General features: G+C 45.6%; 3 protein-coding genes and 2 long non-coding RNA genes across 5 annotated transcripts; all 5 read left to right on the top strand.

Moving 5' to 3' along the window:
* Positions 1-13,486: 13,486 nt before the first annotated feature.
* On the top strand, positions 13,487-23,027 carry LOC119463836 (histone H1B). Its single transcript, XM_037724655.2, has 5 exons — positions 13,487-13,979; positions 15,646-15,744; positions 17,120-17,239; positions 20,852-20,938; positions 22,831-23,027. Exons 1-5 carry the CDS (start codon positions 13,530-13,532, stop codon positions 23,020-23,022), a joined length of 948 nt encoding a protein of 315 aa, XP_037580583.2. The 5' UTR covers positions 13,487-13,529; the 3' UTR covers positions 23,023-23,027.
* An 896-nt stretch (positions 23,028-23,923) lies between these two features.
* Positions 23,924-33,316, top strand: LOC119463837 (anoctamin-4-like). The gene is made up of 9 exons (XM_049655402.1): positions 23,924-23,935; positions 25,459-25,557; positions 25,671-25,748; positions 26,679-26,833; positions 28,229-28,335; positions 28,630-28,685; positions 29,453-29,509; positions 30,431-30,495; positions 33,118-33,316. The coding sequence occupies exons 1-9, from the start codon at positions 23,924-23,926 to the stop codon at positions 33,278-33,280; spliced, it is 792 nt and encodes a 263-aa protein (XP_049511359.1). The 3' UTR covers positions 33,281-33,316.
* Positions 33,317-38,008: 4,692 nt separating this feature from the next.
* LOC125940002 (uncharacterized) lies at positions 38,009-40,372 on the top strand. Its single transcript, XR_007463233.1, has 3 exons — positions 38,009-38,084; positions 39,378-39,440; positions 40,295-40,372. It is a non-coding gene; the product is annotated as an uncharacterized LOC125940002 (long non-coding RNA).
* A 3,770-nt stretch (positions 40,373-44,142) lies between these two features.
* Positions 44,143-48,970, top strand: LOC119464118 (uncharacterized). Its single transcript, XR_005194393.2, has 3 exons — positions 44,143-44,328; positions 45,616-45,670; positions 48,875-48,970. It is a non-coding gene; the product is annotated as an uncharacterized LOC119464118 (long non-coding RNA).
* A 505-nt stretch (positions 48,971-49,475) lies between these two features.
* Positions 49,476-57,053, top strand: LOC119463838 (anoctamin-1-like). The gene is made up of 6 exons (XM_037724657.2): positions 49,476-49,486; positions 50,980-51,125; positions 52,805-52,957; positions 53,894-53,946; positions 55,560-55,744; positions 56,918-57,053. The coding sequence occupies exons 1-6, from the start codon at positions 49,476-49,478 to the stop codon at positions 57,039-57,041; spliced, it is 672 nt and encodes a 223-aa protein (XP_037580585.2). The 3' UTR covers positions 57,042-57,053.
* The last annotated feature ends 14,330 nt before the right edge of the window (positions 57,054-71,383 follow it).

Genomic DNA, 71,383 nt, shown 5'->3' on the forward strand with positions numbered 1-71,383 from the left:
TCCCCCTCCTTGGTACGCGATTCGGCTCACCGTCGCACGCTTTAACGTGCACATACAGCATACGGCACGCGGGCCGATGTTATCGCCCTTGGACTTTATACGGAACATCGCGGTGCCCACGCCGGCAGAAATGCGCCTAGAGTGTCCCTATCATTGCTGTCGCAATTATATAGGAATGGCACCCATACGCTTGCGCGTAACCCGCGTTCAAAAAGAGAAACGTCCCTGTAACTTTTTTAACTTCTTTTGTTAGTTTCTGTACTATTATATACCATTTCCCCCTTTGGCTTCTGGAGTAGGTGCAATTTTCCTTGTTTGAGTTATGATTTCTTGTCTGTGAAAAAAAATGTATGTTGGAAAAATAGTCGCAGTTCCGCTGTGTGAAGGAATTTTTCATGCCTAATATAAAAATTTAATTGAAAATGAAAAATATTCGGTACCCGTTTTGCGACTGTCCTCATCTGAACATAACCAGATGGTTCACCGCGCTGCAGTGACGTCATCGCGCTTTCCCACAAGGCTGGTGCATGCTTCATGTACAAGGTGAGCATTTCAGATAGCAGATATAATTACAGATCAACGCCAGAAATAGGTTCCCCTCACTAGTCTTAGAAAATTGCTGTACGCGCTATCGCGTGCTCGCCGACTCAACACCGTAGTCGGAATACGGGTGCACGAGCCTTGAAAACTCAAGCTCAACTCATTTCATGGCTAAAATGTGGCAAGAAAGACACAGTTGCAGTCACTCTCTTCTACTACAAGAAAAAGAATGAGTTCAGAATTCAGTATGAGTGTATGAGTGTAACCTTTTTTTATTATTAGAACGGGACTCATCGTTGGGGTCACCATACACGGGTGTTAAAATAGAGTAATTTTGCTCATTTAAAATAAAATAATGGAACATATTTTTGCAGTACTAGTCCTCGGTGGGTATTCTACAAAAGTTTCATAAAAATAGGCAATCATTATTTTTTGAGATGTCTCTAAAATGTATTTTCGCAATTATGACATTTTGGGGATTTTATCGCGAAGAAATACGTGCTGTAGCTGCATGCCTTTTTTATTTTCGGGGAACCTCTTGAAGATTTGTCAGAAATATTGTTCAGCTTCATCGCTTTAGCTAAAGTGGCCCTGAAAGAACCCTGATTTCGGGGTCAGTCAGAGGCAGTTGCTCAAAAACTTACTTTGGGTGACATAAATTTACCTTCTTGTGGGCGAATAGTACTAGTAGCTTAGATGTAGTGAAAAAATCTTGGTGGGGTGGAATACGTGAATTTTAGAGAGATAGACCTTCGAATTTGCAAAAAAATGCACGTTGTTAAAACTGTGTTTCCCGCCTTTAGTGAAATACGCACTTTTTTCTCAAGAAATACCTGCTAAGTTTCGCGAAACTAAGGTTCATTCCTTTAACAGATACATTTTGCCTCTTCATATAAAAAGTTATCTGAAAACAAAAACAAGTAGGGACCCCACTTAGTCCTTAGCTGAACACACCCGACTAGCGTAAGTCTGAAAAAAAAGTAAAAAAAAATAAGCTTGTGAGGTGATGCCAGCAATAGACACAAAAGGGGGCGCGCATCGCGCATAACTTGCACATCGCAAATGAGACATGCGTTAAGGGCTTTCCTGCAAACGCGCGTGCACTTGATTTTTATTGATCACTTTCCCCATACGTACACTGATATACTTATCTATCATTTCACGAATGAACATTTCTCTCAGATACAAGACCCTTTTCTAAAACGACAGCCTATCTTCTTGAGGGCACGAGTACTTTTGATTAATAGGCAAAGTTTGGATTGCTTCGCTTTTTGTTGGTAACAAAATTGCTTTGGATACTTTTTAATGGAAAGGGCGGCTGTCTGGTCTTTCTTGATAGCTGTGATGTCGATCATCAAAAACACGTGTCTCTTCAGTGCTTCACGTACTACGTTTTCTTCAAGAGATGGCTCCGGCAGATCACATATTTATAAATGCGGGTCGTTTCGAACAGAGACGGCCTTTGGTGGGGACTGTCTTGATGCGAGCATGTAACACATGGCACTACAAGGTGGCGACAAGGATGGCTACCGGACTAACGCTACCGCCACCGTTCCTGGCTACGCCAGGGCGCCTGCTATTCTGTGGTCGCGTTAGCTGAGGTCGTTCTAAATTTTCCTTCGCGCTAGCGGCTCCGAAGACTTATCGTGAGAACGGCGCCGAGCGCTCTCGATCCACTGCCTTGGACTTGAAGGACAACGCGTCTTCGAAGCTCTTCCCTCGGGAACAACGAGCATGGCAACGGCTGAAGTTAGCAAATACAAAGACGACGGGACGGACGTCTACAAGGTCACAGCCGCAGCGTTAGGCAGCCATTTCGGTGCCGCCAGTAACATTAGTGTGGTACGGCACCGTTTGCGAGAGGAACGGAAGCGTCCGGGTGAAGCGATAGCTGATCTTGTTGTCGTTTACCGGGAATCAGCTGAGTCCTGCAATTTCGCCAACCAAGCTGACGAGAATTTGCGCGACCAGTTTATCACCGGCATCGCGTGTCCGCAGTTACTGAGATAATTATTTTTGAGAGTGGCAAGTTGACGTTTCAGCGAGAAGTTCAGATATCCTTGTTTCACGGGCAAGTCGCCCCGATGGTCGGCATCTCTTAGAAACTCAGTGCGAAGCGTCACGTCACAACAGCCAAGTGAGCGCGGTGCACCCAAACACGCCCCCCGCGATGCTTATCACGCCTACGTTCGCGATAGAGGCGCTTCCCGCTACTCACCGTCATGTTAACGCTCTTCACGCGCATCTTCAATGCCGTCCGAAGCCAGCGTCATCTCGCACTCTGGGAAACTGCGGGTCTGCTACAGCTGTGGAGGTGCATGTCGCGAACGGGCTTGATGCCCAAGCACAGGGCTGTACCTGTTACGGCTCATTCACACTAAGCTGACACGACACCGATTTTGATCTGCCGAACGTTGGCGACGGCAGTTTATAGGACGGAAAACACTGTGGCCAACGGTTTAAAGGAAGAAAACGCTGTCGCCGACAGTTGGCAGACTAAACTCGGTGACGTGTCGGCTTCGTGTGAATGAGCCTTTACGGTTGCGGACGTCGTGGCCATTTCTGCTTTGTTTGTCATGCCATAGGGGCCCATCACGAGTGCGGTAAGTCGTCCAAGAGGAAGATGCAACAAGTGTAATCAAGTTTTTGACCACCCAAGCCGAAATTATGGTGGCTCTGGCTGACCAAGTACTCAGACCAACTGCTCAGCGCCCAGGCATCTTACCTTGATGTGCAAGTCGTTTCTCTGAATTCGAGCGACCCTGAAACGACAGGTAGCGCAATGTTTCTGCCGTATTAATTTTCGGAGAACAACGCTTCCGAAATATTTTTCATAGCAAAGTTCGGCCCAGCAGTGCCAGAGTCAGGCTGCTTGACTTTTCAAGGCGGAAGATTCCAGTTCTTGCCGCATTCCGTGCTCGCGTGATTTACAGCGCAGGACAAACCGAGGTTACCTTCTATGTTACCCCGAAAGGAACGTCACTGCTTGTGTTGGACGCTGTGCGAGCTCTCCGAATACAGATCTACGGTGAACTACGTTGCCTACATACGTCCGCTGAACGAAATAAACTCGCGTCTACTTCGATGCCGTCTGCTTTACGGACAGCACCGACTACAAATCGCAAGTTTCCTTGGGATCCCTCCCGAATGGGTCTGCCAGCACCACTGACCGCCATGTTTACCCATTTGTTCACGCCAGGTCTCGGGCCTGCAATGGGATTCCAGCACAAGATTAGAGTGGTCAGTACCTCCGGTTGCACTAAAGGTAAGGCGACTACCCCTCTCGCTGAAATATCCAGTGAGTGACGAGCTGAAGCGGGTTTGGTAGCGGCGGACGTCATTGAAATAATTTATGCGTCAGAGTAGGTGACCCCTGCTGTGGTATTTAAGACGGCAGCGTGCGTCTGCGTTGACTTCAGAGAGCCAAACGAAACCGTGGTAGTAGACAACTTTCCTCTGCTGCACATCGAAGACTTGCTGAATGCCATGAGTGAAGCCCGTCGTTTGTCGAACTTAGACTTAGAATTCAGCATGACACCAAGTACTGCTTCACCCGGACAGCAGCGACATTACAGCATCCATCACGCGCGAGGTCATCTACCGGTTCAAGCGACTGTGCTTTGGTTTAGGTTCAGCCCAAGCTACCTTTCATCAAATGTAGACGGCTATCCTTGGAGGCTGTAAAAGTACCTTGTGCTATATCGATGACATCGTCTGTGGGAAGGCCGAGCAGGAGCACACAGAGAACCCCTCGAGGAGGTTCTTCGTCGAATCTCGGAAGCGGCACTCAGCTGAATGAGAAATGCACATTCAACGTCAGTGAGATTTCATTCCTTGGGCATCGCGTGAGTGCTGAAATATAGCACCCCTTCAAACCACGTTAGATGTGATCGTTCATGCAACTTCACCCTCAGATTCTAGCGTGTAGTGCTGTTTTTTTGGGTCTCGTCGAATATTATTTAAGGTTAGTTCCACGCCTTGCCAAGGAAGTAAAACCAATGCGTCGCCTTCTTCGCAAGGACAATTCTTCGCAAGGACACACGCAAGGATGCAGCTGCTGACTCCAGCTTTGCTCAAGTGAAGAAACATCTCGCCTCGCACCAAGTCCAGCACATGTTTGATCCCCACCTTCCGGTCCTCGTAACCACCGATGCTTCCCCCTATGTCCTTGAAGCAATGCTTCAGCGAATTGAGCGACATCGCAAAAACACAGTTGCATTTGCGTCGCGGATATTGACCGCAGCTGAGCGGAAGTATTTGGCTGGGGAGTGTGAGGCGTTAGCCTGTCCTTTTAGCAAGCGAAAAATGGCCTGTGTATTTGTGGGGCAGGCACTTCACACGGTAAGCAGATCACCAGGCCCTAGTGATACTGTTCTCTGCGATACACTCTCCTCTGCGTATCGCAAGGTGGACAGCACGCCTATTCTGCTACAACTTCGGAGTAAACTATCGCCAAGGCTCCTAAAACAAGATAACATATTCTTTGTCTCGGTTGCCCGCACGGGGCAACGAGGGTGGACTGCAGTTTGACAAGGAATTTTTGGCTTTGGTGAGGTCATAAGTGCATGTAAATGACCTCAAACTGGCAACCGCTGAAGGCAGTACGGTTCAAAATGTTCTGAAGTGCGTCCAGGCAGCAACTTGCTTCGTCCAGTTTGAAGCAAGTTGTCGCCTAACCTCATTCCCTACAATGAAGCTCGAAAATAGTTGACTGCAGCTGAAGGGTTATTCAGGCGCGCAGAACGCCTCATTATATCCGCAAAGCTGTCACCTCAGTTTATAGAACTAGCTCATGAATCGCACCCTGGCATTGTAAAGACCAAGCAACGCCTCCCAGAAAAGTATTGGTGGCCAGGACTTGACAAATAAGTGCAAAGCATGGTCAACCATTGTACGGTGTGCCACTCGGCTGACAAAAGCACCAACCAAAAGCACACCGCTACAAGGCATTCAGCTTCCGGAAGCACCATGGACAAATAACGGGATTGACATAGTTGGATTATTTGAACATGCACGAGCAGAGTGCAGATATGCGATCACCGTGGTGGACTATTTGTATAAATGGCCAGAAATGTCGTTCTGCAGCGATATTACATCAAACAGTCGTTCATTTCCTCATGGCAGTTTTTATGCAAGAAGGCTCTCAAATAGAGATGGTGTCGGACCATGGTCGACTGTTCACATCGGTCCAATTTTAAGCATTCTTGAGAGCTAGAGGAATCAAGCAAGTTTTTGTACTGTGTACCTACAAACCACAGGCCAATGGCCAGGTAGTGAGATTTAACCGTGTACTGAATATATACATGCAGCTGGCACTGCTGCAACAGCGTCCCGTGAACGAGGCTTCGGTGGAGAACCTCGGCATCTACAGAAGCGCACCTCATAGCACGACGGGGTTGTCGCCCGCTGTTTTGCTTCATAGCCGGCAAATGAGGACAACACTTCATGTCATTGGTATGCCAATGCTCGATTTGTAAAGGGATCCGGTAACGGAAAGGCAGCGGCTAAGGCGTCGTGTACAAGACAGCCAGGAAAAGAGCTAGGTGTATGCTCACCGCCACAGGGTATGCAAAGTGCCAAAGTTTCAAGTGGGGCATTACGTATGGGTAAAGAAACCATTCCAGATAAAGGGTACACCTAGATGTGGGCCGCCACTGAAAATCGCAAAATGAACAGGGCGCTGGTCGTTTTTCATGGAGGATGGGCGAACCTGGAATGCCTCAACTATCTGCTGTTCAAAGTGAGCAATGGCCATCAATTGGCTGTGGCATCAACCTGTGGTGCGACTACACAGTTAACTTCTGTCAATTCAGCTCCCCAGTTTTTGGTGGCACCATCGAATCACGAAATGCTTACCGTCTAGAGCCTATCTGTCCTTCAGTTCAAGAAGGGTGGCGGGAGTCATCGCCTAGAATCCTAGAGCCGCACAGTGAAATGGAGTTTCGCAGGTCTACGCTGACAGAAGACGTGACAGAATGGTGTCAGTGCGATTTCGAGACTACGTTGGCAGCTGAAAGGTATTTTTGTTTGGTTGTTGTTTTTATTAGTGTTAGTATTCTTTGAAGTAAGCCTAGTATACATTCTTCGTGTTTACAGGAAATGTTTACAAGTGGTTGACAAGGCCTTGATTGCTTTTTCTTCTTTTCAATAGAATATGTGATGTTGAACAACGACGACAGGTGTCTCTTCATGGTGTTAGTGCTTTACGTTTCCATCAAGATATGTATAAAAGCCTGTCGTTTCGAATAAAAACTGATTTTGCTTGGAACTGTCTCGCTAAGAGCATGTAGAACGCGACACTACAATAATCTTCATTAATAGCCTATCTTCTTGAGTGCACGTGCACTTTAGGAAAACTTTGAATTGTTTTGCTGTTTCTGAACAAAAAAAATTGCTTTGGATCCTTTTTATAGAAAGCGTGGCTGGTCAGGTCTTCATTGACTAAATGAGTTTTCTTACACACAAATATCATGCTTAATTCGCTTTTACTTTCCCATAACTTTCTTTTTCTCTGTGGGGAATGGTGCCTCTGTGTAGGAGTCTCTTCCTGCCTTCATCCGGTTGTAACACGTCGTCCTTGACGTAGAGTATTTTTTTTTCTTGGAGTCAGTGACCTGCTTCCGAAGCTCAGTCGAACCTTCTTGGCTGATTACCTCGGACACTTGACTCTATATTGCCAAGATGCCTCAGATGGAGTTTACTTAAAGCGATTCGCGTGGCGCCCGTCGAGCGACCTAAAGAAGCATTTGGACCGCGCGCAGTATGAAAATACTTCTTCGCATCAAATATTCGTCTTCTCACCAAAGGCCGCTCATATGCAAGCTCTCTTTTCAGGGACCCTCGCTTTTTACGCGCAGAAATATGCAGAAAAGATGCACGATAAGCAACCAGTAACGGAAGCACGTAGACATTGTTTTGCACACCGCTTTCTTTATGCTACAATCGTAAATGCATCATATGCTATTATATATAAAAAGGATAATAGACGAGTTGGTACTAGTCCATTCTCGTTCAAAATCAATCTTTTTTTGGTATTTCGCTTAGTTCTAAATGCCCCAATCTTAGAAGTATGCTGTATAGGGGCATCGTGAGAAGCTCAGCCACTGTTTACTAATACACATATGCCTAGTTAACCGAATGACAGCTATCACCTCACCTCTAAATGGGAGCACTGTTTGCTTGAGCTTCTGTTATAGTCTACCGGGTTTTGTTCAAAGCGGCTGCCTTTGAACTACCTCTGCGGTTAAATTTGATACAGGCAAAAATAGCATTTATGTAGCAAGAAAATGTGGAACGGCATACGTGAATTTAGAAACTCGAGACGGTATGCACTGTTTACCAGAATAAGGCCTGTGCTGCATTTTGCTCGTTTGCATCGCAACGCTCACATCTAACTATAAATTTCATCAGCTCCTGTAATTTTAACATCACGCCATTATCAATACCTTGTAATTAATTTAGGTAACACGCTAGCTTTGAAAGCAACTAAAGCTGAGAGAAACAGTTAGTTTGGCTCCAGAAAACAGGCTGAGAAATAATCAAGTACATTCTTGTCGTCTTGCTTACTTCAGTTGTGCTTCTACATTTTCTGTGCCTCTAATTTTGGCTGCTCGGCGTTTTTTAACAAACTCTGTGCGCTTCAGGGAAACGATATGATGTACTGAAAGCACCGCATCCAACTCATCGAAGCCCAAACAAGTTATTGTCGACGGATCGATTTTAAGAGTGACAGTGCTTCATGAATTATATTTGTTCTCCTTGATGACTGTATGATGGCGACGCAACTGAGACGACGTCTCCTAATTGCCAAGGATGAAGGCGGCAATTCGTGTTCCGTACCGACTAGCAACACAAGATGCGAGGAACGTCACCTATGTTGGTGGCACTGATAAAAAGGTGGGATACAAAACGTGGTCACTCTGAAAACAACGCAAGATGAACAACGGCCTTAATCAAGGACATTCGAACGTCGGTAAGAACCGACCAAACGTGATATTTGGCCCGCAAGAGCAGAGAACATGCCGACCGTGAACGTACGCTTTAGAAGAAAAAAAAAATGAGCGCAGCTTGCACTAGTAGTGCAAGGCTGGAGCAAATAGCGGAGCTTGTGATCGACCAAGCTACGGCATCGGTCGTTGCAGCTTCGGCACGGTATTCCGGATCGGCTCGCGGCCGACGCGGCGATTCTCGCTTGGCGTACGACGCGCTTCAAGACGCGGCCTGGCAAAGCGTTGACATGTCTAGGCGATGCGAGGCACATGTGGTTGCTAGGTGACGCGAAGTGACGTCATGGCTAGACGGAGCAGGTTCGCGGTCGTAGCAGCTCGGCGCGGTGGTGCGGAGCGGCAGCGAAGCAAGGCGCAGCTGTACCAAGTGGTTGCTAGGCAATGCGCGGTGACGTCATCGCCAGGCTCAGTTTCTGGTCTACGCTATACGGGCCAATCTCCGGCCTAAACAGCCCCACTGTTAAAGAAGAAGCGTAAAAACGTTAACGGGCATCGTTAATGGATATGAAACTACACTGCTGAATGTACGAATTTCTGCAGATGAAAGTTACACCAGTTAATTTGAGTGCATACTAAGGAAAGCGGAGTGCGAAACGCAAACAAGGTTTGGAAAGTAAGAAGTGCGATCATGCCTGTACTAAAATACATGCTCGTCCCTGGAAAGATTGCGGAATATAGAGCATTTGTGCAACCCACAACAGCAAATGAAAAACGCATGATGTCGCACCAGAAATTCGCGAGCGCACGAAGTCAGTTAGCGACGTCTGTAAAAAAATGAAAACTAGAAGTAATTTACCATTTCACCAAAGTGTACTGAGTACAAGTACAACTGTAGGGTCGCTCGCAACTTTGTAAGCACCAACTAAATAGTTTTGTTTCACTGATACTCAGCGACGTACATTGTTGAATTTCAATGTCAGGTTAGAATAAGGTGTTTAACCACAACGATAAACTTAACAATCGCATTTTAGTGTAAAACAGTGTCTCAAAAAATGCTGCAATGTACTAAAAGGCACTCTGTATGACTGAGAAGACAATGGCAGCACATGCGTTCAACGAGATCCGAAGTAAGCAATATGTCGGGAGTTCAGACGTACTCTGCCACACTCAGCGCAACGTGTCTGCATTAGAGCACTGCACGGGCAGATTTTTTCAGCCCGGACCCGGCCCGGCCCCTTTTTTAAGTTGGGCGGCCCGCCCGAGCCCGATCAAAACTTTTATGACGAGACCCGGGCCCGGCCCGGGCCCGGAAATAATCTACGTTACCCGCCCGGCCCGGCCCGCCACCCCTTTACCTTAGGCCCGAGCCCGGCCCGAGCCCGACTCGAAACCGGCCCGAACCCGGCCCGAGACCGAAAAGTAATGTTTTTCAGAGTTGAGACGCCCGAGAATAACTCGCTGCAAGTTACATGCACACCACCAGAAAGCCCGAGCCCGGCCCGGGCCCGCGTCAAAAAACCCGAGCCCGGCCCGGGCCCGGTTCAAAAAGCACACGCCATGCCCGAGCCCGGCCCGAGCCCGTGAAAAAACTGTTCTAACCGGCCCAGCCCGGCCCATGGGCCGGGCCGGGCCCGGGCTTTCGGGTTAGCCCGAGCCCGTGCAGTGCTCTAGTCTGCATTGCTTCGTGGAATCATCTGTGCTCGACATTTGGTATCGGACCGCCATTCGAACACACGGCAAGCGCTCCCAGCCTGCAATACAATGGCCTGTACCGAAAGAAGCAGCCGTACGCAGCTTCGGAAGTACTCCTAAATTGCCATTAGAAATCATCATGTAATCTACAAAACGGAAAATCTATCCCACCTAGGGCAAGAGGAAGAAGAACATGAGAGGCAGAAGAAGACGAGAAGGATCAAAACGTGGTCCTCCGGCTGTGGCACCCCCTCGTGGGTACGTGCCATAAGTTGAAGGAAGAAGAAAAAGAAGACTGTGGCAGCCGCGTTCTGACCCACCCGAGGCCCAACTATCAACGGATCGCACCCGACGAGGGACAAAAGTGGGCCATCCTCCAAAGCATGGTGAAGGCCTGTTACAGAACGGATGCGTCCGGTGATCTAGACGTGACATTCCTTGCGGCGATGGACACCAGGAGCTGCCTCGTCAGAGCCGCCTCTTGGTCACCGCTCACCTTGTACTTATTCATGACCGGAGCCGCGTTAGGAAGCGAATTACATCACGTCACAATGAAGCGGACATCATGGTTCTTAGCTGGAACCGAGGATTTCTTCTTACGGAGGCAGGCGGCAACGAAAGTCGTCACAAAGGCCCGGTTCGCGTTCAACAGAGACTCAAACTCCGAGCGAATCCGATCACGGTTGTCAAGATTAGCAGCACTTTTGGGTGGGTAATTTTTATTTCTTCACTCTTGGTTATATGATTATCGTGGAAACGGCATCGGATTGCTCAAGGTTAAACCCCAGCCAATACTCCGTTTTGTATATGCCGACTGTATACCACGGCGTTAGGTTAAAAGCAACTTTGCGATCTGGTTCTGGAGACTCAGTTTATTTCTACAGTTTTTATTAGCTTCACGTGTGTCAACATCGGCATTCTACAAAATTTATTCAAGTGCAGCTAAATGAAATGCCACCGAGAGATTTTATTCCCCACGGGAGACATTAGTCTTTCATTGCTTTTTACCGGTCCGGGCACTTTTCGTGTAAATCATCCTTTGTGGTTTTCACGAAACTGATAGATAAAAGCAGTGAGCACAAAGTGATCCTTGTGCTCCTAGCAGTGAACTCTGCCGCACTGCTTTGATTAATCTTAATCATGGGTTGTGCGCATGGCAGTGTGCACATCAAAATTCCCGGATTTTTTGTTTTTTTTTTGTGCCTGAGACCACATCACTGGCTTGTGCTTCGTTTATATCGTACGCCTCTTTTAGGAAACCGCTTAGCCTGTTTATAACTAGTGCCTAAACTCCAAGCAAGATGAAAGTAGTGTGTGATGAGCCAATGAGTATTATACTACTAAGGTTCAGCAGAACGGGAACGGATGCCGCGGTTATTAGGAGAAGAGAGCCAAATATTGTGGCGCTTGGAAGCTAGCGGCAGCGCCGACCTCTTACGTAGCAGTGCCGAAGACCACTTTAACCTTCTTGGACACTGCCTCGCGGCGAATTACATCATTGCGAGGCAAGAAGTATATACGATGCCGGACTTCACTTGCGAGGAAATAACTTCTTACGCTCGGCTTTACCCGAAGTATACTATTGAATTGCGTAATCATCGTTAAGATTATCTTAGCGATCAAATTAATGGTGAAAATGGCGCTAAAACGGGATGCGTCTGCAGTGATGTTGCTGCAGCACATTAAACTATGTCCATTTCATCATTACTGCCGCGAGATATTGTCTAGTTTTCCTCTTGAATGCCGCGTCTGTACCTCCTCTCAGCGGGGCTGATCTTTTAAATGTCTATCTCATGACTGAGGTCCGTTATATAATGGAACCCTATCGACTTTAAATTCAGAATCTCCCCGGCGTCGCCGTAATGCTCGCTGGTCTGTTGTGGACCAGTGTTAGCCAACCCTCAAAAATACCGGGGGAAGTGGCAGCACGTGTGAATTGTACTCAGCGCAGCAGTCGAGAGAAGTGTCCTCTCGCTCGAAGAAAATGTCAGTGGTTCTATGGTCGTCATTTCGTTTTCATCAGGAATAGCTCGGCAAATACACCGTGCGCGTAATATTTGCCTATGCTCATTTACAAATAAGAACAATCTCACGTCCACCGGCGCTACTGACGTCATGGATATTTTAAATTAACTGGCCGTGCTCGGTACACTTCGCAGAGAAACCTCCAGAGGACGCTCACGATGGTCATGCCGAAGAAGGTCCGCTTGAACTCGAGCGTGCGCCCAAGCCTCTGCCAAAGCATGTGTCCAAGCTTCTGCCAAAGCTTTTGTCCAAGCCTGTTTCCAAGCCTGTTTCCAAGCCTGCTTCCAAGCCTGTGTCCAAGCCTGTGCCCAAGCTTGAGCCCGCGAAGGAGGAAAAGGCGAGAAATCACATTCTGCCTATTATTTCTCCGTACCATGGTATATTTAAATGTTCGTGTGCTAAGTTGTTGAGCACAATTCTTACAGGACACGCGAAGTAAACTCAGCACAAAAAATGATGCTCTATGTGATGTGTGACTGTCTTGTTAGAACTGCGCAGCGCAACTTCGCATCCCAGGTGAACAACTACCTAAGGCACACACAACCGTTTATTATCATCGTTAAGTGTTCATCAGAGACAAGTACAGGTACATCCGTGACAATGCCGAACATACCCAATCTGCATTTCATGGCACCACAGGAGTAAAACGCAGTAGTCGGGTAGCGTATCAGGCGGTCATCTTCTTTACAAATAAGGGACTGCGTTTCAGCCTAGTTTGTAAATCTACTGGAACGACGACTTTGCCTTATTTTAATGGATACACAGGGTGACGTAGTACGTTAGCAGGCAAGACATTATTTCGTAAACGCCGACGCAACACATCTTACAACAGCGTGAAACGAGGGATAGAGATTGCAAGGCACCATTAAATTTGGTAAGCTCACTCTTTGGTGCGAAATGTTAGCTGTTTTGTATGCCCGTTGAATACCGGCTGCTTCTGTGCATCCGCGTTTGTAGAAACTGTGTGCACAACAGTCTCCTAGGCAGAAATTGCAGGACTAAGCGTAGTATTTTGGTCTCTATTGGTCTAACAAGGACGTTTCAAGTGCCTAGTTTGCCATTGCATACCTTCTGCGCCTAATGCTGCCGGTAATATTCGCTATACCATACAATTCGGCGTTGAAAAATATGTGAATACTTAGAATAATAAACATGCGGATGCGGACAAGAGTGGAAATATGATTCTATTACTCTTCCATATTCAGATACCGTGTGATGTTTGCTGTTTGTTTTCAAAATCTAGCGTGGAACCAATAATTATTGTAGTTACGTTCACAGGTGTTACCAGCCGTTCACAAAAAGCCGGGTAAGCCTGCACCGGCAACCATGAAGGAACCAGAGCAAGATGAGGAAAAAACAGAAAAAGAAAGCAAAACTCGCAAGGTCGTGGCTGAGGAGGACAATGTGGGTAAGGACATCCTAGATAAAAACAAGGCGGGGAAAGAAGAACCGGGCAAGACGGCGGCCGACAAAGACATAGGAAAGCAAGCGAAATACCAAGCAATCAAGGGTAAACCGAATGGGGAGAAAGCGACTCAGCAGAAAGCAAGCAAGGACAAAGGGGAAAAAGGCATACCAGATGAACCTCCGGGTGGTGACGAGGCTTATGATGTTGAGTTGGCTCAGACGGAAATAGACGGCGAGCTGGAAGCTACAAAGAAAGACAAGGCAAAATCCGAGCCCAAGGAAAAGACAGCAATGCAAGACAAGAAAGTCAGAAAGGATGCCAAGGATCCTGAGGCGCGCTCGGAAATAAGCACGATGGCTAAGCTCAAGGTGAGAAGCCGGGACACGTCCTTAAAGGTGCAGAGACATGATGCTTTCGACTTTTCATTGCTTGCGTAAAATATTTATTGACCTGAAAACCAAAAAACAAGAGCAACATCTGGATAGCCCCAGGGAGCCTTATATGTGCTATAATAGCCTTCGTACGAACTCACTTTCGACAGGAGGTGTGTGTCTGACGGCGTCATAAGGCAGATGGTGGGGAAGTGTGAGCAAATCATTACGGGGTTCGACACTCCCTAGCTCGGTCATCTGCTGTGCCGCCTTTCGTTGCGGAGTCCGACGTACAAGTTGCACGAAAAAGTACTTAAACTGCCCTAACATGCAAACCGGCTTCGTCTACAGTAACAGGAAGCATGTTAAACTACATAAGAAGCAATAACAAAAGTCGGGTGGCGATGCCGCGCTGAAGTTCCCGCGCCAGTCTGCCATGACGTCATGAATATCACGCGTCGTCGACTCGTGTTTAGCTTATTGCTTATCGGATCGCTAAGAAAGGACTTCACTGGATTCTAGACGAACAGAATACTGGACCTATAAAGTTTCAGGAAGATTTACTGTAACACAACGTATAGAACAATGGTACGTCCTATAAAATCTGTGACGTCAAACTGACGTACTGGTAATTGGCTTCGGGAGCGAAATTCATAGAGAAGTTGGACCTTTATTTTCTTCAGAATTAAGTACTAATTAACCTTTCTTCCCCCTATGTTAACTAATGAACATAGTTTCGAAATTATGTTTTACCAGACAAAACTGACATATTGTTCGTCTTCAAAGTCGCTTTAAGGCTTCAGTGTCCGTTTAAACGCGCACATGAAGTAATATTGCCTACACCGAGCGATAATGATGCAGCCTGTGCTTTGATTTGGGCTACCAGTATCACTAAATTACTTTCACATCGTTCTCCAAACGAGCAAGAGTTCACAAGATCAAGAGACCTAAAGGGACTCGACCGTGGCCGAGTAAGAAATGGCCCAGGGGCACGTCGTCGCTCGATTGTAACTGCTTCGCATAATGCGGCAAAATTCAATGGGTGTATACCGCGAGCAAAATAGGTGGTGTCCAATTCGACGCCCCAGCGACGGCTCTCTCCAAGTAACAGGAACTAATCTCGAAGGCCATGCTTTTGCTCTCTGCGTGCGCCGGAAGAAATTGCGAGAGGCGGAAACACGTCATGTACGCCATGTTTTGCAAAAGACTTTTTGCTGTCTTTCGCAATAGTGCTTTCTCCCTGCCGTCGTGCCGCATTTATTCTATGTTTCTGCAGCGATCACTTCTGCAGCGATCACTTCTTACTTGCCTCCTTTATTTGATCATTTTGTCATTGCATTTGTCTTAGTGCATATAGCAAAAAGACAAACGAAAGACAAGGCGACAATAGTGTGTGATAATCTATAGGGTGGTAGTTTTCAAATACGGCGCTACTAAAATCAAATAAAATTTGTATACAGGAGCCGTGACATCATGGAAAAGGCGAAGTTATTTCATTATGGGCATCTCTCGGGAACTAAGTTGCAGAGAGCTGAAGCAAACAGGGCAAGTGCGGTGCGGTTCTGTGAGCGGTGCTCCTACTGAATTCTTGGTTGTTAACGAGGGCGGGAACTGTGGTCTGGTAGTTAGAAATTCCAATCGCATTTATTTCATTATGCTCCAGAAATTGGTCAAGAAGTCTCCAGTGAAGGCCAAAAAGTCGGAGGAAGGAAAAGCGACCCAAGAAGCTCCTAAGCCCGCCTCAAGCAAGTCTGGAAGCAAGGTGTGTCTATAACACGTCCTATTGCAATGAATGGATGAATGAATGAATGAATGAACGAATGGAGAGAATTTATATGAAATTACATACGCTATTTTCTTGTCCTATTCACAGCTTCCACCATGTAGCTAACGCCGCCTAGATAGCAGAAGGCCTGTGCACTTCGATCCGTGACGTCATGCTACCTTGCCCGACTGCCATAGAATTTAATGGGGACGCTCCAATGTAAGCCGCGGTGATTTTGACGTCACTGCTTTCGTCACGCCAAGCTTGTCAAAGGATATTTCGATCCAAGTAGCGTGACGTCATAAACCAGAGGGCACAGGCGTCCTATGCAGGAGACGCTGGTGCAGCTGGAGATAAGTGTATAGACATAAGGCCCCGCTTTTCACCGTGCTAGCTGTACCACAATATGGCGGCCTTGATGACCTCAGTGCAAATGCCATATGAATGAATTAGCTCAGGAGATTCTACTTAAACACATAGACACAAAGGAATCGCTTTTCTCGAAACCAACTGCATCAGTTCAGATAATGTTTATCGCATATAAACGGCAGAGTTTGAATCTACGAACTGTAGGGTGCATATTTAGGTCGAAGGTCGTACCAATAACGTCGTTGAAAACCGCAACCTAAAAATCAGGCGTCAAGTTCATGCTCTAACAGAGAAAAAAAAAAAACTGATATCACAATTCTGCAAACTGGCTCTATTGACACTACGCAAAGAAAAATACCAATATAATTTGTAAGTATAGGACCTTTGCTAAACCCTTGTGAAGAACAACTGTTTCACGTAACGTGAGAATTCATACATTACAGTTGTTCGGTATAGGTGCTCTAATATATGCAGTTTACAGAAATGGGACGTCTGCTTTGTTGTAGACTTACAGATTTGTAAACTTTGTGCCTCAAGAATTTGTGACACACGAATTTTCAGCAATTTTTGTAAGAACTGCGAAGTGCTATTTTTACATCCTTCATCGTGCAGTCAGCAGAACTCCCCGTTCTCTCTTAAATGCAACACATTTCATTCATATTGGTCCAACGGTTGTGTAATTGGAGCACTTCTGTTTTTTAACTGTATTTCAATGCGGAAATGTGAGCTTGTCCCGCGGTAAAGCTTGCGTTAAAGAGGAATAGCAAACTATGGGTAAGTTGTAACTAGCTTAAGTTTACAGAGCGGCGCGAAAACGGGGCACGTTGCGTAATGTGAGGAAGACCCTGTTCTTGCCGCGGAATTGTTTCAAGTAATGATGACATTGGTCAAAATTTGTAATCCGTGCGCTCGTGTTTATCGGTTTAAATAAGATGCACTCGTGTTAAGCGGTGAGCTTCGACTAACGAGTTGCTTTTGGCGTCTTTTCAACTGGGCGACGCAGGAAAAGCCCAAAAAGTCGCCACCGCCGAAGAAGCCTCCCGCGATGAAGCCGCCTGTGAAGACGCCGACTGCGAAGCCGTCTACGAAGTCCAAGGAACGGGATAAATCACAAGGGCGTGCGGTGAGCAGACCCAGATACACATTACTTGCGGCGTAGGCAGACGTAGGGCCAGTGACAGCGCGAGGATGAGTCTGAGGTTTCACGTGGAGAGTGATACGCATCATCATCATCAGCCAAGTTTTATGTCCACTGCAGGACGAAGGCCTCTCCAACTATCCCATTTATTGTGCCAGCTGATTCCGACTTGCACCTTCAAATTGCCTACTCTCATCAACTCAGCCCATTTTCTGCGGTCCTCGACTGCGCTTCCCTTCCCTTGAAACCCATTCTGTAGCTCTAATAGTTCACCGGTTATCGATCCTGCGCATTGCATGGCCTGCCCAGCTCCATTATTTTTCTCCTAATGACAACTGCAATATCGGCTATCCCCTCTTGCTTCCAGATCCACACCACTCTCTTCCTGTCTCTTAACGTTACGCTTAACAGTTTTCGTTCCATCGCATCGATATATAGCAGGTCAAAAGAGCAGACGACAAAGCAGACCCAGTATGCCTAATCTGGAAATTGTCAAATTCCTATTCGCCATCCTGTCAGCTCTGATAATCCCACGGTGCCGCTACGGTTCTCTGAATGGCTGAAAACGCCATCATATAGTCGCATTTGACAAAATGGCGGGATTTGAAAGCGTGCATGAAGGAAGGAAAAAACTGAGGAGAGGCCCTACCCCCTCCGCGCGCTAGGAGAAAAGTGCGGCGGACATGACGTAGTCATGGTGACGTAGTCATGGTATTTTTCTTTATTTTTTCACGTTTTTTGCGCTGTAGCGGCCATCTTGTCGGGGCACAATGGCGGCTTTGTTATGGTGCATGGGCTCACACGTGTTGCGCCGTAGGTTTCGTACCGTGGCAAAGGCGTCGTGTGGGCAGGTTTGCGTTAGTCTCTGTGTTTTGTTCCGCTGTTTTATCTGGACCGTGCTGTCCCGGATGGTGGTCAGGTTGAACTGAAGAAACTCAAACGCGTGAGACGAATGCGCATGCAACGCTGTAGGCAATGTGCCGCGCCACGGCAATGGCCACGGACTAAGGAATATCTGCGGGAAATTTTGCCCTCTTCGGCGGAATCATACTAACGTGCCATTGTAGACCGAAACCACTGTGTTTCAGAATCTGTACAATGAACGCCTTGCAGGTCAGTGACAGTCGTGCAGCATTCCTGCTTTGGACAGCGGGTGATAATAAGTAACAATGATAACGTAGAACGTTATGCAAGAATGCAAAATCCCGGCTTTAGAATTTTGTGTTCAGTAACAACTTGCTTTTGTACGTATTAAAACGCATGTTGCTCAACTGTTGCGTCTCGCAGTACTCGCGACAGCACGAGTTCGTTCGAGGAGAGCGCTTTCGAGGGTCATACACACCTGCACAGGTGTGAATGTGCAGAATATGTGCTTCATTTTGCATCCCTCGACATCGGCATTCTGAATGCCTGCTTACCCACCTGTAGTGTTTCATGACCTAGATGTGCACGTTGACGTTTGCAGTAGCGCTCAAAGTGCTGCATTCATCCAACGGCGCACCATTCACGGAAGCACACGGGTCAAATTGTTATTTTTGAAACTAAATAAAATTGGTACTGCACAAATCTATTTGAAAGGCACTCATGATATGTACACGTGGAAGTGAAATTGCAAAGTACACCACGAGCAAGAAATGAACAATTAACGCAAGCCAGTTTGCACAATAAATTTATTTAGCAGTTTCTCCAAATTGCATCACTAATACAATTTGAACATAGAGAACGTGAGAATGCGTATACTTTTTTCGTAGCTTTGGGCGTCTCGATCGCAAATCCGTTTGAGAACCCCACCAAGTCCGAGCAGAGAAAAACAAGCAGAAGCCAGCGGTGCAGGGGATCGTTTTAAAAAGACGCAAGAACTGGGCAGCGGCTGGTACCTGCTGTTGGTGAGAACAGCTCAGTTGGCTGGGCACAGTATAGCATCGTTATTTTCATAAAAGCCGGTAAAAGAAGCGAATTAGACCGCACGGTCGAATTTGCGAAGTTCATTATGAACTTCTTTCAACATGACGTCGACAACGGTAATGCGATGACACATCGCGATGACATCTTTCCGTTTAGGATCGCTGTGGAGCACGTGCGCCCGAGCAGCCCCGTTGCACGCAGCGCGGCGTGGTTTCACGAGAAATATAAACGAGAGAGGAGAATCTGCCGCGACAAGATGGCGGAGTAATGCCAACTGCCGGCGTCACTTGGTTTCACAAAGAGTGACGTCAGGACACCTCCTCCGTTTTTTCCTTCCTCCATGAAATGTGTCTAGATTAGGATCCCGAACGTAGGTCAGAACGCATTACTCGGGTGAATGGCTTGTCATGGCTTTCTCTGGCACAGTTTGAAAGCCAAGGACTGAACGCATTATACACAACTATGCCTGCCCAGAACAAGATTAACTGGGTCACTGCTCTTGGCTATGCTTATTCGATGCCACTGGCTAGTCGGTTGTGCATAGACAGCCGACAACGAAAACCAAAATAGGTTAGGATTAATTAGGCAATTAGGAAATCAAACTGGTTCTACGAATGTAAAAGTGGCAAAGTGACAAGTGCTAGGTACACGACGACGATGACGATGATTTATTGCATCCCCTTTGTAACGGGGCGGTGACAACTAGTAACTTAGCCTGCTTGAGTTAATCAGGTAGGGTATGCATGCTTTTCATTTTAGCATTATTGTATACATCTCCTTAGTCATTTTTCTCTTTCTCAAAACTTCCCTATCTACCTTGTACCGGATCCGTTAGAGCCATTTGAATACCGGTAACGGATGCGATGACATATAGTTGACGAACAAATAGGGCCAGTGCTCTAGTGAAGTAATGGATGCGATATTGATATTCTTAGCCTTGTAGACGTCGTTGGATTCGCTGGCGATCAATGGATCCGGATAACACGCAGATATCCACGCTGCTTGCTGTAATTAGGCCATGCTTACCGGCGATGATTTTAGTGTATGCTCCTTGTACACGGAGTAGCTTTAAAAGGGCATCTATGAAATCACAGCCCGTTTTGAGAAATCTCGCCATCACATAATACTTTTACGTTATCTCTTTATTTCGGTTCGCGCACACTGAAAGAACACTTTGATACCAGTTTGTTTTTATAGTTATTATAGAATCTTTAAACAAAGGTAGGTATTCGGAGTGGGATTCGCTACTGAATATTTGCTGCGTTTCAATTAATTATCAAACCACTCTAAAAGATTGCAACACAAGACGAATCGCAAGTAAACTATCTCTTGGCTTGGTGTGTACTTCGCTTACTTCCCAAAACCGTACCGTAACCAAACTGATGCATTAGATACGTCACGTGGCGGTCAGAGATGTGCTGAACTGCTATAACATAAAGCACGCACTGTAAAACAAGAAATGTTACGGATTGGGAGTGCACAATACGCGCTTCCTGTGAAAAGTTTAAACCGAAGATGTAAGTGCTATACACACACACACACGATGCTAAACGTAGAGGCCCAACTAATAATGGTGAGACATGAGTGTAAATTGAAGATATCACTTGATCCGACAAGCCGACCGACGCACTGCTTTTCTTGAAAAATAAGTTCACGTGACTACTTTTCTCTTTTCTACGCACCTACATTCAGAGCATTTACGGGCAGGAGACCAGGTTCGCCGAGGAGGCAAGCGTCAGGGAAGTGAGTGCAGCATCGGCTGGCGACGCATTTCCTGAGGTACGAACGTTATTCATGTTCCGATAAATGTTAGATGGCTGGTGAGCACGTTGTCGACGCCTCACTGTCGAAGGCGTCGAGAACGCGAGCGTCGTCTCAGTCGAAGAATCCTTATAGAACTGAATTGAGCCGGCTGTTACTCGTCTGTAGAGTTCACAAAAACTACATAGTTCACGTAGAGGACAACAACAAACACGACCACAAAAGAATCCATCTCAATTTCCCTTCGAAGCACAAACAAAACAGAAACATGGCTAGGTTGTGCGCGTCATTATATTCATTTGAAATGGTACTCTAGTGAACCCACGCGCCCAAGGAACTCGGAAGAGATGAATTAACTTGGCGCTGAATCACTAAACACCCACTACACTGCCAAACAACACGCAATAAGAGAGCACCGACTGCAACAAGCGGTGGAAACCCACAAACGACATGACTCCCCTTTGACGTTCACGGAAACGATGAGACTGCGACGTAGACGCGAGGCCTCTCGTGAACGGGCTTTACAAAAGCGTTTGACAGCGGCTGCAGATAATGCATTACCAAACATTTCAATGAGAACCAATTTGAGTAGTGTGCAATGTGTGTAACCGCTTCTGGTCACACAAGCTATCGCTAACATCGTAAATCATCTCTGATGGTGTCTGCACAAATTGATTGCTTTTCCAGTGTCTTTAGTGGTACAAATGAAAGACAATGCTGCCCCCCCCCCCCCCCACCCATGTAGGGCCGAATTTGTTTAACACAGTACCCCCAGTGTTCCCTTCTTCAAGCTCTTCTATAGCGAAAAGCAATCGCTCAGCGTTGAGGAACGAATCTCAGTGTTCCTCGAAGGAAATGAAAGAAGTGGACGAAAAGCAGTTTCGCTCTGATTTGTGCGCTAAATTTGAGATTGAAGCGTCTTGTGACTGTCCCCGTCTACTTGTCCGTCGTGTTCTTGGGCGCTGTTCGCCCCCCCCCCCCCCCCTCACTATACAAATATTAGACCCCGTAAAAGTTTCGCACTGTACCTCGTTCGTATCTCTATGTCTCTTTCAACAATGACGATCGTTATCGAGTTTGCGCGCATTTCGTGAACGTGGCATACACCAGGTAGATTATGTGCGAGGAGTTTACCACGCGTTTCAGTATGCCGTAGTGTTTCTATAGAAACGTAGTGAGCCCACAGGGTTGAAAGAAGGACACTTGTGTTTTGTGATCATTATTCTAGGACACAATAAACATGCAAGGTTATCCTAAAAGTCGCACCTTTCTCTGCGTTTCCTTTCGATGAATAAAAACAATTGTGTGTGCGTAGATATATGCATATCTAGATAAGTAATGACTGCATACTTCACTTAAAGCACAAAAAGAAAAAAAAAACGTTTGCACACAAAAAGAACACGAGCCTGAAGTAGGCGCTCGTCCCGTCTGGTCTTCGTTTCTTCTGTCCCCTTCTTTTTTTTTGTGCTTGAAGTCAAGTATGCAGTCTCACAAGCTCGCCCAATTTTCAGCTCTTGTAAGGAATGGCTGCCTCATCGAGTAATTTAGATAAAGGGTTAAAATTGGGATATCTGCCGCAGGTACACACAGTTGATAAAAATTTCGTGTGACTAAAAAAAAAACCCTGTATATGGTATATCATAAAGTATGGATGCACGCGCTCATTGTTCATTGTTTTTATCAACGATAACTTTTCATTGTTACCATCGATCTTTCCTCTTTGCGGGAGAAATGACCATGTATATGATAATGATGATTTTATACTGTGAAAAGTATGAAGAAGATCAAGAATTCACGGTGTATTTCTGCTGCAAATTTACTTCCAACTATCGCTCTAGCCCCCAAAAATCTTCTTTTCGCTTCAATGTCTTCCATGGTGTGCCGCCTCTGTTGCTGGTGCCGTGCTACAGGACTTCGGCAAAACCGAAGAGGAGGAGGAAGGCACTCCACCTGTGCTGACGGAGGAACAGCGCACGCTGTTCTTTCGCGACGGCCGACGGCGCATCGACATCGTGCTCGCCTACGAGGAGACGGATAACCCTGTGCACGAGCGCTACCGGCGCATCTTTCACGAGAGCATCGTCGCCGAGGCCTCGAGATAGAGATTGAGAACTGCAGAGGTCAGTGGAAGGTTTTTTGCTTACTAGACAATGGCATAACCGTGTGGGAACTGCTGCCAAGAGGCACGCTAGAGGACCATTTGCAGCGACAGTGTGACCAAGAAAGAGGCTGGAGTAAGGCTCCGGACTAGCCTGGGCCAGCACGCCGAATTTCTTACCCGGTACCCACAAACTTCATTTTATTGAAATGAAACATGTAATGTTTAGTCAGGTTAAGCTGGTGGCGGCTACTCGTTTTAACATATTAATAGTGATATTTATAATATTCAGGCAACCAAGCGTTCATGATAGTACCCAGGAAACAGCTACAAAGCATTTGTACTGGTGCACTTAAAAAGGAATACGCAAGACAGTGTACAAAAATCTATATAAGGCAGAGAAACAATACAGAAAAGGAAAACGAGGATGTGGGCACCAAGGGAAACATACAACGAGATTATCTACACTTTTTCACAACACAGGGAATGAACGCTGAAATAGTTCGATATAACGTAATTGTTAAAGTAATAATAATAATAATAATAATAATAATAATAATAATAATAATAATAATAATAATAATAATAATAATAATAATAATAATATCTGTATTGTGACAACAGGTATACAGAGTTATCATCAGGCCTGTCTAAGCCAACAAGGCCTTGTGGGACATGGCCCTGTAGATTTGGCAAGGCAATACATTAAAATAGGAGAACATTCAGATGACAAAGAAAATAACGCTGTTACGTAAAGTGCGCGCGACATTACATTTGGCTGCGCAAATTTAATACAACAGTACATACAGTTCACGCCCCCCCCCTTATCCATAACAAAACCTAAAGAAACGATCAAAAGACACATAAACTGCAAGATTCAAATCTTTGAAACCATTGCCGCATAAATGTCACATAAGGTAAGAAGGCAAAGCTACTGTGGATATGGAACAGGATTAACCTGAAGAGTACGGATCATCTTTTTCAATAATCTTTTAGAAGTTGCCGAGAAAATATCCTCCGGTAGATTGTTAAACAGGTTAGGAACGTACACACATCGTCGTGTCTCACTGTATCTCGTTGAGGTACGAGGCACCGTAAAACCCGAAGCCGAACGGAGCATGCGTGCAGTTTAATGCTCAAATTTGAAATCAGAGTCCCAAAAATGACGTAGCACCACTGTTTGAACAAACAACGAGTGGAACGAAGGAAGACTTGAGGCGGTAAATATATTTTCAGATGAAAGTAGGGGCGAGTTATACGCTACACTTTGGAGCATGTTTTTTAAAAGAGCGTCAATCCGGCTCTCCCGGGGCGCGGAAAAGGAGGCGAAAATTGTGATGCGGTAACTTAATATTCCATACGCAAGAACATGCACAACGGGTTTTTTTTTTTGACCGAAAAGGGAACTATACTTTTTCAGTAATAGGGTACCCAGGAAAAACTTCGGAGTTTACTGCATACATACGCTAGATGGGTTTCCCACGACAGGTTTGAGTAAAAAAATACACCCATGTACTTCATTGATTGCACATACTCCACTGGAGTACAACTACATGGCGAACAAACCTTCTTACGGTGCAAATAAATATGTTCATCTATGCACGAAGGGATTTCTGAAACAAATAAGCTTCGTTGTTGAATTATTGATTACAAGACATTTTTAGAAAACGAATCCATTACGTTACAGACATCTTTTTGTAGCATATTGATCGCCGATTTATAGCATAAATGCTTTGCCAGCAGTACGATGTCATCGGCGTATTGAAAATTGTGCATTTTGAAACAGTTGACGCGAGGTCATTCACGAAAATGTAAAAAATGTTAAAATTTATTCGATGAAATATTATATTAAAAGGTTCATGTTTTTGGTCAAAATTTGTACAATATGATTTCCGTACGTTTGGAAATACGGGTGTTCGGATACCAACCAAATAGCGAACAGACGCTCACAGTCCTAATCTTTTTACTCTTTAGATGATGCGCTTCGAAATTTAGAATCCCTGACAGGCCCTCCGGGCGGAACAAGCACCTGTAAACTATCGGGAATGAACAAACCAGACAAAAGGTTGTCTTTGTACATATCTTATTTTTGGAGCATGTACACATATACGTACGTAACGTACGTTAATCGGATTTCAATAATACAAAATCAGCGAAACGTTCACAGAACAGCAAAGCATAACCTGCTAGTGTAAAAAAAAAGTGAAGGGTAATATGATCCTTTCGCAATGCTTGTATCAACCGTGAACGTTCAGAACAAGAAAGCTCAGTCAGTCATACAATAGCAGCGACCGGCATAAATGTAGGCCAGCTTATCTGAGAGGTGCTCTTAGGCCATGCTCTTGCACCAGTTACCGACACACACAAAGCTTTTTGCATTTAACCTTTTCATCTGGCTGGTTCTTAAACTCATCGGTGCCGCTGCGCCCTCTGGTTTCAGGACTCGTGGGACGGCTACACGTGTTTCGTGAAGGTGCACGCTCCCTGGGCCGTGCTCAGCAAGTACGCCGAGCAGCTGCACCTTCGAATGCCCGTCAAGGTTTGTGGTCGCTCAAAGACGACAGCCAACTATGGCCCCCCGTACTCATTAGCCAAGCTGTGAATCAGAAATAGATCATTCTTCTATATGATTTCCCGCAATTTTTAATGCAGAAAAAAGGTCCAGCCATGGCGTTCCCCAAGATTAAGATCAAGCCCGGCGAGAAGCCTGTCTTTCCAGACATGAGAGCTGTGAGTTCTTGCCCATTGTTGCATAGGACTGTTCGCACCAGCTTCTGTGAATGACGCTGCAGGATGCAATAACAAGAATACAAATCTAAAGCTGTCGATTCATATGATTATAATATCGCAATTCTTTCCATCATGTAACTAACTATCCGTATTTTTCATTTTCCATGTCGCCATAATAATAACTGCAACAAAAAAAAACTTACTGTAAAAAATTTAGAGTAAGAAACTTGAGTGACAAAAGTGCACACCCTCCTGCGAACAACTGTGACTTCCCGAACTTGCGGCGCTGTAGTCGCGTTCAGTCGTAGTGGCGGTGCCTTTTTCAAGCCTGCAAGAAAAGGCGCGACATGGCGGAGCCCAAGTCAGAATGATGATCCAATGCTTCAGTCAAAGGAAGCTGCACTTGCAGTTGAGAAGACTAGCCAATTACTGAATCAGCAGAGAAGTTGTAACGTCCACTTAATAAGAAATGCGCCATTGAAGTGAACCGTGATGAATTTAGCGCGTACGCTACCATCTACCAGGTCTCTTTTCTTATTGCTGTTTTGCATGCCCATATTTTGGCCAATAGTCTTTCACCATATATCAGTCTCCTCCTCCTCTTTTCTCCCCCACTTCACTTCCTGCGAACTGTTGTTGAGGTGCCCAACTCCAAATGAGACAGCGGGTGGTGCTCACAACGCACCCCTTGACCTCCATCCAAGTAACCGGAGCCAATCTCGAAGGCTGGAAGGTGCCGGAAAACCGTCATGACCGCCATGTTTGGACTATCACCTATGAGATGGTTTTTCTCTTTCAACAATTAAACCCCGCCCCTTCCCTTTGCCTCTGTTCCTCTCTCACTGACTGTAGTAGGGAAACAAAACAAAATTCTGGTTACCCGCGCTAACTTTTCTTGCTGTCACCCTTTCTTTCTAAATCCAATCACAGTTCGAGAGCGACTCCGTGGAGATCGAGGTGGTGGGCAAAGCGCCGAGCAAGAAGAAGCTGTCTCGGCTCAAGTCTCCCTTCCCCTACGACAAGAAGCTCATCCCGGACGAGAACGAGTTCTACAACGCGGAATTCGTACGGCAGCGAGAACGTATGTGAGTGGACGAGGCCTTTATAGATGTCACGTCATGAGCATCTGAATTTGTATCGTTCTCCTGCAGTTATTTGGTTTATTGATTGTCTGCGTACCGAACTCTTATTACACAATATCCTCTGTGAAGTACCGCACTACACCAGTGACCTACGGGTGATTGTAGTACAATGAATAACGAATAAAGACATATGAATGATTGTTAACTTGCCATTATTTTCTTGTGCAATATATCAGTTTCATGTGGTGCACCCTTGAATCATACAGCTGGGCACATCGGAGATACCGTTAGAAATGTAGGCTGTATTTCTCTTTTGATTTATTTGAGTGCGTGTCTTTACTAAACTTTGCTCACCTACTCTGTGACTCCTTACTCACTATGCTTAATACAACTGTTTCTGTGACAATTTTTCGGAAAACCATCGTGAAATCTGTCGATTACTGGCTGTGGCTGGTGTTTTTCACTGCTTGATTGATGATTTTTCTTAACACGAAAGTGTTTTATGCCAGAGTCCACGATCCTGTAACGGATGTGACGTTCGGCGCCTTCGAGTAAAATATGTATTATTGACAGGGCTGGCGCTGCTATGTAGGAGCGGTGAAGCGAAGTACTGTATCGTGACACTAACGAGCACCGACAGGGAGCACTTCGGTAGTCACAGCGCAACGGAGGCTCAAACACTTGTTGGCACTCTCCGCACGTGGCTTGTCTTTCGCGTCGGATTAGCCTGTGGCACATGGTCGCCCTGGAGTTCAAGTCCAACATGCGTCAGCAGTGCTAACACGCCGCCTACTGCTTCGCTTGTGATGACACCAACTAAGAAAAATTGCTGCGCTAAGCGGCGCAGAAAGGCAACGGCGTTGACGGGCGAATCTCGCTTTGGTCCGTCGAGATACACACCAGCGAGAAGCAGAACGCCTTCCCGCGTTCGCGGTGTACGCTGCGAACTCTGCCACTCGCATTCCTGAAGCTGAGCGCGTCGTAACTCGACTGGCTGCCCAAAACACTACGGAGTCGGACCGAAATGCTCGTACCGTCGCCGAAGCAACTCGGCAGCTGGACGTCGCTCGCCAACAGGACGCATCGCGCCAAACAAACCTGGAACACGATCCCCGGCCCTGCAGCGGACTATGTGTTCACGAAGCAAACATTCAATAGCTTCTGTGAAGACACGTTTCACTTTCGTGTTCTACCGATTCCTATGAAAGAACGATGAACTATAATTTTCTGTTCATTCCCCGATACGTTGCGTAACAACATTTGTTAGGGTGAACCACGAGATTTAGGGTGTAGGCGATTATTCTGCATATCATGGCAACCGATCTCCAGCAGCGTCAACAAAGGCGCGGAAGGTAAAGCAGTTGCAAATCGGTTACCTTCTCTTTGATTTCCTCCCAGGTATCTCATATCTGACAGGGACACCTTCTTCTCTCAAGCCATGCGCAGCCGTATGGCGTGGGAGGTGCTCACTCGGGCCAAGTACGACGAGGCAGAGCACCAGAGAGGCAAGTCCCTTAGGCCTACGCAGTTTTAGAAGAATTTCTGAAAGTGCTACATCGCCCGCTGTCATTTATTTTACCGTAGCCGTTTTCTAACTGCATGATCAACACACGGCAACAGAGGTAATTTTCGAATATCGGGAAAATTTCACAGGAGAGTTAGTTTGCGCGAGTGCTGATTACTTGATGATACCCAGCGCAAAGACAAGAAAATGACTTTTGTGAAGTCCACTGCCTTAAAAAAATGCGCTTCTATTAAAACATTCCCTAAACGTTTACACAACGTACGGTTCCTTCCAGGAATATACAACCTTCTGAGCATCGGGGCCTACCTAGGAGCTTACCCATTGCACGACGTGAGTTCGCCAATTCGCCATCAATTAGCCATCCGGATTCAACGGCTTTCTGCCAAGAACGATATTGACATTTTTGGGTGTATCAATTAAATAATGGACTCAGCACTGGTGCCAAAAGCCAGTTGCCTGTTTTCTTAACCGGCATTGCTAGACACAAGAGAACTTTACATGATTGCCCAACTACACTTGTTCTTCTCAATACCTGCTCACGCTGTTTCATTCAAGTTAACAGGATGAAGTAGGCCTGGATAGCTCGTGTATTGCATAGAAAAGATAATAGGTCGGTTATCACAATAAGAGAAGGAAAATCAAGGCAAGGTAACCGCAATCTCCCAAGAGGCTGCACACGTACGGTTCTTCCCACTTGCCGTTCCATTTTTGGCCCTTTGCCATTGTCTGGCAGGACCACACGCTTATATTATCGCTGATATGGCCACTCGCTTCGATGTAGGATAAGAGGGGAGTAGAGTTGGCGAAACAGAACACTTACATCACGTGACCCCAGGGCGGCTTCCGGTTGCGTGGTGTGACGTCGGATCAATGGTGCGGATTGGAGATTGTTGGGAGAGGCCTCGTTCTGCATCAGACACGATGATAATGATGAAGCACATTATCATCGTGACGATGGTGGTAGCAATATAAGTGCATGGGGAAACTCATTTGTTCACGCGCACACGTCAAGTTTTTTCTAGCCCAAGTTCTTTCTTTTCTTGCATTCAGTGTTTCATTTTCCTTGTATTATTGACCGTGCGCTTCCATTTGCCTAGGGGCCCTTCGGGAAAGGACGTTATAACAGAGCCACGGAGACCTACTCGGAGCGCAGGGTACGTTTCACATGGCTACCACGGTCACTAAATAATGTGTAGTGTCGTCACAACGCATGTAAGACAGCCCCATGTCCAATTTGTTACCAATAATAAGTTAGCAAATTCGGTAGGCGTAAGAAGACGTGGTCGGTGGTGTCATTCGCGCCAAAGAAGAAACGATTGTAAGGAATGTACATTCTCGTCATAATCTTGGCGTGTGAGTATGGTGACTAACTCAGTGATTAATTTAACGAATGACTGAGGGAGTCAACACGAGAGTGAAGAGCGAGTGTGTGAATGATTGAGTGAGTGCATAAGTTATTGGTGAGTGAGCAAGCGAATAAGGGTGAGCTAGCCTTTGAATGGGTGAATGAATAACAGATTGGCGAAGGATTGAGTGAGTGAGTGAGTGAGTGAGTGAGTGAGTGAGTGAGTGAGCATGGGATTCCAGAAGTTTTCAATCGGTGAATACGTGATTGGTAGCTGAGCGAGTGGCATAGTGAGTGAGCTAGTGATAATAAGCAAATTTAGTGAATGACAGCTTGGCGAGGGAGTCAGTGAGCCAGTAACTGAGGTTCGAGTGAGAGCGAACTAAAGAACAGCACAATCAGTATACCATCGAGTGAGGCAAAGAGGGAGTTATTGCGTCAGTGAGCGAGCGAGTGACCGAGCGAGAAAGTGGGTAACATTTCCGGTGAGGGAGAAAATTAGTGAGCGTGTAGGTGAACTACATGGTGAGTACGCAAGTATATGCTTTATATAGACACTTGGCCTTGTAGAATGCTTTGCACGATCCTTCGAGTGCCGCATCCTTTTGAAAGTGTTCTTACTTTATAAAATATTTTTCTAGCTACGCTTAATTTGCTTGGTTCCAATTTCTCAGGCTCACGAAAGAAGGTAATTGTGCCAACAGCACCCCTTCGTGCCCGTCATGCGCAGGTCCTGTACGCGGAGTGGGGCAGAGCCCGTTGCTGGTACAAGGAGCAGCCTCTCTTTCTCATCCGGTGAGGGCTACTTTTCAATGCGGGATAAACATGTCGGCATGAAAGCTCTCCTATAGTACCCGCGCATATGGAGGCGCGTAGAGGATTCAAACTTGCAAGGGAAGCGGTGGCAACGACATAAGCGATGCAACACAAATCTATGCAAGCATCTTTCCTGCTAAATTGCAGAGTACCAACTTATTTATGTGCGGCTTTTTTCCAAAAACCCCTTGTATTCTTTTAACAGCGGAGCTGTTTAAGCTCTTCGTTAGGCCGCGTAGTGCGAACAAAAAAAAAAAACTGCGCCTGGCGATGACGTCACCACGCGTTGCCTAGCAACGCCCCGCACAGCTGGTGCGAGGCGCTTCTAGGCGATGCACATGACGTCATCACTCGGTGAGGTTACCACCCTCTCCCAGGTTACCCTCGCCACAGCGCGACTCGCGGCCGACGTATCCGGAGTACCCGGCCACGTACCTGACCACGCCTCGCGCCGTAGTAAGAGTTACGGCCACCGTAAAAGAGTGCTGCGCTTTAGCTGGCGTGGCGTCCCCGTGCCGAGCGCGCTCGCGCGTCAACGCTACGTCTGACTATAAAGTGGCCTTTAGAAGGCTGCGCGCCGACCGGCTAAGTTTGGCTAAGAACCAGCCAAGTCAAACCAAGTTAAAGCTAAGAACTAGCCAAGCCAAACCAAGTCAAGCAGAGGAAAGCAAAATTAGAGCTAAGGAAGGGTCACGAGCTTCGCTGGTTGCCCAGTCTTCGCACCGCTTAGTGTGAAGTTGCCCCTAATTTTTTATTCTCCCTATTTTATTTAGGCAGTATAAAATAGATTATTTAAATTCTTGGCAAGGACCCAATAGGGGGTAGACACCATATTTGGAGGGGTCTCAAAATATGGTGTCTCAAGCAAGCAACTTGAGCTAGAGGCAGGTGAGTTCTGCAGAAATCCGTAAGGGAGAGGCAGTTTTATGAAATGAATAAAAATTGTCATCGACACTAAAGTAACACCCGGCTATTAAGAAAACATATGGCCGGGTTGCTCTGAAAGAAGGCTTCGCAGTCAGAAATGATATCGCCCTGGTCCGGGAATCGAACGTGGTACCAACGTGTTTCTGGGGCAGTCGTTCTACCACCTGAACTAACCAGCAGGGACAGAGCGAATTTACTGACAGCTAGAAGTGCAGGTGCACTCAATATTGCAAATCCGTCCTCCGGAAATCCGCAAGGTGGAGTTTCAAAGGGGACGCAGAAAGGTATACTGGTGGAAAAAAAATCAAGGAAAAGATTGATATGACCTGATCTCTCAAAATCATAGCTAGCGGTACAAGGTAAATTTTGGAAAAAAAAAGATTAATGACAGATATACAAAAATGCTGGATAAAGAACATGTATAGTATACCTGATTAAATCAAGCAGGCTAGGCCAATGCCAATAAATCATCATCATCATCACAGCATCCATCCATCCATCCATCCATTCGTAACCCCAATAGGGGTTCAGAAAGTTTTGTTATTGACATTACTTCGTGTTTTCTTTTTCTTTCTTCTTCTTTTGATGATAGGTAGGACATTAGGCAATATATTAACGAGTTACCAACTTGCCCAGCTTGCTGTGTTAATATTAACGAGCTTGGTAGCGAAACCCACCGTCCCATTCCAAAGGGGACGCTCCTAGCAACCATCCATCCACCCATCCATAAAAAAAAAATGCCAATCGTTTTCTCGGTATCTTCGTGAAGTTCTCGCGTCAATGACAACTCTTTTGTTTTTTGTGATATTCTAGTTGTTGGCCGGTGCGCACACGTAAAAATACAGTTTTAGCAAGTACAGTCGCGTGAAATGTGAGCTGCAACACGGTGCCCGTGTTCAGAATGGCACCAAGACTGGACGCGGCGCCGACATACTAATCATTCGAGAATTAAACACCAGCACAATTACGGGTATTTATTGCATCAATTTTGTTCTGATGACGGCGTCGCGGTGCAAATTTCGCGCCCTTTTGTACGCGGGCACCATGGTGCAGCTCATGTTGCACGCGACAGTGCGCATACCGTGTAGCAGTTTACTGGGTACCCCAATACCGGATATACGAACGGCTGCAGCAGCGATCGTAGCGGCAACTTGTAGAGGTTTACTCAAGTGCAAAGAGCCGGAAACGCAGTTTCCTGCTGTTATAGTACAATGAAAAGGGGTCTACTGTACATTCGTATTATGTTTATGCCGAAACCTTTGTGCCAGCAGCCTAAGGTGTGAACAGTCAGTCACGGTAATAATAGCTTCATGTGTTTTAGTTGAAATCAATATCGAGAGATGGTGCCACCAGATTTGCGGTTGTAGTCTACCTATTACTTCGTAAATTCTATTATATAGACAATGTCATGCTGCAACATTTCAATCCGCGAACGCGGACACGCTACAAGACAGACAAAAAAAAAAAGACGACACTGCTCCCATGTACTTATTACCTGACAGTGTGATGAAGACATTTTCAAAGCAGTAACTAAACAGGCCAATGCATGCAGTTGTATTAATTCTGCCAAAGAGTACTTATTATGACTTACAGTGCGCATAAATTTGAAATGTAGCTAGTTTGGAATAGGACTTTCACAAAACTCACCTGAAAATAACATTTTGGTCTAAGCAGGCGCTACTTCGGCGAGAAGGTTGGCCTCTACTTCGCCTGGGTCGGCTTCTACACCACCATGCTCATCTTGCCTGCTTTCGTCGGGATCTTCACGTCACTCTACGGAATCGCGTACATGCTCACCAATAAGCCCACGTGCGTACCAGGGCCTGCTGCTAGATAGGTGTAATTAGCGAGGACAATTTTGTTGACTTGAATTCACACGGTGGATTAATCAAACACCTCAATGTTTTGAATAATAAAAGCAATATGGGCACGTGGTTTGCTCAATGAGCTTGGTACTTCTGTGGTAAATAATGTGATTTCGAGCAAAATGTGTATATCTTCTCGATTGATGTGTGCAAAATTGGACTTTCGCCCATAACACGAAGTGGCGACGTGGTAGCCTGAGCTGTATTATACGCAGCAAGTGTTGCACTGTTTCGTCTCATGACAACTGGAGTAAACATTGACCCTTGTGACCTTGCAAGCTGCTTTCTAGAAAAATAAAACTTTCGTTAATGGAGATTGTCGTCCACGTGGGCTCCATCTGGGGACGTGGCGCTCCTCGTTTCTGGAGGGCGAAATAGACACGATTTGCTTCTTTTTCATATCCCGCCTATCACTACTTACCGCTGTTCTCGTTTAATTTCTTTCACTTTGGTGCTCGTTTATAGACAGCTGCAGAGCGTGGCATCAGTCAATCATCGCTCTCAAGGTGCGCTATGTCTTTGGGCTGTAGCATCTGCAGAAGAGCAATATTGTGCGAAGTATAATTAAGCCTTACACTGTTTCGTATTTTATCTGTTGGAATAAGCATCCGCAGAGGCGCGCATAAGAATTTTCTGTTGAGAAGGAAAAAGAAGAAATCTTTACTTAATTCTGGAGGCGGCGCTGCGCGGTGATGATTTAGGAAGACACTTCAACTTGTTCATCCTGTTTCCCAACTCGCTTTTCCCATTTTAGACCGATAGCTCTACTACACGATGTCTCGCAAAGTCATTCATCGCGTCGCAATGACCTCGAGCCCCCGGAGCGCAAGTGTGGCAGGTGTGACGTCACGCCACGTGATCCGCTGCGGAGAGGCGTTGCAGCTGCGCTCGCTCGGAGCCTCGCCGCTCAGGTACCACGTGACTAGGCGAGTGTTGAACGGCTGCTTCGCCGGCGCTTGGTCGATTAGACTCGCCTTCGATGGCGCGCCGGCTGGGCCGTCTGTGCGTGCACTTCAGCGCAAGCGACAGGCTGAATCCAATCATCCAGTAGATATAGCTAGATGGCAGGCTGCGAAATATCAAGCAAATCCAACGTTTGCCTTGCGCGGAAGCGTGCATTAATGAAACACTGGCTGCATAGTCTTTGCAAAACCAAGCCAAACAGACCTTTCGCTCGTGATAACTAGGTTAACAAGAGTTAAACCTCAGGCAATTCTTTTCTTTCTGCTGGATTGATTTACGTTCTTTCACCTAAGCTGCAGGGCGTGGCATCAGGAAATCATAGCGGATAGTTGTTTATCCAGCACACAGTTTGTTTACTGCATAGACGGTGGTGTGGCTGAGAGTTAAACCTTCCGACTGCCGCTCTGTGGAACCGAAGTTATTTGGGCATTAATACTCTGGACTTCTTCAAAAGATTCTCGCAGAACTCTTCGGTATCCCTGCCACGGAAACCGGAGCACAACAACATGACAAGGGGAGTTTGCGCATAGTAGTTATCGCTGTAAAATGAAATGTGTTGGCCGAATTCGTCGGAAGCGGCTGGCCGGGGAGGGGGGGGGGGGGGTTGTAACTGGTCTAAATATTGAGCTGCCCGGCGAAGTTTCTGTAGTGGCACTCGTCCCGATGTTTGAAGGACTATTCACACTTGGTACTATCACTCCACCTGTGCTGCCACTGCTTTCCGCTTTGTCGGCTGCCACGCTTCGGCTAGAATTTTGAGATGTTTTCACGGGTAATGCGTCGCAGACACTAGTAGTTATTCGCAAAAGAAAACAATATTCGGGTGTTGAGTGACGTCGAAAATATCTGAACGAATTATAAAAAACTGAAACTGGCTGATACATGGTTGCATATAGGTGCTAACAGCTAGAGCAGTAAGTGAACACGTAAGAGATCGATAGCAAGATGTACTGTGCTCTGAATCTATTGTGTACCATCTAAATGTCTTAACTCTCACGTAAACACACAGCGGTCGTTAGACTGTTGCATTTGCACACCAAATCTACGCCAGTCTTACAACAAAACAAATAGAAAAAAGATTTCGTTTACATGATGATGTACATATTAGCTCTTCTCTTTATGATCCGAAGCAAGAGTATGATCCCTGCGGTGAAGTTCTACTTTTAAGAAACCCTTAGTTCCAGCCACAGAAATACCAGGACTAGTGTGTGGGCACATGCTTTATATGTGATTGTGCAAAAAGCACTGCGCCTTCACGCACAATCATGAAAAATACAGTCAGCGACCTACTCAAGCTTGCTGAATGCATACCTCGCTCGTGCTTGTAAAGCGACACAGAAGCTTCATACACGATGACTGAGTATGCAACACCGAAGACTAAGATAAGTCACACGCTTACAGATATGAACACCGCTTTGGCCAAAAAGTCCCGTGGCCACTGGCTGTCCTGCAAACCATTTATTGTGCAGGGAGGAGGCGTGCGACCCCAACACCTTCGGGAACTTCACGCTGTGTCCAAGCTGCATGAAGCATTGTCCCTACGACATGCTGAAGAACAAGTGCACCATCACGAGGGTACGCTCCACGTGCGACTCCTCTGAAAAAGGCCGGGCGTGACTGCCTTTCGCACTGTTCAATTCAAGTACCTTTCCAAATTGTATAAGCCCTTGAAATTATTTTCCCGTCGCGATAAGAGGACGGGAGAAAAAGTAATGCGCCAAGTGCAGTGAAGTCTCAGCCATAACAATCAAGCGCCCATCGAATTTTGCTCTATAGCGCATTTGCACGAAGGCTATATTGACAGACTTTCTGAACAGTCAGGACAGTGCATAGCGCGACGTTAAGCGAGTGTGCTACATCTTTTTATATAATCATCAAATACCTTCCTCTGAATCGTTGTCGTGTCAAGATAGTGAAAATTGCATGTGTGATAGTCAGTGCCAGGTCTATAGATAATGTTGTAGGTATTCCACGGAAGGGCTACGTTTATGACAATATTTTTGCTGCCGACAACACAAGTTTCCAGGTGCACAGCGTGACGTCTCGATATATATCAAAGTTTAGCTAAGCATACTTTCGAGAAGTGAGCATTAAAACTGCATGAGATCAGATTTCCACTCTTTTTTTCTAACTAACACTGATGTGTTTTGAACCGGTGTTTGCTAATCTTGAAACGATCTTGAGCAAAGCGTGCATTTGCACTTTGACACCTTCAGTGCAGAATTATAAATAAAACTTTAGGACGTTGCAGGTTTCCTAGTGTTTTTTCTACCCTGTGGGAAAAGATGTTTCTATGTTGTCGAAAGTAGAGGTGTTCATGCTACATCTCAAGTGTTTGTTGAAATATTTGCGACATCCTATTGAAAATTATGAACACCATGTTTTACTTATATCCGCCATTTGGATACGCCTTGGAGACGACAAAATACATCCCACTACTAAGGAATAGCGACCCTACAGAATAATAACTGCACTTCCTCTCATCTTTCTTACACGCAGATTGTGTCAATATTTGACAACTCGGGCACAGTCGGATTCTCGGTATTTATGTCGCTATGGGGTGAGTGCAAGTTGTGTTCCATGTCGGTTAGTGCCAGCTGCCAAATGCACTGCCACAAGTAATACAGCATATTGATTTGTAGCAATATTGCTACTACAGAACAAGTTCCTCTCGTCTATAACGAGTAGTGTTTCGATTACTTGTGAAAGTATAAAGTGAGCAATAGGCCCCACCTATTGAAATAACCCGTATGTCTCGGTATCTCCCGTACGCAATAATCCGATAGGACGTAGGGAAACATATTGCCTTTTAAGGGATTCGATACATTTAGCAAGAGAATATTCGATATTGTGGTTATGGGGCCTATGACTTTTTTAGATACGGCCGGCGCCGAATAATTTAGATGTAACACAATGCTGGTACCCTGTAATCACTTCTTAGTCAGGACAACAGCTTTCGCAGTTTTCTGTGCTAAAAAATAATTCTTTAACCACATTTACACTGTGAAAAGCTTCAATAAGTTGCCATATTCGAACGCGAACTCTGCCCGTTGTGTTTACAGATTTTCAAAGTAGTCGTACATTTAGCGGCATGTCTCTTTGCTCGTCGCACTGCATCAATAGCTACGATGTTTTTTTATTGAGCGTGAGGTCGCGGGTTTCGACTTCAGGCTTTGATGTCCACATTACAATGAGTACAGAACACAAAAGAAAAAAAAAGTTCATATACCACGCATTGTAAGGACGTAAAACAACCTCTCGTAATCAAAACTACTCCGCAGTCTTCTACAATGGCATCTCTGATGACCTCTGTGTTATACGAATGCCCGCACCCGACGTGCGATTAACTCCGGTCATTTCTAAACACTGTCTGAGCTCAGCTTTAGAGCTCCAGAGTGCGCGTCTCATAGCTATATTGAAGGGTGACATTATCCTGACGCAATAACTGTCATCTTGTTCGTGTACTTTACGTATCAAAGCCACGCACTCATTTTGAGGCATGTCGTAGCGGGGGACTCCGGATTAATTTTGACTCCCCAGGGTTCTTTACCGTGTTCCGAAATTTAACTACGCGACTGGTTTTGCATTTCGGCCCCATCGAAGTGCGGCCGCCGCAGACGGGGATGAACCCATGACTTCGAGAGCTGACGAGAGCAGCGCCTTAGTCAGTAGTTGTATTTGTCTGATTTGCCGATACCCTTCCATCTCGCGAATGTTGTCGTGCTTTCAGCCACCATATTCATAGAGTTCTGGAAGCGCCAACAGGTCGTCCTCGCCTGGGAGTGGAATCTGAGCAACGTCGACACCCTCACGGTGAGCCTTCGAAACAGTCATACAGGCCAGTGACATCACAGATGAATGACCGGCCACGTGCCACTTCACTTCAATCTGGGGTTACTATAGAGGCAGTTGGATTGTTTTGCAACCATAGTTGTTAAATGTTTTTAACGCTTCTTGTTGTCGTCGTCTTTTTTTACAGGGCATTCCTGTGTTACGGTTAAATTACTTAAATATCAACTTTTTTCAATATAGATTTATTAAGACACCTATTGAATTTTTGTTTGTTTTCATTGTCGTTTAGAGGCTGAACTTTTTTATCATGTTCATACCATAACTGCTTGCTGTACTAATTGTTTCTACGCCATGATATTAAGAGGTCTCCAGTCGGTTTTTAGTTTGGTTCCTTCTGATGCTCCACAAGATCCGTTGGCTCGAATATGTCCTCAGTCGTCATCAGCGCCTCTCATGGCACGGACCATAGATTTTCTTAAAACCATGGACGTACCAATAGGTAGTTGTATTGCCACAGCGATAGCTTTGTAACTGTACAGTATATCTATAGCGCTTAATGGCAACCGTTGATTGTAAGTGAGCAGCGTGTCTTTACGATAAACCTTACACATTATTACCGTTTAAACACCCAAGGGTCGTTCGAGAGTCTGCTTAAGCGCTGTGCACAATACATGTTGTTTAGCCAATGCCCATGAGTTGTCACGCATGCGCAGAGTAACATGCAATCGCCGAAGAAGAGAACTCTCGCTCACGTTAATATCAGTCAACTTCGCAGAACGCTTCTGCCCAATAAGCATGCTTGTTGTGCACTAGCGACTTCGGCTGCGCTGTCTCTGGTCAGAGAGATGCTCTCTTAGTAAAACGGCAGGCACTATGCATTTGAGAACCGCGCATTAGCTAACGCACTGCCGCAACATATGCGGCGTCCTTCTTGTAATGGGACATCCACCTGGTCAACGCGATTGGTTGGTATCGATAGCTCAGCTGTAGTTTCGCGCCATTGTAGTTTTCCCAAATGCAGTAAATGTGGCTGTAGGCTATTTGTTGGCTAAAGTAAAAAAAGTTCTATGTGGTTTCGCTTGTCATAAACCTCCCATTAAAGTAAATGCATCGTGTCTCTCGTTTTACTATAACGAGATATAAAGAAGGCATTTCAATTCATGTTCATTAAGAAGTACGAGACTGGAGTGGGAGTTCCCGTCACATAGTTATTAGTGTAAGTGCATATCTGCGTCTCATTAAAGCGTGCACTTCTCGCCAAATATATGAATTTGTGCTTGCTCATTGTTTTTTTATTCTTTTTCTGCCATGCAGGAAGTCGTGAATCCGGAATACGAAGCCAAGGCCCGGGTTTACAAGCTTAACCCCGTCACCCTCGTAAGCAAACAATACTAATTTACTCAAAAAGTGACGGGCGAGATCTTTCTTAGTCGAATACAAGTGTTAGTTCAACCTCTCGAGACACGGAAAAGACGGTGCACCGGAATACATCTTGAAAAACTTTTTATTTGCGAATGGTATGCATAAACTTAAAAACAAATTCACTGTTTGCTCAAATATTATGGTCTGATACTCCAAGGAACTGTTTGGTACATGTACACAGTGGCCATGGCTTGAACGGTGGTTTGGTTCTTTGTTCTCTTGTTCGCTTTTTTTTCATTTGTTCTTAACCTTTAATTTCATTAAAAAAGCTATAACCGATGGTCTACATGAGCAGGGAAAGAGCTTCAAATGTTCAAGGCGAGACAACAAAGGCCGCATCAGTGTCCCACGGAACAATATACTGCGAATTGAACGCTTGATTTAGAATCGCCATACATGGCTGGACAATCAGTATTGCTAAGAATATTACTGCTGAGTGATGTCAAAGAATATTGGTAAGTTCTCAGGGTGGTGAAATAAGCTCAACATAACGAATAAAGGGGATAATTTGGTCATATGCCACGCGGAAGTACTATCAGTACTTACGTGGATGCTCGTGAGTACACATTTATTCACATTTAGCACTTTGATCACTGACTAGAATTCATTTCCCATCGCCAAGGGAGACGCATAATTTGCTGGTACATACCGCAATCGTAAACCTAGAAAGAGTTCCTTTCTACACTATAAGCATTCGCATCAAAGGCAATATTTATTTCCGGAGTTTTGTTGAAACAGCCCCGTCAAAAAGCTTTGAACTTCGCTGTTTTTCGCTGCAAAGATGAGGTTAACCTGGCGTTGTCTTGCAGAGGTACGAGCCCCACGTGCCCTTCTGGGAGAGGATTGGTCGAGTCGCCGCTGCCAATATCATTCTCCTGTTCATGGTGGGTCATTGCATCCTTTGCATTCAGGTACACGCTTAAAAAAGTTTGCACTTTTTGGGGCCGTATCTTGTCCCACAAGAATTATCATCTTGCTTGCGTTTCCTTTCTTGAAAACTCTGCGCTCATTACTTTCCTGTCGAGGATACCAAGTCACGCTGATAACGCGCGTGCCGTCCGTCACCAGGATGTACCGGGCACGCACGTTAAAGAAAGGAAATGCTGGAAAGATAGATGACGACTATTTTTGTTGTACAAGATAAGCCTTAAATGGTGCAAGCTTTTTAACGAGCGTATACTTATCTATAACGCACGCCTCAACTGCACACTCGAGATTTCGTAGTTTAGTACCTGTGCCCTGATGTTATGATGTGGTAGTTTTGTTACTTACACCGTTTGTCACAGCTTTGCACTATAAGTAGTGTCCGTCTCATCAACTAATCCAGCATACGAGCGTTTAGTACCGATATCGGCTTCAAAAAAAAAAAAAAAGGGGTTTTACGTGCCAAAGCCACGATCTGATTAAGAGGCACGCCGTAGTGGGGGGACTCCGGAAATTTCGACCACCTGGGGTTCTTTAACGCGCACCGAAATCTAAGTACACGGGTGTTTTCGCATTTCGCCCCCATCGAAATGCGGCCGCCGTGTCCGGGATTTGATCCCGCGACCTCGTGCTCAGCAGCCCAACACCATAGCCACTGAGCAACCACGGCGGGCGATATCGGCCTCGTGGTATTGCATTCAAAAATTTATATTCGCAGAGACAATCTCGTATGAGCGTTTACGAGAGAGGGGCAGCTTGTCCACTGCGCGAGTTGCGTACGCGCAAACGTAAGCGGCGTCACAAAAACGAAGTATGTCGCGTGTACGTTCTCGTCGCAGCTCGTGCTGGTGCTGTGCACGGTGATGGGCGTGATCGGCTACCGCATCATCATGGTGACCTTGCTGTCGAGCAAGTTCTCCCGGCTCGTGGCGCACATCGGTACCACCGCCAGCGCGTCCACGATCAACCTGGTGGTCATTCTGTGCATGAACAGAGTGCGTGGGACTCAACGCATAAACCGCATGAAACCTAACTTAACCAAAGCTGACCTAACCTAACCTAACCTAACCTAAAGAGTTTCCTGCAAAATGTACTGGCGGGAACTTTGGCTGTGGGAATTGCTCTGTTACATGGGAATGTTGGCGTTATTAGTTTTGGCAAATCCATGCACTGCTCGTCAATACCTTGCTGGCTCGAACTATCATGCCTGCAGCTACCTTTGATGCTTGCGCTAAATATACATCTAGATATTTTTAAAGAGGAAATCTAAGCAGCGTAGCACTCGAGGCACATCAGAACAGAACCGCGTTCATAAGAGGCAGCTAGTCTTGATTTATGAGTAGTGGTGCTTTGTGTACGAGACGTCAAACAAACATTGTTCTTCAGAAAGGTATACGTTACAGTGATTTGGCGCGTCATTAAAAATGGAAAATAGTGCGTAACGGACCCGCGAGAGGACTCATGAGTGCTAACTTACAGCTCCCCACCGTCCCCACCTGAGCAACAATAACAACTTTTTCCATTCGAGAAAATAGAGGGAGGCTCGAACGAAAAGCAAAATAAATTTGTTTGACGGGCGTTCAGCCCATCATTACATGGCAGTTATAATTGATATAACACTCAATCAGCGGGGTGTGCATACACAATAGAGGATGTGACAGATGGTTTAGAACAATGTAATCGCAGAGGCATTTAATTGCATTTATACACTATATAATAAATCAGAAATGGCGAACATGCATTATATAGAGATTGTTACAGACAAAGGACTCTGTCACACAGCCCTATTGGAACAAAAAGAGAAAGAAAGCAAATGTTGCATATCCAAATTTAAGCACGTATTTGATAAATCTAGTGGAAGAAAGAAATTTTTTAGGTCAGTCAAGCTCATATTTTCATTTTCTATTCTACTTACATGTAGTTGGTTCAGTAAAACTGTGAGAGAGTGCTAAGCCATTTGGTCTCCATAAGTAGTGCAACAGAATGGAATATTTCTCGGTATAGCGATAACCTCGAAGTATATTTATATATACTTACAATGTGTAGCATTATATATAAGCGGGTCGAAAAATTGCATGTGAAACCAGAAAACACCATTCCCAATAGAGGGTGAGAATTTGCAGTTAAACCCATCGTGTGTCCGATTGATAGCTTCCATCCTGACTTCAGTGACAAACGAACCATCGTCCGCGATACGAGTAATAGCAACGGCGCAAAACATTCTACGAGACCGTCGACTTTCGCCGTTCCCCCATACGCCATACGTAGAAAGGAGGCTTTACACATAGGTCTGAAATGTCTAAGCCTGTCTAAAGGGGGATAGCATCCAGTAGGGGACACCCTCGGAAACATCCGACCACTGAGGACGGAAGGTGACTCAAAGCGCTGCAAAACGAGAGGATGCGCCACTCGTGCACTAATTACGCATGTACGCGCAGTCGTCCTCACCCCGCTACGTATGACGACATTAATACGCTGTTTTTGCCGCGCCGTGCATTGCGCGAACAAATTAAGTAGAACCTCCTTGAATGGTAGCTTTCGTTGACATGCACAGCGTTGTATGCTGGTAAGCGTGGTGCAGCATGTATATGTATATAAATAAATAACGCATACTACATCAGTTGGTCGACGTTCATATTTGACTTGGATTGAAGAGCAAAATGGGGATGGTTCACCTGATTTCCTTCCCTTGCAGCAAAGTATATGTGGGGCAGTCCAGCAGATGCGTAAACAATCGACATACGGTGCACAACGCATCGTTAAAACCTAAAAGCTATACTCATTTAGCCATGCAATGCATCCACGGTGGGTGTAGGACACAGTTTAGTGACACGCAGGTTATTTTTTTACACAAAGATTAAGTAACTCGTCAAATAGTCGAGGCGTATCTTATTAGAAAAAGGGGTAGCGATTGCGTCAGTCAGACAACAATTACGCTGCATGATAGAGAGCATGCGTATCTATACAGACAACAATTGCGATAGACTTTTTAGGTGTTCAAAGTCATCGTGCTCCTATCATGAATGCGTGCGCGAAAAGACTAACATCTTTATGAATGTTTTTCTGTCCAATACAAACTCAGTTGAGAGTAAGCGCTCTCCTGTCTACTTCCTTTCTGTGTTCGCGTCTTCGGGGCCCTTCAATCTAAGTCAAATATGATCAAAATTACATGACTGCATACCAGTGACCAGTTACTTCTCTGGCAGACAAAATTTTGATGGGACCCCACAAAGAATCAATTCTTCCTTTTCAGGTATACGGCTGGGTCGCCACTCAGCTGACAGATCTGGGTGAGTCTGCAGTGCTGGTTGTCGCTATATTCTGAGTGACTGCGCTAGTGAGTAAAGTAATATCTCAATGTTCGAGGTTCGTGCAAGGGCGAGTCGCGGAGATTGCTCATAAGGTTCTCAAGATAATGGGGAAGGGGAGTGGCAAAATTATCTCTGTAACGGCTAAGTATTACATTATATTCAACAGTGACCACAGTATAGCGGTACGCGCGCCAATGTAGCTGAATCCCTTCCAAAGGTCGCATCTTTCTTCCTGTTGGCGCAAGTTGCTGTTTCGTTATTTCTACATGTATCATCATAAATCGCTTCTCCATGACGATTACCTGGCAGTTATACAATGTGGCCGCCTAATACTCTGTGTAGTGTGCTTTTATCCTTAGGAAGTTTCCATATATATAGCACTAGTATGAGGTAAGCATTCGCAAGAAAAGTTGCGGCACTTGTTGATTTCGTAGGCTAACCAGCCTCCTTTCTTCTTCGCTCTATTCAGCCATTTCTTTTTCTTCTTATTTTCCAGAACGGCCTCGGACACAGCGCGATTACGAGTACAGCTTCGCATTCAAGATGTTCCTCTTCACCTTCCTCAACAACTACTCGTCCCTCATTTACATCGCCTTCTTCAAAGGAAGGTCAGGGAACGTCGACACCGCCGTCTTACAATCATTGAGCAATACGCCATCAAAGATAACATCTGCGATTAGAAACAAATCATTAGCCCTATCGGCGACCATCGAGTTAATTTGGACCAAGCTATAGGTTATGCAGAGGAGTATAGTACAACCGAACAACGCGAGAATGCAGGGGGCTGAGTTCGCTCATATGTAGTCCTTAGTGGTTCGCGAGAAAGAAGTCGGCAGACTTCACCGATTACCCTGGCACTGAACTCAATTGACTGCCGCCTCTCACTGAGAACCCCGCCATCTTCTCAAGAATAACTTATTTGTAATGCATACACCGTCTTTGTATTCGTGTGCTACAGTACTGCCTGTTGTGACATCCTATAGCCATAGGTCGCAGAGTCTGCGTGTGGAGTAAAAGCCCGCACAAGGTTTATCATTATCATCAGACTATGTCCACTGCAGGACGAAGGTCTCTCCCAGCGATCTCAGATTGCCCCTGTTTCGAGCCAGGTGACACAATTCTTTGCCTGCAGATTTGCCGATTTCATCCCACAATCTATATTAGTCTGCCTTTCCGAACTGCGTTTCCCTTCCACTGGCACTCATTCTGTAACTTAAATGCACAATCGCTTGTCTGCGGCAGTCATTACATTGCCTGCCCAGCTCAGTTCGTGCCTCCGAATGTCAACAAGAATATCGTGCACCCTCGTTTCCTCTCCAATCTACACCGCTTCCATCCTATCCATCAAAGCTACGCATATCATTTTTCTTCTAGAACGGCCGTTGCGCGTTTCTTAGCTTCTTATCTAGTTCTTCTACTGTGGCATAAGTTACCAAGCAAGAAAGCTTTGCAATATCACAATGGTTAGCGTACCTGTCCGGAACTTACGCCGCATGTGACCAGTTCAAATTAGAGCTCTGAGGCGAGGTTGAAGATGACGATATGAGGAAGTTGCCAGATGACGACTATTGCACGGTGATGTCCTAGGCGACGTAATGGAAAGAACGGATACATCAAACTAACTTCGGGCTTGTAACTACTGTTGCAGTAATAAAAGATAATATTAAATTTTGGATTCCAAGTGTGGCCCTAAACGGAACAGGCTACATAAGTGATGAACATGCGACAATTGGTTTTTCCAGCTAGCCACCCTGCTTAATGTTGCACGGAAACTTGCTGTATTTTGCAGCTGTCACGCATTCTCTACAAACGAATGTCCCACGTGCATGATGCATTGCACCGCTGTAAAATTTTGGCTCTGTTGTGAACTTTCTTTTATACGCTCAACGTTTCAGGTTTTCAGGCGATCCGGGACGCGAGGCGCATTGGGGAGACTACACTCTGGATAAGGTTCGTACTTCTTTACATGGCTAAGCGTCGAACTTAATGTGGGACACCTTATACGAGGTAGGAGGTTTTAGGATCTTGATTAAATGTATTTTTGTTTCTATATAGGCTACGTCACACCACATCAATACATAATCTCACTATAAGCAGTTCAAGTGAAAGCCGTCCGATTCATTTTTCACCGGTATGACCGCTATTTGTGACCCCCGTCTGGAAGCAGCCCAAATGAAAGCCGTCCGATTCATTTTTCATCGGTATGACCGCTATTCCTGACCCTCGTCTGCCCTCACTGCGCTGACCCTAACATCACTTTCCCTACATCGTGATGTGGAATCATTAAAATGTTTGCACAACATAATTAACATGATTTATGATACTTTAAACACAGCTTGCTTATCTTTCGCCAAGCCTTCTTCCAGGTGTAACTTGCCCAAGCTTAATCTTATCCTTTTTTTATGCCGGTACACATGCTTTTAAGTACAGCTGCTTCCCCCCGCGCTGTAGAACTAAGGGATTCCTTACCTGGCTGCTTTCGTTCACTCCCGATAAGCGATTTCGAAAGTGCTCTTTTTGAAAACCAGTGTGTGTAACTGCTTAAATCGTACTTAGTTTAAGCTTTATGCATGTGTATTTCACTGTTTTTCTGCTTTTAGTATAGAATAAAACGTTTTTTTTCCAGTGTTCTGACTGTTGTACTGATATTAAAATTTGCGAACGTGGTGATAATCATAATATAATTCATTTCATGTTTTGTTCGCCCCTGTGTTAACCCCATAAATGAATGAATGAATGAATGAATGAATGAATGAATGAATGAATGAATGAATGAATGAATGAATTCTAAAGGTGTTTATTCGGCAGAGCTTGGAGCAGCGCAGCGTCAACGGTCAGCGCAGTAACAGCTTCCAAGCACGAGCACCGTTGCTGAGCGAGAGCGCTCGACCCACTAGCGTTTAGAGCCAGTAGCGCTGTATCCACTAGCGTGTCTCTCTTCTTCACTACAATCACCCCCGGGAGCGATAAGGGAGCCGTCCGGCGACCTAACAGCTCGTCACGATGAGCGGGTCGAAGTAACGCTTTAGATGGTCGACATGGACAATGTCTCGTCCACGGCGGCGCATGTCTGAAGATGGCTCAACTGGTTCTATTACGTAGTTCACAGGGGATGCACGTTCGAGAACACGATAAGGGCCTTCATACTTCGGGACCAGTTTTGATGAGAGACCAGGGGCAGTGAAAGGGACTGAGAGCCACACGAGCGCTCCCGGATCGAAGGTGACCGTGGAAGTGGCGTCACCACGAGAGCACCTCTGGCGCTCTTGATCATCGGAAGTAAAGGCCCGTGCTAGGTCGCGGCACTCTTCTGCATGCCTGACCGTGGCAGAAATAGGCACACACTCGGATGCATCCGGCCGGTACGGTAGAATGGTGTCGATGGTGTGCGAAGGGTGTCGACCATACAGTGAGAAATAGGGTGAAAATCCAGTGGTGCTCTGCGTAGCGGTATTATAACGCGTAGGTCACGAAGGGCAGAATGGCGTCCCAGTTCGTGTGGTCGGAGGTGACGTATATAGAAAGCATGTCGCCGAGTGTACGGTTGAAGCGTTCTGTGAGGCCATTCGTTTGAGGGTGGTACACCGTAGTCGTACGATGAACAACGTGGCACTCGTTGAGAATTGCTTCAACTACTTCCGACAGGAAGACGCGTCCGCGGTCGCTGATGTGGCAGTTCTTGATGCGGACCATGCCGCAGGATGAATCGGCGAAGTAGGAATGAGGCAACATCGCGCGCCGTAGCTGCTGGGAGAGCGGCGGTTTCAGCGTATCGTGTAAGGTGATCTACTGCCACAATGACCCAGCGGTTACCAGCCGACGTCAGGGGAAGTGGCCCATACAAATCGATGCCAACGCGTCCGAACGGCCGCGTAGGGCAGGGTAGAGGCTGCAGACCAGCTGGCGAGAGCGCTCGACCCACTAGCGTGTCTCTCTTCTTCACTGCAAAATAAATAAATAAATAAATAAATAAATAAATAAATAAATAAATAAATAAATAAATAAATAAATAAATAAATAAATAAATAAATAAATAAATAAATAAATAAATAACTGGTGAAGTGGTAAAGTCATATAACGCGATTCCAACCTGATCTACTAAAACAACTTCAAGAGTCATAATCAGTAACACGACTTCTATACCCGCCGCCATTACCATAATTATCAACATTCTCATTATTATCGCCATCGTTACGTTTGAATCTTGCGCAGTCATACAAACACACCTTCCCGCGATCTCCACTTTCCGCTGTGCTGTCTCGTGTCATCCGAACTCATCCTATGCGCACATAGCCCGTTACAGCGTTATATTGTGAGATAACCAGAAATATTAGGTCACTGCATGAAGTATCGTTGGAACAAGCTCATTTGTCTTAGGAAGATTCACTGGCTCTTGGAAAATGAACCTCTACATTCGCCGAGACTGCCTTTAGATTTCAGAATGTCCTTGTCGTGGTGATTGTCGCAACAACTTATCACATATCACATGCAAAGCGTACTGACAGAAAACTAAGGACGATATGTACACATGGCGCGCTCGGCTGACCAACACGGACACCACGTGGCCAAAAAAAAAAAAAAAAGCAGCACGTCGGTTTTTAACGCACTGCGGTGCTCTAGTTTACTTTGGGGCACTTTAACGGCATTGGTACCACATTGACGCTTTGCAACATTTCTTTCTAGCTACATTTCTCCTTTCAACTTTGATCTATTGCTATGCTTTTTCAGATACATGTTAAATTAGCTTGGGTCGAACCTTGCGTAGAAAAAGTCGTATATCAGACTTATTGACATTTGAGTTGAGAGTTTTATGGAAAAAAACAGACAGAACCGTTGCATGGCCCACTAACTGCTCAAGTTTAACGGTTTTTAAGCTTCACGTCTGGATGTCATTCATTGTCTGTACGTGGTGAAAGTACATTTGGCGTGCGTGAACAAAGAAAGAGGTCCCGAAGCGAAACCACTGAATAAGGGTTCCACAATAGACGGCGTAACATTTACGGAACGAACCTGTCAAAGCTATATCTGTTTTGGTTCAGCATCTTATAAAACCTGTTTTATAAATATATATGTACGTCGATTATATGCATTGCTGACGGTTTTCGTATCATTTCGTGCTCTCACCGATACCCGACCTTTCCTTCGATACCGCAGTGCGAAGGCGGTTGCCTATACGAAGTCTTCGTCCAGCTCGCTACCGTCATGTTGGGCCAGCAATTCATTAGGACCGGGAACAGCGTTGTTGTACCGTAAGTTCTAACATTAACGCCAGTTTCCTGCGACAACATGTGGTGTCCATAAACGTAATTCATTCGTATATTCTTATCTGTTCCGCGCTGTAAAATAAATTAAAAAAGGAACACATATCTTCGCTTTCCAAATGCTATAGAACTTTTCTTAATTACCGCTACCCAGTTTACTGAATCAGACCTGCTATATGGCCTCATAGCTTTGCCAATGTAAAGTAAGAGCGGCTAATTTGTATACAAATCAAAAAGCTTACGTCTCTGATACAGGCGTTCCACGGATTCTTCACAACCACCTCCTATTACCTAAAAAAGAAAAGCGCCATGACTTCTTTAGTATAATTTCGAAAATGGTTTTGCTGTTTGCACTGTGGGTAGTGGGAAAGAATAAGAGAGGAATTCACTTCTTTTGTGGCGTAAACAAACGTCCGACATAATATTTACTGCACGGACCCGATAGTGTTAATAACGTATTCCCAAGGGCTGTATGTTGGAAAACTTCATACGATATGGATGAACCGTTAGCCGACGCCATACACGGCTCTTTGTCCTGAGCAGTCAGTCATCTGCGGAACACCAGAATTGCCCTAAATAACGTTCATCTAGTAACAATAAACGCCTAAAACTAATAGGCCGTGTAATAACGAGCCGTAGTGCTGAAATTATATCGCACTTCCGTACGTATTCATCAGACATGACTTCTGCAACAATATCTTTTTGAAGTTTTTTAATTGAACCTTTCTATTAAGCGTTTTTGTTCATGAATCTGCAGAAACGTGTTAGAGTACGCGTTAGTCGGCTCGGTTCTAAGCGCAAAAGCTTTTTTTTTTCTCGCAATAAAATCTAGCAGAGTGTATCGGATGACCAGTGGTGACTTAAGAATATACAAAGACATGCGACACCCACTTTAAGCTGGCCGAGCGTGTAGAACGAAAACTCGTCGTGCTTTCCGTTGTCGCGGACACTTAAAGGTCGAACGCGGTGCCGCGCCAAGAGGCTGCGTAGCCGTCGCACGGTCCTCTCAGTGACCTACATGTAGCCTTTGCGGCAAGACGTTTCGGGGGGCAATATAAATCGGTATTAAAGCAGCAACTACATGGAAGGTTTTTCCGAACGTAAATGAAAAGACCATATAATGAGGCTCGAAATCTTCTGGCCCTGCTATAGAACCACACGGATCACCACTGACTAATGATTACAGCCAGAGCGACGCGCGGCGCCACAGAGGCGCTTCTACGCTGCTCAGCGTGGAAAGTAAGCCTCAAATACGCTTCATGTGGTTATCACCGAAGTAGGAATTTTTTGACGGCCCCGCTACAAACGATATCAGGGAAAGGACAGTCAAATAGAGTAAGACGTCTATACTCCCTTGCAAACATAGCCGGGAAAGCTGCAAATGATATAGATGTTTCTCTCACTGCTCCCATTCACGACCAATAAAGATAGGGCGGCTGATATGCGAGAAATATATAGGTGTCATTTAATTTGTTATAACGCTGAATGTTATGTTTTCAGATTGCAATGATTGGCGTAAATATTGCACGCAATTGGCGTCGCGGATCTAAGCATATCAGCCACAGAATGAGGGGGGTGACACAGGTCTGAGTGCAGTGACCACAGCGCATGGCTAACGATCGCCATTAAAACATAGTACGTCGCATGCTGGAAGTATAGATTACCGGTTCATCAGAATTATTTCCAAGTTGTATTTGCCTTACAAGCTCACGAGCTATAATAATTGGTACTTAGCAATATTCAATGGGACGTAATTACTTAAAACTTGACTAGTGAAACTTGGTAATAGAATTACGCAGTTCGATTTATAGTGGAAGTTGTGTACGCCACTTCGAGCAAACGTGTTTAAAAATTAGAATTGTCGCTATCGGCCACAAGGAATCATAAACTTTTATACCTGGACACTTAATGACAATAACCTTGCCAGTCTAACACGGGTACGAGCAGCTGCAACGCTTGCGGCCGAGACCAAACTTCAAAACCCCGTGTCTGTTCCAGCATCGTGAAGGCTTGGTGGCGGCAGCGTCGTAGGCGACTCGGCAAGGAAGCCGCCGAGCAGAAATCCCAGCTGGCGCGTTGGGAGGAGGACTACAACCTCGAGGAGTGCCCGAAGCTCGCACCCTTCGACGAGTACTTACAAATGTGTGAGTACAGTGTGGCTGCACCGAGTTCCTTTTAACATCCTACACACCCATTGAGAGGGCGTTACATAAATAGTGGGAATGCGTCCAGTACATAATTTTCTTACGGACGTACTTGAGCGTTCACCACCAAAATGCGTGAGGCAAGCGATAAGTACACACTAATAAACAGACCATGACATGCTTACGTTCGACGTGGCACAAGAGGCGGTAGGCTAAGTCGGCGTCTTTTCTTGTATATAAGCACCTTCATATCCAACATAGGTAATTTTCGGGTTTAACGGTTCAAAATAACACGATGCTACGAGACGCGCTGTATTCACGGTCTCGGAATTTATTTCAGACGGCCGGAGTTCTTTAACGTGCGCCCATATGTAAGCCCACCAGCTGTTTTTGCATTTCGCACTCATCAGAATGCGGCCGCCACGACGGGGATTCCAACCCTTGACCCCGTGCTCAGCAATCAGCAGCAGAACGCCATTTCCATCAAGCAACCACCGTGGTGGTTTAGATGTCGGCATCTAAGCATGGACACCAATTTCACAGCGAATTAACGAAACAATAGTCATAAGTATGCTGTAGAAAGACTTAAGCATGCAAAGCTGAAACATTACACTCTAGAAAAGTATTTTCACACTAAACGCCAGCTTATACAGGGTGTCCCAGCTATCACGCAGCAGGATTAAAAAAAGAGGAACGGCGTTAAGCGAAGCAAACCTAGCGCGTATTGTTTCCAGTGCAGTGGAGTAGCCGCCTAGTAATTTTTTCGTTACTGAGATTTAATTAGTTCATTGTAATTAATTATCTAACTCGAGAAGTACTGTCCCTAATTATAAAAGTGTCAATGAGAAAATTGTACAGCAACATGGAAAACTCCCGATACAGCTTTCTGTTGCTCAATACGTGGCACATAAATTTGTTTTTCCGAGTGTGAAAGGAGCCCGCGAATACACGCAGTATTGCCACGTGACTGGCCGCTCGAGGCGCTTTGCGTGTATTCGCGGGCATCTTTCACGCTCGGAATTAAAAATTAAATTATTGGGTTTCACGTGCCAAAACCAGTTCTGATTATGAGGCACGCTGTAGTGGAGGACTCCGGAAATTTGGACCACCTGGGGTTCTTTAACGTGCACCTAAATCTAAGTACACGGGTGTTTTCGCATTTCGCCCCCATCGAAATGCGGCCGCCGGGGCCAGGATTCGATCCCGCGACCTCGTGCTCAGCAGCCCAACACCATAGCCACTGAGCAACCACGGCGGGTTGCGCTCGGAATAACACATTTATGTGCCACGTATTGAGCAACAGAAAGCTGTATCGGGAGTTTTCCATGTTGCTGTACAATTTTCTCATTGACACTTTGATAATTAGGACAGTACTTATCGAGTCAGATAATTAATTACAATGAACTAATTAAATGTCAGTAACGAAAAAGATTACTGGCGGCTACTCCACTGCACTGGAAACAATACGCGCTAGGTTTGCTTCGCATAACGCCGTTCCTCTTTTTTTTTAAATCGTGCTGAGTGATAGATGGGACACCCTGTATAACATATACCCAGGTAGCATAACCCATGTTCTAGCTTTTCTTCATGCTCGCCAACCTTTCGTCACCCAGGTCAACCTTTCGGCCATAGTCTTTCAAGCTTCTCTTTATAACGAACGTTTTGTTCTGGCGTCGCAGCGATCCAGTTCGGCTTCGTCACGCTGTTCGTGGCCGCATTTCCCCTGGCGCCCCTGTTCGCGCTCATCAACAACGTCTGCGAGATCAGGCTCGACGCGTACCGCTACAGCAAGCGGCTGCGACGTCCTGTCGCTGAGAGGGCGCCAAACATCGGTGCGGAAATGTTAGCTACGTTGCGAAACCTTCATCCACGCAGGCATTGCTGCAGCTAATACAAAAGTACAAAATACCTCGCACGAGGCTCTTGTTTATACCTCACTGTTTCAGGTGTGCGTCGACGTTTTGAAACCTCCATTTGTGCGGCTGTGGGGCATGGAGGCGCCATCTATGATAATTTTGGTATATGACGGCTGTCGCCTTCAAGATTTCTGTGGTCGCCTTTGCGTCATTTCTCGCCATTGTTTGTGGATTTGGACATATAACCCAGAGGAGGCTTAAAGGGGCCCTGAAAGACTTTTTTCACCACTCATAGAATGAGCTCACTGTTAACTTATGTCGTCCTGCGAATCTCATGCCGCAAACAGTTTTCGAATAGTGTAACTATAAGAGGAGTTATCGGACCGATACCCGGCTTGCTCTATCTCTTCGTCTCCGCTAGCGCCCTGGAAGCGTCACAGCGGAGAAGCCAAGAGGGCAAAGCCCACGCCAAAAGTTGAGTGTCGCGGCGATGAAAGCGCTCGTCGCGGCACGCAGTGGCGGCCGCGGTAGAATACGCTACGAACCACGCCGCTGCCATCTCAGAGACCACGCGCAGAAGAGGCAGCTACGCGTGGTAGACTACGCTACGAACCACGCAGCTGCCAAATCTGAGGACACGTGCAAAAGAGGTAGCTGCTCATATTGCAAATACGAAATGATATTTTTGCCTTCTTGAGATCGCAGACCTATATTTTCAATTATTTAACCCAAAGTTAGCAATTATGTATTACTGAGAATGCGCTCACGATCACGCAATCAGCCAATAGCGTTGGTGGACCAACTGCTTTAGTTGACAACATTGCGGATGCGAGAGAAAGGAACTGTTCGGCTTATCGGTGGCGCTTATTTTACTCACACTAATCTCTTGCGTTTGCTCATTATTTCTCGCAGGTGCATGGCAAGCCATTCTGAGGCTCCTTGCACGCTGTGCCGTTATTTGCAATGTGAGTACCCTAAAAAAAGATTCGTAATACACCTAAGTATATAATGCGATAGCCTTATAGATCAGTCCACGGACGCCTTCGATTGCACTGCCTCAGGGATTTTCATCTGTGTTTGAAACCGCATTAGAACACTGGCGAGTACAGATATCGTGCGCTGGTATCAAGATCGGCCTACCCACCACGATTGATTACGCAGCCTCCAGAATCGGCCTGCATTATTTTTCTTATTGACGCCAATTACGAAGTGAGTGTACCAGTGAGTGAACTAGTTAATGCCGACACATTTCAAAAAAAAATTCTCGTGTTTTACCTGCCAGAACCACGATGTGATTATGAGGAACGCTGTAGTTGGGGGCTCCGGAATGACTTGGACAACCTGGTGTTCTTTACCGTGCAGATAAATTTAAGCACACATCACCTTTTTGCAATTCGCTCCCATCAAGGCATCCGCAGCTGGGATTGAAACCACGGCCTCGAACCTCATGCAGCGCGATGCCATAATCACTAAGCTATACTGTGGCGGGTAATGCGAACAAATATACCCCTGGGAGCGTATTCGGTTAATATCCATCTAAGAGCCATGTCAATTTCGGCAGCTGGTGAAGTGCTGACTGACTGGGCTAGGGTACGAGCGGGAGAGATAAAAAAGTAAAAGAAGGCGTGCACAGTTAGTTTCTTTCTCGCTGGTTCAGCTCCAGCCAATTAGCGGTGGCCAGAATGACCAGTTCAAGTGGACACTCGCAGAATACGCCTCCAGCAGGATCGCGAGGAAGTCGCAGCACCTTATTTGCCCATTATTTGTTCTGCATTAGGTCCCCAGTTATTTTTTCCTTTATTTTTTAGCTGTGAATGGCGTCCGAAAGGTTAGCATTTTCATTTGCGTCAGCAAAAACTTCGGTCTACGCTCGTAACGCCCTCTCTTTGTCGTCGTTCCAAGCGCTTGCGCGCCTCGTTTCCTTCAGCTCTCCCGGGGTGGCGGTACCGTCGCGCGTGTCTAGCTTCCTCCGGATCCTCGGGGCGGTGATAGTCGTCCACGCGAATGTAGCTGCGTCTTTGTGACGCGTTCTACGTCCCACGACGTTCGTCGTCTTGTTTGGTTTGCCGCATACGCTTGGGGATTTGTGCGCGATCTTCATCGGTGGTGTTTATTATCTAAAACTTATTTATGTAAAAACTTTACCAAAAGTAGATTTAAACAGGTTATGAATTCATGGCGCGTAGAAATTAGCGGTCATCCTTTAGAGCAGCTAACTGGATCACAAAGGGTCTATACTAAGTTCTATACCTATAGTATGCTCTAGATCTATACATACACCCTTTAATAAAGTAAACGGACCAGGCGTTGCGCGATAAAGCCGATTTTTTCTCTACCTGTGAACGAAACTTGAAACGGAGGACTGCAGTCCAAACTTGGCATTGCGAACTTTTCACTGTACTCGTAAACTTCAGTTTATGCTTGTTAATTACGAAGAAATTCAGTTTTTTCGGTGACGCTGGGGTCCGTATACTTTTGCTCACGGTTGCACATTACGTTCCTGTTAGATTCTTCGCAAGTGCATGTACATCCCTGAAACTATCTGTTTCCTACGGCCAACCCAACTAACGCAAAGCAGGCGTTCCTGATCGCCTTCACGAGCGAGTTCATCCCGCGACTCGTGTACCAGGTGCGTCACAGCAAGGGGCTCAGTCTGAGCGGCTACGTCAACTTCACGCTGGCCACGTTCGACACCAGTGACTTCGACGACGCGCACCGACCAAACAAAAGCACGCTCAACGGCGAACTCGTGCGGGAGTGCAGGTGCCACACTTTTCCCTTGTAGCCATTTTGACTGTCTACGTGCTTTCTATATAGACTATGTTGCATGATATAGTGTTATGACGCACGCGTGCGTCACATCAATAACTGATTTGAACACTCTACATGATGTGTAATGTGGGCATAGGCTACGGTGCACCGATATTGAATGCATGTGGTGTGTACAACATTAATAATTGATTTGAGCCGTCTACGTACTGTGCATATAAGCTACGGGGATTTCATATGGAGCATTTGTTGGATACATACGAAGGACGATATTATTACCAATATCACCGATGTGTTTGTGCTAACATTCATGATTTCGATTGCAAATAGAGTGATCTTTGGTATTTCATCTGTGTTCGAGTTAAAAATTCACTATTTGGTGCTGTCGAATACTCCATTATGTTCCAATATACGGGATAGCACCGTTTCTTACATTGTACAGCGAAAAATCCAGACACGAGCGATGACTGTTCCGAATGATTCGGTTGCAGGGGGATCAGCGGCTGCCTACAATAGTCGTTCCCGGAACTTTAAAGCCATATGCGGGATCGTTTACACAGAGCGTTATCGCCTGAAGACTGATACACATTAAGAGGCAAATGCGTCGTGCGAATAAACTGCGTGCGCAGAATCGCCATAAGATGCAATAGTATTGTTCTATTAGCGACAGGCGATTTCCCTGCCTCAAAGCACTCAGTGGTTACTGATATTCTGAGCATATAGCTGTATTAGCGTCTATCTGACATGTAGCAGTGATGCTGAGTAGCGGAGGCAGACACAGGCACCACTCGATGGAAGCAACCGCACCATTGCCTTTAAAATGAGCGCATGCCTAATGGTTGCGCGATATATGCGTCGATTGGTGCTCACGTAATTTACGACGCCTGCGCAGTGTAATCACATTGCGTGATTAAGGAAGCTCGGCCCCCACATAAGCTATCAATCCACGTTCAATAACCGTCCTACTTATCTCATAACATGCTTAGAGGTTGTCTACTATGCAGCTTTCAGCTTACGAGTCCGCAGCTGTGAACACCGCTGGGGCATAATACGGAATCAAGTACACTTAGGATGAAGGTTTACAGTGGCTGGTGTTCGGAGTTTCACAAGCTATCGATGTCACTGCTTGACACTTCGGGCGTTGGTGCGAAATTATTTGTCGTGCAGGTACGTTGGGTTTCGCGAGCCATCGGGCACTGAGAATGAGTACCAGCTGTCAGGCACCTTCTGGGTCATCACCACCGCCCAACTATGCTTCGTCATCATCTTCGAGGTGACATTTGCGCACTAATTTCGTGTACTACTGTGCTAGAACAGAACAGTTACGACGCTGACAGAACAGTTTCGCCCAAAGTGCGAAGCGCTTACAGCGATAGCTAAGCTGCAAGACACGATATTGCTTAGTCAGACTCGTTGGGGTGGTTGAGCAAACTACGCAAATTAGAAACATAAAGTGGAAGTTTTGTCTTGCGAAGCAGCTAAAACGATACATTTGGGCCCTGTAATTGTGATAAAGTTTAGCATTAATTGAGGTGCTCACAAAGGCGCAAATTCACGACAAGTTGCCTATGGGTGCAACACATTTAGGATGGCCAAACTAAGGTCTTAACTAGAGTGCGAAGTAGTGACGTCGACATGTTGGGAGATTTGTGATCAGCCATAAACTCGCTAATTTAATTAAGGAAATCATAATTTGTAAAAGCAACATATGTAACAAATTCTGTCTGACAGAAAATATCCCTCAAAAAAGAAAGGAAACTGCACCCAAACTGAGAAGCAGAAAGACCGAACAATTTAAGTGTAATATTACGCAGTGTGCCTTCAACATGTAGCTGTCTGTCTCACAGTGTCACACAATGGGCCCCAAAGTAAAAGACCCCCGCCCCCTCACTCAAGGGAAACACATTAAATACATTGACGAACTGCAGGGCTAGTTAGCGGTCCCTGGGAGAGGACTTTTGTATGGCTGCAAGGTCATCACAATGACCGCATTTGCGGTTATAGCGTTCAAATATCCTGTGGGTTTTGTTTTATTCGCGTACCCAAGCATGTGCCTTTCTTGTGTGCTTTCTCACAGCACGTGGTGTTCTTCATCACTGGTGTCGTGGCCGGTATGATTCCTGCCATGCCCAAGTCGGTGGCCCAGCGAATGAAGCGAGAGCAGATCGTCGTTCAGGATCTCATTGCCAAGCTGCAAGACATCGACATGGCCGCCGCCACTGCAGCAGCCAATCGGGCACGCCTAATGTCGATGTGACTGTGCTGACGTCGTATTGCGTGTCCCTTCGTTCAACTTTTTTAAAGCCCGTTATCATGTGTCGTAGTGATTAGTGGCTGTTTCGAGACGGGTCATGATTTTCAATCTTGTAAAAACCTTGCTCTCCCTGTTTGCTTTCTTTATAATGTTATCACGCATACTTATTATGGTGACCTCGGTGCGCCTCGAACGTGTTACGACGTTTTCTAGTCAAAGCGTTTTTTCTGAGTGTATTGGTAAGATGACAAGTAATTCCTAACCCAAGAAGTTGGAATGTCCGCCTACATTTCTAAATGCACAATAGTATCATTTTGTTGACGCCGAATGCACCTCCGAAAAAATTATATTGCTATCGTGAGGGCTGACCAACTGCACACAGTGATTTGAGCTTGAATAGTGATGCATGCCACAACATTTGTAAACATGCCGCGCTTTTTCTTTGACTTCAATTGCTGAGAACGGAATTTGAGCCCATCCGAAATAACGCGTTTATGAAAAACGCTTCGACAGCGGTGTCAACTGGAGTGGACAGCTTGGTCTCGACAGTGGACTTTGTGTGTCACGTGGTTCCGTGTGCACCAACCACAGTGTCAATAATGAACCAGCGAGTCAAGTACATGCGGTGTCACACTATTTTCTGACTTTCGCGCTCTCGTTGGTTGCGGCAGGTGTTGAGGATCTGACTGACCGCAGGCTGGGACTATTGTGTCTGACGGTGGCAGTGGTGCATGTGGCACCGTAGTGCTCGTGCGCGCGCTTATATTATGTGATATTCTTCAACGTTTGATTTGCTTTGGCTTAACGACGCCGACGTGATACTCCACGAATTTTGCGTTTCTCTCTGTTTACATTTCTTATTTGCGTAGCTGGTTTTTGATGATTCTTCTGCTGTTGTCGTTAAATAAACGGTGCATAACCCTTGGCGCCTACGAGGTTTAAGCATTGCGCCTCTTGTAAGGGGAAAACGGAATTCTTTGTTTATCTGATGGTGTCTTGCAATTCTTATTTGCATCAGAGACAGTCTACGTAGACGGCAAACGAGACAGCTTCGAACCCAAGTATTGGAATTCTCTGGAAGATGCACGGAAGACGTCAATGCTGCGAGGCGTCTCCTGACGGCTGATTAGAAAAATCGCGCAGAAACTCCTCTGGGAGTTGTCCAAGTATGCGTGAGCATCGTGCCACTTGCTCATCTCCACGCAGGCCGGTATCATTGTATGTTACGAAACTTGATCCGGCCAGTACAAATGACAGCGCTGTGGCGACACGAACTGGTACAGACGGCGGCGCAAAGTGCATTGATAACGCAAACAAGGTACTGCAGGTGGCGGAGCGAGGCGCGCTGATGACGTTCCGACATTATAAGCCGTTATCGCTCTTTAGCTCCTTATCCATCCGCGTCGAGCCATTATGAACCGTGACCAAACGCACGCCACCGGCGGCTGAATATGGCACGGCCACGCCAACCGTATCTTGAAAGCGATCCGCAATGCCGACGCAGTTCCGACTACTGCTAGCTTGACGCGCTGTGTAGTCACCGCTTACTTTTAGCCTTGAAGAGAGTCTCGGGGGCCCGTATCTTGAAAGCGATCTGCAAAACCGGCGGAGTGGAGTGTGGCGTGTGCTGAGAGTTCTGTGGGCGCTGTGTTCTCGCCGCTTTGTTCGCGTTGAAGCGACAGGCAGCACAAAGGCCAAGCCGCTTGCTGCTGCAGGTTCTATCTCGAAAGCGATGTCTTACACGACGGACGGACGGTTTTCTGGTTGGGTAAGTATAGCATTAAAAAAGTTCACTGACGATTACGATACTCCCTAATGCGAAGTTTGAGCGCAGCTCTATGCGTTTTTCCATTTCGCGATGTATTTGCTGGCGCAGACAGTCTATATCATGCGGAAATTTGCAAACGGAGCGAAGTGTGGCTCGACTGCCTCGCTAATCTGGAGATCGCGAGAGCCAGCGCGTGGCTGACGCGTGGGCACGGCTCGCAGCAGCCGCACCGACAGATCTCCCAGACGACGCGGGCTACACTGACGCCATCGCATAGTCATCGTCGCAGCACTACAATTTTTCTTCTCACCCTTTTGCCACACCCTCTCTCTCTCTCTCTCTCTCTACACCGTGCTCTCTGCTTCCCCCTCCCCCCCGCTGTGCTACGCGTTCGCTTTCATCTCTCGCTGTGCTCGTTCGCTCGGTTACGCCGACTCTCGCCGCAAGAATCGGTGGCTAAGAGCTGCGCTATAAAAAGCAAAGCAAAGCACCCTCCACCGCCTTTCCCACTCTAGCGAAGCTATTCCGTACAATACCTGGTATTTCGTGCATATACTTAGTGCCGCAGCTACATAGCATTTGTGATGCGCGGATAATTTTATTGCGATAACAATCACATGGGCAATCCAGGCGAATTTTGTCGTCACCGTCGCCTTGACGTTCCGTATATAGTCCAAGTGCGATAACGTCTTGTCGCGCCCCGCACACTGCTTGCTGTGAATGCGAGGGAAAGCGGTCGATGGGGAGCCGAGAATAATGGCGGCTCGATGCGGCGCCGTCTTCCCGCGCGCTCAGTGTTCGAGGTCACGGATGAAGGGTGTGCTTGGCGGATGGGGCCGGTGAGCGCGTTTCTCTGGCTGTATACTCACGGACAACTTTCTGTGACAACGAAATAGTGAAAAAAAAATTGCACTTTTCACACCGCGTTCGTTAAAGGTGAGGAAAAGGAAAAAATCAATTCACAACAGCATGGGTTTGACCTTTCAGGCACCCTCGTGTCACCCGCCAGTCACCCCAGTCACTTCCCTGTAGGCTCCGCCTTCCTGTACCCCTAGTCCACAGATTGTCTGCACAGACTGCACAGAAAGCCTGAAGACTTGTCTGTATTATGCTCCAACACGCCCAGTATATATATATGTATGTATATATATATATATATATATACTGGGCATGTGTCATGGTTCACTATATATATATAGTGAACCATGACATTTTATCATCACGGTTAGTTTGGCCATTTTGACATTACGAGAACTTTGCCACTGATTGCTACAAGTACAGTTGGACATGGTAGTAACATAATGCAAATAATTAATAATGATTGAAATAAGGTAATGGCTTTGTGACCTGCATTAAAGGCAGCAGTTGTACTACGGGTCGCTTTACAGCCTGGATTTAAATTCATATATCAATTGTGCCACACTACGCTGTCCCAGAAAACTTGGTCGCTTTCGGTATCGGCGCTCAGGAGGCGCTGCCCCAGGGGTATGGGCAGCGCCGGTAAATTTGCAGATAATATTTTCCCGTCTTCAGCTGCCACTGCGCCTGCGCGATGCATTGACGCCCGTCGATGTGGTAGCTTAATCGCATGTACGCTGTGCCGAGAGAAAATGCGCTGTGCCGAGAGCTGTGTGTTGTGTCGTGCCGAGCTATGCCTAAATGTGCTGTGCCTAAATGTGCTGTGCCTAAGTGTGCTATGCCTAAATGTGCTATGCCTAAATGTGCTGTGCCGAGCTATGCCAAGAGCTATGCGCTGTGCCGAGAGCTATGCGGTCCTTTTTGTGTGCATTAATGGTCGAAAACCCCGGGAACCGCGTACCGTAGCTCGCAGTATCTTTCGTGTCGTGCGCAGATGTCGAGTCTCGTAGTTATGGCCCGTTCGCGCTTTCTTTGTTCTCGGCTCATGAAAAGCCTCTGGTACTCTCGCTGCGCTCGCATCGGATCACAGTGCACGGAAGAATTTGTTGAAAGTTGCGCTATCACGTGATGTAGTTCCTCCGCAATTCTGCAGTGTTTACGCCGGTCGCGGTACCTGTGCAATGCCGCGGAACCTGTGACACAAAGGAGCGTTTTACGAGTACGCCTGGAAAGGTAAGTCCGGCGCTTTACGCGCATTCTTGTAGCCTATTGTTCGTGAAGTGTGCATTGTTATACGCATCACAAGATTATTAGTAAAGCGACAAAAATGATAAATGTGTTTTTTTTAGAATGTTGGTTATTCTTGTCGCAGTGCAAAATTAGCGAACAGTTTCATGTAAATTGCTTTGAAACGTATTGATGTTTCCAAAAACTGTATCTATCGTTTATTTGCTTTCTGCAATGAAGTATGCTAGCACCGGGGATTGTTTGATCTGAATGCACAAAATTTCAAATTTGTGCTCGTAATTTCTCAGCGAAAAATCGTATAGGCATTTCTAGAAGTTCGTCGATGTGTCGTCTTCACAGCTAACGGCTGCGCGAGATGACACCCAATTACTGTCTGACGCATGGCCATATTTTAGATTATTTGCAAATTCTTCTTTTCATAGAGTTTCGTCAGACAGCCTGTATTTCTTGTGTTGGGTGTCCTGTGTGTTTTCGTGTATTTGTAAAGGTTTCTGATTTTACACAGAAGCCGAGATTTCAACAGCAATGTTTCTTTTTACTCGAAATACATTTTTTTATCTCTACTGAAAAAGAGGGCACATCGTCCTTTTGGACAGTGCTTTGTTGCACTGCATAAAGAAATTAGACTTTGGAACGCTTTTCATGTGCTGAGGAATTTTCTTCATAGTACAATTCGCATTTCACTTACTACAAATGTGAGTTTGTGTGAAGCTTTTGAGAGTAGATTCATGTTTGCTGCAGTTTTATTTACGTGTTAAATAATCGGCTGTGATGTAACAATCATATTTTTACAACCAGATGCAGCTTCATGCTGGTTGTACGGGTCTTTTCACAATGTAACATGATCTTGTTAAATCACAAGTTTGCAGTTTCAGCGGGGATTACAGTAAACAGAACATTTCTTGTTTAGGGATGTCACAATTTTGTGAGCCAGAGGCCCCTCACACCCCGTACGAACCTGCTGCACTTCTGCGACCTGACAGGACGGCAAAGCATCTGGTTCTGCATGCTGCGACAAGGTGTGAACAAAATGGTCACTGCTACCTACATGAGCTGTAGGTTTTGTAGGTATAATTAATACATGGCAACACTCCTGAATTTTTCGTTAAGTTTACAAATTTGGGCTCATTCTACAATTGTACGAATGGCGCATTAAGTCTAACGAGAATGAAGTTCTGTTAGTTAAGATGTTTTAAAGCTGTTGAGAGATGGGTGGCATAAGATTGCTAAAATGCATGTAAAAATAAATGCGGCGGTACTTAAACTGCTTTCTTATTAGCAACGCAAAATCTCTAACGAGTATACCACACTTGCTCTTGGCAAGTTTGTTTAGAAAAATTCTAGAAGCAGGCTAAATCGGCAGCAGCAAAAGCACTGAAAAAGGTCTGTGATTAAAAAAAAAACATTGCCAGTTTCTACTGTTTCAAGTTCGCTGCTGCTTTGTGTTCGGCATCTCAAGTTATATGATGGTTAAAAATGTGTGTACGTATCCAACAATGTGGGTGTTGAGAAGATGCTTTAAAAAGGGTGTGATATTTCCCCAACAAAGGCATTAATGTCACAAAATTTTTATAAAATATAGAAAATATAAAGTTCACAGGTTGGCATGTATGAGATAACATGCAACACTTTTGCTGTAGATGCCACATTCATAATTTCTAGTTTTGGTCTACTTGAATTGTATATTTAGAATCTGGCCTACCTTCAGGTTAATCGATTTACTTAAGTAGCCTCCTCTGAACTAAATATAAGTGGCGGCTAGTGTACATATGCATGATGTGCTCCATACTGACTGTATTGTGACATATCTTTAGGGAATGTGTTGTGAGGAACGCATATCCAATTATGTGTTGTTATCAGTTGCCCGACAAAAGCAGAAAGGCTTTGGTTATTGTTACGATTTATTGTAGAGTTCTAACATCCGTGCCTGCACAGTTTCTGTGTTCTTAATCATATTTCCCTAAGTCGTCAAAATTGTGTATTACATTTTTTTTCTTTTTTGTGGAAGTGGTTATTGACTCCCATAATACTGCATAGGGAGGGACCTCAGAATAAAAAAGCCACAAAAGGTGGCTTAAAAGTGTTCGAGGCGTGCAATTTAATATTCCGACTCCTAAAGCACTACCAGTATGAAGACGTTTCAAACTGTATTGTTTTTATAAGGTAGCTGCTGAATACGTAGTCGCATTATGAGAAAGTATGTTTTTCGTTTGTTTTTCTTTTGTTGAATGTTCTCCTTTTTCGGTCAGAAATGTTTTCTTACCGCCTCACGCAATACTCCAACTGGAGCCTTTGAGGTATGCGTACAAATAAATAAGTAAATTCCTAAATCATGCAACAAACCATGAAGCATACCATTTAAATGTCACCAGTTTAAAATGCCTCCCGAGTGCAGCACAGCATCAAGCTTGAGGCTTACGTCTTGAGATGTCACAAAATGCAAGTTGTGATAATGTGGTCCCACAAACTGCTGGTTACGCACGTCAGTCAGCCTGTTGCAATAGTCGCAAGTGAGAGTGTAACCGAAAGATGGGCATGCTCGGCTCTTTCGCATATGACACAGAATAAAGGTTCAACTCTGCTATTGCTTCTCTTATAGCAGGAGCAGCCCTCTCACCTTCCTCTCCTTGTTATTTTGTCAACTTGCTAATATGCGCGACTTTTGGAGACTTGGTTATGGTGTTTACTGGTGAACTTGGCTGATGTGTGCCTGAACAGATAGTGGAACTCTCGAAGCCACGCTGTCCTTTGCATAGTGATGCATGCGGTAGTGATGCATGAGGTAGTGATGCATGCCTTTTCATTGTTGACGTGTCTGCACAACAACGCAAGCTTGTTTCATGCCGTGAAAGGATTGCAAGAAAAAAACGTGAGGCTACTTTCCTCGGCACAGAACAAGCTCGGATCGTTGGTTTGGGTTAGTTGGTTCGATGGGTTTTAGAGCCCATTCTGGTTCCTTGCTCGCACTAAGGCAGATGAGCTTGTGGGCAGTGCTTCTGCAATTTGTACAACACACTGATAGCAGAGGTGTGGGCCTCATCTTCGGAAGGAAGCCGACTGAAGGCACCTTCCACGGTGCAGATGACTCGGGTTGGGCATTATATTGACTGTAATATGGCACGCTGGGTTTCAGTTCATCTATATTCCAGGTCAGCTCGGTTGACTGACCAAAATCCAGGAAATTGTTCAAGCTGCGTGACCCTTGTGTTTTGCAAATATATGGCGAGGCATTGTTCCTCATATTCTTTCATGGTTGTACTTCCGAAGGTATGTCAATAAATTATGTCTCTAAAATTCATTTTAATTCTTTTACAAAATATACCTGCAGCAAGTTGAAGTGCGCGGACCACAAATTGAAGAGGAGCATATGCTCTATGCTGCAGAAAATGCGGCCCAAGAGCCACTCCTCATCCAAGGGATCAAGCGGCGAGTAAATATTCTTACTGACTACTTCATCGTTCTTTGCGCTGAGACAAGCGCTGTGACGCACAAATTTAGTGAAAAAAAAAACACACAAGTGAAGTGCAAAGTGTCAACTGTGTTAGTTGAACAAGAAGGAAGAGTTTATACCCGTAGCCGCTATCATAAGCACAGTACGTGTGCTAAAAAAGATCGCAAAAGATAATCAGAATGAACCAGAACTGACTAGGCGACCCGTTTGAATCATGTCAAGCCAGTATTATGTTAGAAATTGAGTTTCATGATGAGGTAGACACACAGACGGCTCGCTCACGCAGGCTTCAGCACCAGTCGCAACCATGCAAAATGCTTCTCATATCTCTCTCGTCACTTTGCGCTTGATTCTGAGCAGGATTTCCGTAATGTCAAAAGACGGTGTGCAATCGCATCTCGTGCAGTGCGCAGCCAAGTTGGCTTTGCATTTACTAGGCTGAGAGCATATTTGTGATCCCTGAGCTTCTGATTCCAGCACCGGCCAATTTGTCCAGCGTAAGCGCAGTTGCATGTGAGTGGTACCTTGTAAATGACTCCCTCTTCTCATGCGACATCTTCGAAGAGGCACTCGTTTACAAGATACCGTTCACATGCAACCATGCTTAGGTGGGATAAACGGTATGATGCTTGAATCAGATGCTTAGAGAGCCCAGATATTCTCTCAGCCTAGTAAATGCACTGGGAAACTTGGCTGCGCACGGCACGAGATGCGATTGCACACCGTCTTTTGACATTACGGAAATCCGGCTCAGAAGCAAGGGCAAAGTGACGAGAGAGATATGAGAAGCATTTCGCATGGTTGCGGCTGGTGCTGAAGCCTGCGTGAGAGTGCCGTCTGTGTGCCGATTTCATCATCAAACTCAATTTCTAACATGTTTGCTGGATATGATTCAAGTGGGTCGCCTAGTAAGTTCTGGTTCATTCTGATTACCTTTTGTCTGCTTCTTTTGTGCATGTAACTTCCAGCTGAAACTAGTGGCTATGAGTATAAATCCTTATTCATTAAACTCGGTTGCCTGTTTGCGCTTCACTTGTCATGGGTTTTAGCTTCGACTAACTTCGTGTGTCACAGCGCAACAAACGATAAAGCTATATTAACTAGAGCCTTTCTGAGCTTTGCTTACCTTCCTTACTTACTACTTCATTCCTTGGAAGATATATTTTTGGTTTGAACCAGACAGCCATGAAGAAATCGGAGACAAATAAAGTGTGCAAGAAATACTATTGCGTCTGTTGTTTCATTGCATGCATGCATGCATGCCAGTTCCCTATAGCTGGGCTACACAGATTCTCTCAAATGTCTGCTCATTTGGTGCATACTGTGACCAGTCTCCACAGACTTTCTGACACAGGCTGAGTAGACTTACTGCAGAAAGGTTGTACCAATTGTGCGCTGGGAGGTGACAGGGGGCGACAGAAAGCCTGCAGAATACCTTTCTCCACGTATTCTGCAACCAGGGTGACTCATGATCCAAGATCTCGGCAGCAAGAGTGCATTTTTTTGTAAGGGAAACATGAACACATCACACTCGATAAGCGCATCAAAGCGCTGGCTTATGACAGGTGGAATAATTATGACAGGTGGAATTCTGTTAATTGGTTTAAGCAAAATGCACTGGCCTACCAGTCGGCCTGTACTAGACTATTCCCATGGTTCACATCTGGAAAAACTGCCTGTGCATCACTATCCGACGATGTATTTTTTTATGGCCGTACCTCATTTAAAATAAATTGTAACTGTCGATAGACCTCGTGTCACTGTAGCGTCTGCCACAAGAACTTGAGGCAATGTCTATTAAAAGTCTTCAGTTGTTCTTGTCAAGATGTCCGTTAGCCAACCTTTAGCGTAACGTTAGCAGGGCTTACTGAAGTACTTTCAGACGTCCATGGCTACAAAATGTCTTGATAAAGACAGCAACTACACTTTTGAATGATCCGTTCAAGATATCATTCGGACATGAAATACCCAATTTCGTGTTCCGTGAATTGGTAGTTCATAGTCTAATGGGTACGGCATCGAGCCGTTGTGCTGAGGAAAGCGGGTTTGAAACGAACCGTGGGACCAACTTCGATCGCTGGGTATGTGCCATGGTGATATATGTGCTGCTCTTCCATGAACCTCTTTCATGCTAACTTGGGTAACTGAACTAGTACGTGTCACTGGATATGTGCTGCTCTTCAATAAACCCCTTCGACGTCATCTTGGAACATTGGGTATGTTCTGTTGGGTATATGCCGCTCTGCAATGACAAACAAATCCTTCAAAATTTATCCGGTGCTGGGCCGAATCGACCCCACGTCATATGTATATCTTGAGTCAGTCTTGGCTGAACATATAATTACACAGGCGCCATGGACAAATTTCACGGCGGTGCTACTAGATGGCGCAACGTGTTTAGTGGGAAGCGTGAGAGAGAAACGCGACTGCATATGAGCCAACATGACACGTTTCGGTGGTGTCAATACGATGTGTGACTGCATTACTTTAATGCTAATCGCATGACATTGCTCGTGAGATGTGTTCTGTCGGAATGTTTTGCGTTGCTAACTAGAGAACTTAAAGCAGTATTTGACAGACATTTCAGAAGCTGTAGGAACCTCGTGCTTATCGCACGCAAAACGACTACGCTTGACAAGTACAATGGTTGGGAGGCTTGTGCACTTTTATTTGACACACACGTCTATATATATATATTGAACGAGAAGAAAGGGAACCGAGGGGCCCGATTTTTATTATCATATCATAAGAAGACAACAATGACACCAAGGACAACATAGGGGAAATTACTTGTACACGCTAATTGAATTAAAGAAATCATAAATTAAGGGAAATGAAAACGGATGAAAAAACAACTGTCCGCAGGTGGGGAACGAACCCTAGTCTTCGCATTACGCGTGCGATGCTCTCACCATTGAGCTACCGCGGAGCCGTTTTCCCATCCGCTTTCAGGGGTATTTATGTTTTACAACTAGAATTAACCCTGCGAGTGTTAGCCAGCGCCACCACTCACAAGCCTAGGGGCGGATGTGGAACATCCTATCTGTCGCAGGCGTCACGAGCCCGTGATCTTTTTGCATGGATGATTGTAAAACATAAATACCCCAGAAAGCGGATGGGAAAACGGCTCCACGGTAGCTCATTGGTGAGCGCATCGCACGCGTATTGCGAAGACGTGGGTTCGTTCCCCACCTGCGGACAGTTTTTTCATCCGTTTTCAGTTCACTTAATGTATGATTTCTTTAATTAAATTAGTGTGTACAAGTGATTTCCCCTATGTTGTCCTTGGTGTCATTGTCTGTTGGCTTCATATATATATATATATATATATATATATGTGTGTGTGTGTGTGTGTGTGTGTGTGTGTGTGTGTGTGTGTGTAACGAACCACACAAGGACGGTGCGGTGCATTAGTGAAGGAAGAATAAAGGCAGCGTTCGGGCGACTATGTTAGTCTTCGTCTGCTGTCTTGCCTCGGGTGTGGTCAAGTATCGGGCGGCGGTTATCTACTGCTCTTTTAACCTCTCGATTGTTGTTTTTATTCATTTATTGTTCTTTTTCTTCACCTTTCGGATTATTGTGTCGCGGGTGTAAGCAAGCAAATCAGACTAACCTGATGTCTCTTTCTTCCCCCGGTCAAGGGCATTCCCCTTGGCTAGCTTCAATCCCTCCCCGACAGTGGCCGATAGACTCATTTTTACGCAGTGGCAACAAAAGTGTCCCTGTGGCTCTTGTGCCTACAAATGGGGGATCGATACAGATGAAGAATCCGAAAGCGATTCAGGTGGAGCTTCGAAAGGCCTCCTCCCAATTCCAAAAGATCACTGAGGTCCGCCAGTTTGGTCGCGGTGGTATTCTTTGCTGCTCATCGTACCAGGAGTGCGTTCGAGACCTTCTAAACTGTTCTGAATTTGCATCGAATCCGGTGAGCCCATTTATTCCACCACACCTTGCATGCTCGAAAGGCTTAGTTCGTGGGGTCGACGCGAGCCTGGACCCCTCAGAAGTACTAGACTTATTTTCAGTTGCTGGAGCTGTATCCATATACCGGAGTAGCCGAATTATTGAGAACAGGAAGTCACCTACGCAGTCGGTGATTGTTACGTTCGCGGGAACAGTTCGTCCAACTGAAATCAAGGAATGGCGCCTGATATACAGAGTAGAGCCACTTTCCCCAAGACCACTACACTGCTTGAAATGCAGGCGCTACGGACACACTATAAAAGGATGCAGATCGGTTACTCGATGCCGCCTATGTGGAGAGAATCACGACAGCACAGAATGTAAGTCTCAGGAAGAAAACTGTTGCCTATGCAATGAAGCACACCCTGCAGACTATTCGAACTGTTCTGCAAAGGAACGAGAATTAAGAATACTAGAAGTGGTGGAACGCAGGCGTTGCTCACGTAGGGAAGCAGCTACAGAAGTTCAGGGAAGATCCCAGGGCTACGCAGGCGTAACAGCTCGTCACGCCGCTAGTATGGATGTTTCTCTATCCAAGGCCATAGCAGAGGCAGTAGAGAAAGCTATGGAAAAAGCTATGGAACGACTTGCAACAACTATTTTTGAGTCCTTGACAAAAATGACTAGTCAGATGGCGCAGGTCATTGGTGCAGCCTCTACCCAAGCTCCTGCATACCAGGTAGCAAATGTACTAAACCTAACTCAAAAACAAACATCGTCGTCAAACTCGTCAGCTGACTCCCCTTGCGCAGGACCTTCTACTCATGTAGAACGGACGGAACCGGAACCCCTAACGGAAGAGTATGAAGACTACCAGGATCACAAAAGTCTAAAGCGCACACGATCTCCTTCACACAAAATTTCTACAAAGTCAAAAACTCAAAAATATGAAAAAGTGAACCTTTCCAAGAAGGACTTTTTGAAAGAGACTATTTTGGATCAGGTGGTTTCCGCTACCGTTCTCTCTTCACCATAGGCTCTCTAAAAATCTTGCAGTGGAATTGTTGTTCAATTGTTTCTGCTACTACAGATCTATCGTATATTTCTTCTCAATTTTCTCCAGACATCATTATCTTACAAGAAACCTGGCTTTCAATTGGTCAGAAATATTCCCTAAAATATTATCGAATGTTTCGTTTGGATCGGCCTGCCAGAGGTGGTGGCGTTGCTTTCTTGGTCTCAACTAAATTTAGCCACAAAGCAACGATATCGTATCAAAGAATGTCTACCGAATGTGAAATTTTAGCATTAGACATTTCACTCCTAGACTGCTCCCCTTTTACCTTAGTTATATTATATTTCCCAACAGGAGTGCTGGATACATTTTCTCTAGACACTGTATTAGCTTCCTGCAGAAAAGACATAGTATTCGCTGGTGACTTTAATTCACACCATGTGTCTTGGGGTTTTAAAACTGATTCAGAAGGAAAACGCCTGTGGGAATGGACTCTTGATAGTAATATATCTTGTCTAAATTCAAAAGTTACTACCTTTCTTCGCGGACAGTCTCAATCGGATATAGATCTGACTTTCTCCAGCTCATCTTTAGCTATATCATCGTGGAATACTATAGACTGTGCTACGAACAGCGACCACTTTCCAATTATTTTTCAAATTGATTTCCCTGTGATTTCTCTTAGAAGGAAAAATAACCTATTTATAAACTATAACAAACTTCACAAAGACTTGAAGTCTACGATGCTTTCACGTAAGGATATGCAAGAAGATATTAGGGCTCTGAGCCTCTGTGCAGTTTTAAAGCGTTCCGCGAAGAATGCAACAGTTAATTTAAGCTGCAACACAGGTAAACCATTAAGTCCGTGGTGGAATTCAGATTGCGCGAGGGCCCACCGAAAACGAAAAGCTGCCTGGAAGCAACTTCTTTGTAATCAATGTCCAAAAAATTGGAGTGATTACCAATTTGTTGCTGCATCATTCAAGCGTACGATAGCTAAAGCCAAAGAGGAGTATGATATGAATAAATGTAATTATCTGTCTAAATCAAAAAACAAAAAAGCCTTTTTAGGTTTTTACGCTCTCGAAAAATGATTCCAGTTCCAGCAAATATTGACTCTCTTGTGCTTTCGCCAC

Source organism: Dermacentor silvarum, chromosome 9, assembly GCF_013339745.2.
Source record: "Dermacentor silvarum isolate Dsil-2018 chromosome 9, BIME_Dsil_1.4, whole genome shotgun sequence".
In the NCBI taxonomy this organism is placed as follows: domain Eukaryota; kingdom Metazoa; phylum Arthropoda; class Arachnida; order Ixodida; family Ixodidae; genus Dermacentor; species Dermacentor silvarum.

What these genes read in the sequence shown, in the direction of transcription:
- LOC119463836 (XM_037724655.2), top strand. Translation starts at nt 13,530, where the DNA reads ATGAAGGAACCAGAGCAAGATGAGGAAAAAACAGAAAAAGAAAGCAAA. An exon ending in CAAGCAAGTCTGGAAGCAAG is followed by an intron (nt 15,745 to 17,119) that starts GTGTGTCTATAA and finishes TGGGCGACGCAG; the next exon opens with GAAAAGCCCAAAAAGTCGCC. An exon ending in ATAAATCACAAGGGCGTGCG is followed by an intron (nt 17,240 to 20,851) that starts GTGAGCAGACCC and finishes ACCTACATTCAG; the next exon opens with AGCATTTACGGGCAGGAGAC.
- LOC119463837 (XM_049655402.1), top strand. An exon ending in ACCTTCGAATGCCCGTCAAG is followed by an intron (nt 25,558 to 25,670) that starts GTTTGTGGTCGC and finishes TTTTTAATGCAG; the next exon opens with AAAAAAGGTCCAGCCATGGC. An exon ending in CGAGGCAGAGCACCAGAGAG is followed by an intron (nt 28,336 to 28,629) that starts GCAAGTCCCTTA and finishes GGTTCCTTCCAG; the next exon opens with GAATATACAACCTTCTGAGC.
- LOC119463838 (XM_037724657.2), top strand. An exon ending in CGACGAGTACTTACAAATGT is followed by an intron (nt 51,126 to 52,804) that starts GTGAGTACAGTG and finishes CTGGCGTCGCAG; the next exon opens with CGATCCAGTTCGGCTTCGTC. An exon ending in GAACTCGTGCGGGAGTGCAG is followed by an intron (nt 55,745 to 56,917) that starts GTGCCACACTTT and finishes TTTGTCGTGCAG; the next exon opens with GTACGTTGGGTTTCGCGAGC.